Source organism: Gobius niger (genome assembly GCF_951799975.1).
Source record: "Gobius niger genome assembly, chromosome: 16".
Lineage (NCBI taxonomy): Eukaryota > Metazoa > Chordata > Actinopteri > Gobiiformes > Gobiidae > Gobius > Gobius niger.
Genome location: NC_136867.1, coordinates 28135394 through 28196341, shown reverse-complemented (window position 1 = coordinate 28196341; position 60948 = coordinate 28135394). Strand labels below are relative to the sequence as shown.

The 60948-nt window shown below is 43.2% G+C and overlaps 1 protein-coding gene across 2 annotated transcripts; it reads left to right on the top strand.

Moving 5' to 3' along the window:
• The first annotated feature begins 660 nt into the window (after window positions 1-660).
• On the top strand, window positions 661-58409 carry LOC306975774 (serine/threonine-protein phosphatase 2A 56 kDa regulatory subunit epsilon isoform). 2 transcript variants are annotated; one of them, XM_079573523.1, is made up of 14 exons: window positions 661-1172; window positions 24618-24778; window positions 40453-40649; window positions 42279-42380; window positions 42480-42572; window positions 42659-42789; window positions 45182-45241; window positions 45320-45428; window positions 49077-49130; window positions 51046-51096; window positions 51171-51290; window positions 54383-54510; window positions 54592-54693; window positions 58034-58409. In XM_079573523.1, the coding sequence occupies exons 1-14, from the start codon at window positions 1144-1146 to the stop codon at window positions 58131-58133; spliced, it is 1437 nt and encodes a 478-aa protein (XP_079429649.1). In that variant the 5' UTR covers window positions 661-1143; the 3' UTR covers window positions 58134-58409. The 2 variants fall into 2 exon arrangements, with proteins under 2 accessions (XP_079429649.1, XP_079429648.1); XM_079573522.1 differs by lacking the exon at window positions 661-1172 and adding an exon at window positions 14333-14488.
• The last annotated feature ends 2539 nt before the right edge of the window (window positions 58410-60948 follow it).

The following is a 60948-nucleotide window of genomic DNA, read 5'->3' as shown; positions in this document are numbered from 1 at the left end:
ACGAAGTGACTTCCTGTTTCAATCCAGCACACTAAAATAAAAGCACCATCTTATTCATTAGTTCAACTTTCTTTCTGTCGAACCATTAACAGACAGAACACTTAAAATGTGTGTATTTAATTAGATTCTTGTAATGTTGCAAGTACCTGCTGAACTAATCAATGAGACGAGCTGTGTGCTTTTATTTTAGCGTGCTGGATCGAAACAGGAAGTTAGTTCTTGGGCGGCGTTGTTGTGATTTGAAGTTATGCAGAGTCAAATGCTGCTTCAAGAAATAACATGATAATTATGCAACTGATGTTATCCTTCTAAATAAGTCATATTCTAAAAATTATTAAAACCTGTCATGTGGACTTTCATTTTCTGTCTTTATTGGTAGATAGATATTTTAATAATAATGATGGCCTACTTTTTGATTTCTATGTGTGATAATGCCACTTTGAGTAAACAAATCGCGTTCACACTTTAAATTTAGCTTTGTACCGATTATTCTGGGTCTATTCTGGACTCATGTCTGACTTTTAATTGCCTCATTTTGGGTTTTCTCCCAGTGCCGCCGCTGTTGGTCGGGGGTACAGATTTCTCCGTAACACCGGCGGCCATTGAGCGTGGCGCGTCGCTGTGCGCCGCGTCCAGCACGCTGCGCTGCGTCTGTGTGTGCCATGGTCTCTGCCCAACAGTGTTGACAAAAGGGTGAAAAGAACAGCCCCGAACCAAAACGAGCCAAGAAAACTCCCAAACTGGGGCTCAAGAGAAGAAACGCAGAAGTATCGGCAACAGGAATGTAAACAGGACAGTCCAAGCGTTTTATTCACGCGCAATTTGCTGTAATTTATGGAAGAAGTTTGAGGATTATTCCACTGCTGCTACTCGTGGGTTTGGCTGTTCCAGGCCGCTGCGCCGCTTTGGGAAAGACATCGGCTGTTTGCACCCCGCTGGAGTAATCATAAGTTTAGTTTTACGAACATTTGGGTACAGACTCTCGCCTCCGTCTCCGCGAGGATCCAGGGACAGGCCGTGCGCTCGGAGCGGATTTGGGACCATCATCCACACAGGGCGGCTGCGGCTCCGGGACTCCTGCTCTGTCTGTCTGTCAGCCTGTAGCATTAGCACTGCTAGCACCTGGATTTACATCTGCCTGGGATGATGGGTGATCGCCCAAACCAGCCCAGGTAACGCAGCTCCTCCGGCACACGCCGCGAAACACCTTTTACGCACAGCTTTTACTACTGTTTGTGTTGCATAAATAATGGACTGTAGTGAGCGAGGGGGACATGCCCTCGCAAATTTCCATGTAATTGATCCTACTACTCAGCAGTATTACGTTCAGTTTGCAGTTTACTTCGCTTAAATCGGGATTTGGTGCAGTTCATTTGAGATTCTCGCCACTAAAGTGAACTTACAATCATGGAGTGTAAACTATCACCGCGAATGCATTAGTCTCTTATTAAGTTCATTCAGAATGGCGGCGGAAAAAACGAAATCATGTATTAAAATATCCTACAAACTTCATTTACGAATGAAAATCAATGGTGCAACGTGAACCTAGACGAATACAAGTGCTCTGATTGCTTATGTTAATCGTCTTTCCAAAATAAACCCGTTGCTCTGAAAGCAGGTTAGCATCTGGTGGCTAATCTTAAAGCTAACCCGCGATAGCCGTAGCATCGCCGTAAGCTAGCTCATAAAAATAGTACTTCCACGGCAAAGCGTGAACTTTTACACTCAGACTTCACACCGGTTGTGTCCCAACGCCTCGTTTGAAGCCTGTACGTGCTCGGAAGTCAACTGTCTACCAACTGCGGCGTTAAATTAGACGTAGTTTACGTGAATCGGGAGCTAACGCGGCTAGGCTAACGTTACCGAAGCTAAAAGCGCTGTCAAGTTTTGAATCTCGGAGGCCCGACACGGACAGGTCTCACGATCGCTGCAGCTGACCTTAACCAGATGTGGCACACGCAGAAGGCACAGGTTTGGACGGGGAAAGTGCTTCATTGCTTTGGGGGATAGTTTTAGTCTTTATGCTCTGTTTTTTTTGGAGGGTAAACGTGTCATGCATGTTCTGTGTAACGTAACCCCTTTACGGTTAATGCTGCGTGCCTAAAATGGCATATGCCTCTTGCGTGTCTTGGAAAACAGCAGGAGGACCACACCACGGTTTATGGCGACTACATGCTCCTTACTTGTCACAGGGATCATTCTGTCCTTTTCTGTGTTCGTTTTTAATCCAACATTTCCTCAAAGTCAAATCACCCTTGTTTATTTGCATGCCTTTCCCCATTGGAGACCTGTATTACACTGAAGTCTATTACTTTCCCCCGACAAATGTCATATTAAAACCGCAGTGGTAGCAGTATATTAGTAGGAAATGCATGTTGTAACCTTGTATGTGTGGTTTATAGTCATTATGTGTTTGTATTTGGCTTGATTTGGTTAGTTATTCGTGCATAAAGTTAGTCTGGTCATTTCCTTTGCACTTCTATGCTTTTGCAAGGTCAGATTATACTTTTCTTGCTTGGAACTAAATTGAATGAATAGATTATGCAACTGTTCCTCGATGTTGATGAGGAAAAGTCGTTTATTTTTATGGCACGTATCTTTAAAATCTTATCATAGGACCCCTTGTTGTTGTTGTTGTTACCACTCTTAGTAACAGATGGATGTGTCAGGAGGAGAATCGCTCTAAAGTCCTTGTATACACCTCGGCTCGACTCCATTAGTCAACATAAAGGTTGATAATCTTTTGGGTGAGAGGTCGGAATTGCAACGCTCGACAGTTGTGATTGTATACGATGTAGATATGTTTGTTTGGATTCCTTTTGAGTAGGTTTTTCATGATATCGGAGAGTTTTATGCCATTTTCTCAAGATGTTTTTTTTACTTTTTGTCCTTAAGACAGTTGTTAACATAATCAACCCAGTCCAGATGACGATATATTCGAAAACCTCGGACTCTGCTTTATATACGGTGTAGATATGTTTGTTTGGATTCATTTTAAGTAGGTTTTTATGATATCAGAGAGTTTTATGCCAGATTCTCTGGACGTTTTTTTTACTTTTTGTCCTTAAAACAGTTGTTAGCACAATCAACCCAGTCCAGATGATGATATATTCGAAAACTTCGCTCTGACACTGCTTTGAACCTCTTAAAGTGATAGTCTGGAAGTCTTAATGTATTGCACATTTTATAAAATGTCCAAAGTTGATCACCTGGTCTTGCTTTTTGATGATAAGTAAGTAATAATATATATGTTATTTTTTGTGAAGTCCCTCCTGCCGGGTTCTCAGCAACTAATCAGAGTCTAGTGTCCTCCTGTGTTGACCAATGAGACGAGCTTTTCCTGTGAACCAGCCTGTCGGGTCCAATCAGGAGAAGAAGGGCAAACGAAGAAGGGCTTTCTGGTTAAAGAGGGGAGGTATTTGATTGTTTTCTTTAAAATTCACTCCATCTTTTCTAACTTTGCAAACTTACAGATTATCACTTTAACCCCGCCTGAACCGAGCACGTTAATAGCGTCGAAAAATGTGACGAAAACGTGATTTTAAAGCAATGAAAATGATGAGAAATAATGAGTGATGGGCTGAGGAAAAAGTGTCAAGAAAGTGACAAAGAATATCAATGAAAACGCAACAAAAATGAGACGAACATTTGATGAAAACATAACAAAAGGGCAATGAAAAGGTAACAAAAGAGCCTCAAAAAGTTGACCAAAAAAGCGAGTGGAATGAGGCGCCTCTCTTGTCTATATATATAATAAGGTGTAAGCTCCAGTCGACCCAACAGACAATCCACAAATGTTAAATTATTCTGTATTACTGTTCGGGACGGGTCTTTCAAGTAACAACTGCGCCCCGTGATCGTATGACTGTACCACTTTTTACTTCAGTGAAACATTTATTTGTATTTTTAGTGACAGATGAGCCGTTTAGCTTTGTGCCGGTGTTCGTTTCATGTGGACAGGCCCCGATATTGTGTCCAAACCATGGAAATACATAAAACTTTTGTCCTGTTCTCCGCGTGGATGTTGAGCAGGGTTTTGTCTCCGCATTGAAAAGCATTAAAAGTAACTTAATTGTGCCCAAACTGTGGCGTTAAAAGCAGTGAATTTATGGCAATATAGAGCGTAACCTTTGCCAGACCTGTCCGCAGAGTCTTAATCATAGCGTCTTGTGCTGGGAAAAAGGAGTTCTCCAGAAGTGGAAAAACCTGAAGCTGAATGTCAAACAAATGTTCGATTAAGCCACAAACGGATCTCGACATGCAGCGAGCGTCGTGAGGAGGCGGCGATGTCTCATTGCCAGAGAGGTTGCCTCATTGCTATGACGTTTACGCTGTGGCACTTTGCGGAGACGCTTCACCTTCTAACCCTGAGCTCCACGGTTTAATCCCCATCCCCGCTCTAGATTAATTCATTTAATTTGTACGTTTTTTATTGTATCTGTGGGCTAGTTTTGCAAGCACAGTCCTGACATGGCTGACCCTGGTCTTTCCCCGCGCTCATTCATTCACAAATACTGACATGTTTGGTATCCACGTGTAGCAGGAAAGGTTGTGACTGAGATGACGCTGTAATCCAAATATGGTCATTTCCTTTGAAGGAGACGGCAGCGGATAAAGACGGGAGAAATATACACAGGGCGCTCTTTAAAGTGATAGTCTGTAAGTTTGCACAGTGAGGACAGATAGTGATATTTGAAATTCCTCCCCTCTTTAACCAGAAAGCACTTCTTCGTTTACAAAATGAGGAGAGCAGGAACAGAATTTTCAAAAGTAAACGATGAAGCTCCTCCCCCTCCCTCCTGATTGGACCTGAAAGGCTGGTTCACAGGAAAAGCTCGTCTCATTGGTCGGCGCGGGAGGATACTAGACTCTGATTAGTTGCTGATATCAGGGGGGGACTTTATTAAAAATAATATATTAAGGCTGAAAGATATATCGATATCGAGATATGAACATTCAAAATATTAAAATCGGAAAAGCAAGATATAGATTTTCATCAATAAAACTGCACTCTTTTGTATTGTGATTATATTTTCCTGAAAAATGCTTAGTTTTCACCTAACCCATAATAATATCGAGATTTTGTCCATTTCGTTCACCCCTAATATATATAAGTTTTTACTAGATTTATCAAATTGCAAGACCAGGGGATCGATTTTGCTCATTTTATAGAATTTGAAATACTCCAGACTATCACTTTACAGATTTGTACCTCCTACTTTGAATACTATACAAATAAAACTTACTTCAGTACTTTCACTTTGGTACATTTTAACTGAGAAGCTGTTACTTGAATGGCATATATCACGTTGTTCGATATCGTGCAGTAGTGCTGGGTGATATTACAAAAAAGTATATGTCAGTATTTCTGGGGACGTTCTCGATAACAATGAAGAGATATTTCGCTTTGTCGCTCATAAAGATTTTCTAGAGAAAAAAATGTGGAGTGTGTTTTTTCTACCTTATATTTTCCTCATTGTTTTGTTATCTGACTCTCGTCCCTGTCTCTCGTCTCTGTCTCTCGTCTCTGACTCTCGTCCCTGACTCTCGTCTCTGACTCTCGTCTGTGACTCTCGTCTCTGAGTCTGACTCTCGTCGCTGACTCTCGTCGCTGACTCTCGTCTCTGACTCTCGCCTCTGACTCTCGTCTGTGACTCTCGTCTGTTACTCTTGTCTGTGACTCTCGTCTCTGGACTCTCGTCCCTGACTCTCTGACTCTCGTCTCTGAGTCTGACTCTCGTCCCTGACTCTCGTCGCTGACTCTCGTCTCTGACTCTCGCCTCTGACTCTCGTCTGTGACTCTCGTCTGTGACTCTCGTCTGTGACTCTAGTCTCTGACTCTCGTCTCTCGTCTCTGACTCTCGTCTCTGAGTCTGACTCTCGTCCCTGACTCTCGTCTCTGACTCTCGTCCCTGACTCTCGTCTCTTACTCTCGCCTCTCGTCCCTGACTCTCGTCTCTGAGTCTGACTCTCGTCCCTGACTCTCGTCTCTGACTCTCGTCTCTGACTCTCGTCTCTGACTCTCGTCTCTGACTCTCGTCTCTGAGTCTGACTCTCGTCTGTGACTCTCGTCTCTGAGTCTTGTCTGTGACTCCCTGACTCTCGTCTCTGACTCCCTGACTCTCGTCTCTGACTCCCTGACTCTCGTCTCTGACTCCCTGACTCTCGTCCCTGACTCTCGTCCCGGACTCTCGTCCCTGACTCTCGTCCCTGACTCTCGTCTCTGACTCTCGTCCCTGACTCTCGTCTCTGACTCTCGCCCCTGACTCTCGTCCCTGACTCTCGTCCCTGACTCTCGTCTCTGACTCTCGTCCCTGACTCTCGTCTCTGACTCTCGTCCCTGACTCTCGTCCCTGACTCTCGTCTCTGACTCTCGTCTCTGACTCTCGTCCCTGACTCTCGCCCCTGACTCTCGTCCCTGACTCTCGTCCCTGACTCTCGCCCCTGACTCTCGTCCCTGACTCTCGTCCCTGACTCTCGTCCCTGACTCTCGTCCCTGACTCTCGTCTCTGACTCTCGTCCCTGACTCTCGTCCCTGACTCTCGTCTCTGACTCTCGTCCCTGACTCTCGTCCCTGACTCTGACTCTCGTCCCTGACTCTGACTCTCGTCTCTGACTCCCTGACTCTCGTCTCTGACTCTCGTCTCTGACTCTCGTCTCTGACTCTCGTCTCTGACTCTCGTCTCTGACTCTCGTCTCTGACTCTCGTCTCTGACTCTCGCCTCTGACTCTCGTCCCTGACTCTGACTCTCGTCTCTGACTCCCTGACTCTCGTCTCTGACTCTCGTCTCTGACCCTCGTCTCTGACTCTCGTCTCTCGTCTCTGGTCTCTGACTCTCGTCGCTGACTCTCGTCGCTGACTCTCGTCCCTGACTCTCGTCTCTGACTCTCGTCCCTGACTCTCGTCTCTGACCCTCGTCTCTGACCCTCGTCTCTGACTCTCGTCTCTCGTCTCTGGTCTCTGACTCTCGTCGCTGACTCTCGTCGCTGACTCTCGTCCCTGACTCTCGTCTCTGACTCTCGTCTCTGACTCTCGTCTCTGACCCTCGTCTCTGACTCTCGTCTCTCGTCTCTGGTCTCTGACTCTCGTCGCTGACTCTCGTCTCTGACTCTCGCCCCTGACTCTCGTCCCTGACTCTCGTCCCTGACTCTCGTCTCTGACTCTCGTCCCTGACTCTCGTCTCTGACTCTCGTCCCTGACTCTCGTCCCTGACTCTCGTCCCTGACTCTCGTCTCTGACTCTCGTCCCTGACTCTCGTCTCTGACTCCCTGACTTCGTCTCTGACTCCCTGACTCTCGTCTCTGACTCTCGTCTCTGACTCTCGTCTCTGACTCTCGTCTCTGACTCTCGTCTCTGACTCTCGTCTCTGACTCTCGTCTCTGACTCTCGCCTCTGACTCTCGTCCCTGACTCTGACTCTCGTCTCTGACTCCCTGACTCTCGTCTCTGACTCTCGTCTCTGACCCTCGTCTCTGACTCTCGTCTCTCGTCTCTGGTCTCTGACTCTCGTCTCTGACTCTCGTCTCTCGTCTCTGGTCTCTGACTCTCGTCCCTGACTCTCGTCTCTGACTCTCGTCCCTGACTCTCGTCTCTGACTCTCGTCCCTGACTCTCGTCCCTGACTCTCGTCCCTGACTCTCGTCCCTGACTCTCGTCTCTGACTCTCGTCCCTGACTCTCGTCTCTGACTCTCGCCCCTGACTCTCGTCCCTGACTCTCGTCCCTGACTCTCGTCCCTGACTCTCGTCTCTGACTCTCGTCCCTGACTCTCGTCTCTGACTCTCGTCCCTGACTCTCGTCCCTGACTCTCGTCTCTGACTCTCGTCCCTGACTCTCGTCCCTGACTCTGACTCTCGTCTCTGACTCCCTGACTTCGTCTCTGACTCCCTGACTCTCGTCTCTGACTCTCGTCTCTGACTCTCGTCTCTGACTCTCGTCTCTGACTCTCGTCTCTGACTCTCGTCTCTGACTCTCGTCTCTGACTCTCGTCTCTGACTCTCGCCTCTGACTCTCGTCCCTGACTCTGACTCTCGTCTCTGACTCCCTGACTCTCGTCTCTGACTCTCGTCTCTGACCCTCGTCTCTGACTCTCGTCTCTCGTCTCTGGTCTCTGACTCTCGTCTCTGACTCTCGTCTCTCGTCTCTGGTCTCTGACTCTCGTCTCTGACTCTCGTCTCTCGTCTCTGGTCTCTGACTCTCGTCTCTGACTCTCGTCTCTGACTCTCGTCCCTGACTCCCTGACTCTCGTCTCTGACTCCCTGACTCTCGTCTCTGACTCCCTGACTTCGTCTCTGACTCCCTGACTTTGTCTCTGACTCCCTGACTCTCGTCTCTGACTCCCTGACCCTTGTCCCTGTCTCTGGCCTCTGACTCTCGTCTGTGACTCTCGTCTGTGACTCTCGTCTGTGACTCTCGTCTGTGACTCTCGTCTGTGACTCTCGTCTGTGACTCTCGTCTCTGAGTCTGACTCTCGTCTCTGACTCTCGTCTCTGACTCCCTGACTCTCGTCTCTGACTCTTGTCTCTGACTCTTGTCTCTGACTCTTGTCTCTGACTCTCGTCCCTGATTCTCGTCTCTGCGGGTGAATCTTGGCTGAACTCCAGGCCGGTCTCTGTTTCCGAGTAAATGTTTTGACAGGCCTTTTGTTCTGACCGATGTGTGAGTGTAAGAAGCTACAGGTTTGTCGAGTTTCATTTCACAATGTTAAACCTCATCAAAACAGTGGCTCAGAAACCTGTCAGTGTGAGCGCTGCCAAACTGTACCGCCGGCTCCAAAAATAACACCAGTGCTGAATTCTGCCAGAAATATTCGTCATTATTCAGACGATGGATGAGGGTTTTTATTTCTAATGCCTGATTTATTACATTTTGAATCCCGATAAACCGACCGAAATGTGGAATTTTCCAGATTTTGTCTCTAGTTTATTCAAAAGCAAGGTCCAAAATCTTCTGTCTGTAACTCATATCATAGACTCGATCCATTGTTTACTTTTTGTCGCTGAAAATCTAGGCCTTTTTGCGTAAGTTGAAGTGTTTACATTATTATTTTTCCCTGTTCACCTGCAGCGTCTCGCCTTAACTGAAACTAATGCACCTGATTATAAGAGTTTGAGACGACTTAGTGATAAAATGCAGGTAAAGTGAATGTTTCCTTGTTTGTGTCATACCTGAGGCTGGTGTGACTGAGACACTGTGTTTGTTTAAATGGAGCTCACGGCCAAAAGAGGCTGGGACAGGGGCCAGGGCACAGGGCAGAGGCCGGGGCAGAGGCCGGGGCAGAGGCCGGGGCAGAGGCCGGGGCAGAGGCCGGGGCAGAGGCCGGGGCAGAGGCCGGGGCAGAGGCCGGGGCAGAGGCCGGGGCAGAGACTAGGGCAGAGACTAGGGCTGCACAATATATCGCGAAAAATATCGTATTGATATTAGCTGTTGCAATATCCATATTGCGAGAAGCCACAATATATCGCAACATCACCATAGCCTTCATCTGACTGAGATCGACCCATTTTTTTTGCAAACTCAAACTCATGCATTGAAGTCATGTGTAAAAGTTCAGTTTTAGTTTAACATTTACTAGCTTTGTTAAATTCTACCCTTGTTCTGGTCCTGTCTTCTTTTGACACAATTTGCTGAAAAAAAAATGGAACATATTGTGTTTGGTGTAATATCGCAATAATATCGTTATCGCGATATTGCACAGCCGTATCGCATATCGCAAGTCACTTCAATATCGTGCAGCCCTAGCAGAGACCAAGGCAGACGTCAGGGGCCAGGGCAGAGGCCAGGGCAGAGGCCAGGGCAGAGGCCAGGGCAGAGGCCAGGGCAGGGCTCCTGTTTAGCTTCACGATAATTATCAAACAATAATGTTTTTGTATTTCCCCTTGCACTAAATCTCACTAAATCTCTGCAGATTAGGGTTCAGTGTGTTGATGTTTCAAATCTCATCCGGTCTACAATAGGAAAGAAAATACACCTACAGATTTGGCTAGAATAAGGCTGTATAATCTGTGTCTCAGAGAAAAGGACTAAATAGGCTGTTGCTCCTAAAGGCTGTAGAGTTGGTAATGAGCCTCTGTATCGGTGATTAGAGTTCAGAAGCTCCATGTTTTTCTCAAAGACGATGAGATGCTGCTGCAGCTGTAAAGTCTGTCACGATTCGACATTTTGAGTCACAATTATTGTGAGGAAAAAAACGATTATTCATGATTCTCAAAATTAGGCAAGAAAATATAGATTTTATTTGTTTGGTCGGGACAGTGCATGTTAAAGAACATACATGCATGTAAACAAGCCACACCGGGCTCTTTTCCCTCCGCCGTCCCCCATGCGCACTCTCATTCATCCTGGTCTATTGTACATGTTTTTAGTGGTAGCAGTGCCCGGAGGAAACCTACACAGACGTGGGGAGAACATGCAAACTCCACACAGAAAGGCCCCGTCCAGGTGGGAATCGAACTTGAGACCTTCTAGCTGTGGAGCAAAGACGCTAACCACTGTGCCACCGTGCCGCCCGAATATCTCACATGATGTGCACGTTTTTATATTGATTTAAAGGTTGTTTTAATTGAAAACCTGTTGAACATTCGGCCTGTGTTATCTTTTATCTTCATGTTCTTTCCCTTATGGAAAAAATAATAGACCTAATAAAATAATGATTTTAAAATAATAGTTTAGAGAATATTATTATGAGCAATATCTAAAGGAAGAAAGCTTGTGTGAATGTTTTAAACGAGATTCTAAAAGATATATATAGTGACCGAAACAAACTATTCTCTGATTTCCACTTTAATTTTCGTTGTTACAGTGACATAACAAACTCCGCTGCACATAGTTCTTTTGGGACTCTTCTTTTGGCCACGTAATGTGATTATCATGCAAAAATGGATAACATTCGCTCTCTGCCCTTTGGATTATTATTTAGGGCCGGAGAGTTTCTTCTGTCTTTACCGATAAGTCTGGCACAAATAAACTGAGGCTCATGAGACAAAAACGGTTCATCTTGTCTTGTTTACTGTGGCTGAACAAGCTAACAAGCTAATGCTAACACCACGAAAACACAGACTGTGACGGCACTGCAGAAAATATTAACTGTTTTTGTGCTCCCTGTAATTTAGCATTTATCTTCAAAAGTAATGATCCCTATAATGAAAAAAACAAACGCTACAGTCAATTTACCCTGCTTTCTTTTCATTGTGATTAGTGATAATATCATTTATCGTCCCTCCCCTCTCCAGGCTGGTCTGATTAGATCATATATTACTGAAGTTACATCACAGAGCGTGGATGTTTTTGTGTCCTGATGTCAAAATGTTGCTTTTATTTGAAGAACAGACTGTGGGGTCATTGGTTTTCCTCTTGCGGGACTGAATCATTTGCAAACGCATGAAATTCCGAGGGTGACTAACCACACTGTCGTTGCTAAGTCAAAGTGTCAAAGACTTCATTAGCATCATTCATCGGCCAAGTCTTGTAAGGCGTGATTGACTCTTAACTTTTCCTTTTTAGCTTTTTGCCATGTCATGACATCGCTCCTTCAGCTTCTCCAAATCGAAATCCTATCTGCCTTTTCTAGGGCTTGGTACCATTTAACAAAACCCGTATGGTGTCAGGAAAAAAGTTAAGGCAATACCGGCATTGAAAGCTGGTATCTTTTTTGCCCAATTTTTGCTCAATTTTCCCCCCACATTATTTCTGATATTTGCTCCAATTTATTCTCGTTTTCCCATTTTTCCCCCCCTCATTTTTGCAATTTTTTTTTATACTAATAATTTCCCTATTCACACCCATTTTTCACCCTTTTCTTGACAACGGAACCCAATATTGTAACAGATGTTGATGTGCAGATCTTCCACACGTTATCCTGTTTTCTGATGATAAATAGTTTAGTATAGGTAATTGGAAAAGTATCCTTGAGGTATCGGCATCGTAAATCGTAAGTGTTGTTAAAGTACTGGTATCGGGAAAAAGCCCAAGCCTTTTCTTCCCGCCTTAAAAGGATATTTCAGGATTTTTTACCTCATTTCCTAGTTATCCAGAGTGTTGTTGATTTCTGGACATTTAAAAAAAAAAAAAATATTCATGCAGTCCATATATTTGAAGAGTTTAGTGGTGCTACGCTAGTGCTAGGCTAGTGCATGTCTATGGTAACTAGTAGCCAGCATTAAAAACCCCTTGAAAGTCATGGGGCCGTCCTCCAAACGTTGCCATATCTGATTTGTAGAAAGCTCCTTTATGAATTCCACGCGTAGTAATGTGGCCACACAGGTAAACAAACTACTGTAGATCCGGTAACCGAGCAGATCACTCCGCCGCTGCGTAGCTACTACCAGGAAGCTGCTCAAATATAAGTTATTTTAAATGCAAAATGGTTACGTTTAAAAAATATTCAGTCAACAGACATTTATATGGGTAGTCTGGCGTAAGTGATTTGCCTCAGGTACACTGTGCTTGGGTTAGACTGTTTTTAATGCAGGCTACTAGTTACCATAGACATGCACTAGCCGAGCACTAGCCTAGCACCACTAAACTCTTCAAATATAAGGACTGCATGAATTAAAAATGTATATAAATCTCCAGGAATCAACAACACTCGGGATAACTAGGAAATTAGGCCCTATGTCAAAAATCCTGAAATAACCCTTTAACGTTGTGGTGCAAAGAAGTTCGTTGTCCTCCTTTAATGCAGTTATTCTTCTGGATGGTGAGGTCAGTTTTGGGGAACCTTGTCCGTCTGATTGCTCTGTGCTCTTACACTGAAGCTAATGTTGTTTTCCCTAAAATCCATAGCTCGTATTGAGCGTCGCCGGGCACATGTTGTTCAGCTCCTTCTGTCGACTTCCTGTGAACACTCCCTTCCTCTCACACTCGGGAACAATGGACGTCAGCCGCTCTGTGACTCTGACTCTGAGACACGACTCAAAACTTCTTCTTCGGGCAAACGGACTTTTACTAAACCTCGTTCAGATGAAAAACCTGGACTTTTGTGTCACGTGTTTAAAAAGTCCCTTTAAAATCCCCAGTGTCCACTCGGTTTCTGCAGATTGAATAAAATTGGTTAAACTTCTCGTAGACCTGGGCGATGATGACACAAATGTATATCTCAATATATCTCAATACTCCCCTCATATACAAATAAATTCCCCATTCCCTCAATTTTCACCTCATTTTTTCCAATCAGAAATATGCAAAAATGTGCTGCAAACTAGGGATGCACCGATCCTGATTTTTTGCTTTTAATACCGATGCTGGCTGGGGTTTGAGTATCTGCCGATATCCGATGTTTACTGACACCAGGAGTATCGGTAAAAAGTGGCTTCCTCTGAATCGAGTCTTTTCTCTATTTTAACATCATTAAAGTCAACGCCCCTCATTTTTTCCCAATCCCCCCATATTTTCTCTTTAGTCTCCATCTTCTCACAATATTTTTGAATTCCTCCTCTATCCCCCTCACACACATTCTCCCAATTTTGTCTCCATCTTCCCCCCTATATATTTATATTTTTCCCCTTCTTCCCCATCCCCCTACACACATTTTCCCTATTTTGTCTTCAATTTCCCCCCATTTTTTATTTTCCCCAAGTCCCCCCACATTTTCCCAATTTTGTCTCCATCTTCCCCCTATGTTTTTGTATTTCTTCCCCCATTCTTCCCCTATCCCCCTACACACATTTTCCCAATTTTGTCTCCATCTTCCCCCAATATTTTTGTATTTCTTCCCCTATCCCCCCACACACATTCTTCCAGTTTTGTCTCCATCTTCCCCCTATATCTTTGTATTTCTTCCCCAATTTTTCACCATCCCCCTACACAATTTTGTCCTCAATTTCCCCCCATTTTTTATTTTCCCCAAGTCCCCCCACATTTTCCCAATTTTGTCTCCATCTTCCCCCTATATTTTAGTATTTCTTCCCCCATTCTTCCCCTATCCCCACACACATTCTCCCAATTTTGTCTCCATCTCCCCCCCCTATATTTTTTTTCATATTTTTCTCCTCTCTTCCCCTATCCCCCTACACACATTTTCCCAATTTTGTCCTCAATTTCCCCCCAACATTCCCCTCCATTTTGTCCTCATTTCCCCCCAATAAAAAAAAAAAACATCCCAATTCTCCCACATTTTCCCCATATTTTATCCCCATTTCTTGACATATGAGATAAACTCGATATCTTCCAAACCCGCAATTTCAATATGATCTTGCAGACAATGTAGTACCCACCTCTACATTCTCACTACGTTGACTCCAGAACAAGACGTCTCCCCCTCCCTCTCCCTGCCTCCCTCCCTCCCGTCGCCTCTCCCTCCCTCTCTCTTATGTAACCACCGAGCTGCTGCTGCTGCTGCTGCTGCTGCTGCTGCTGCGCCTCAATCCTCTGCTCGTCTCGTCCGTCGTGGCTTTGGCGTTGTGGGGATTTTAAGGATTTCGCTCTCTCCGCTCTTTGCGCTCGGGGCAGGACGATGGTGGTGACGGGGGACGGCTGTGTCCCTCTGTGCGGGTAAGGACGGGCGCTCGGTTCCCCCCCCCCCCGCTCAGGCGTCTCTCTCCGGTCGCTTTAGCCGTTTCGCTGTAGCTCCGGTCTTTGATGTAGCGCTCGTTTTTTTTTTGTTTTTTTTTGCCACAGTTTTTAGGAGCAGCTCGAGGCGAGACGCAGCGGGAGAATGGGAGTAAACAATGAAATCCTCTGGTGTAGATTATTATATGTAGGTATTATAAGAAAAAAACGTATATCAAGTTTTCTGTCGTGCTGTGTTTTCATATAAATATAAGGTAATTTATGCGTCAATGACCAAATCTTAACAAGGGACCGGTTTAAAATGGTTTCCCCCACCACTAAAAACGTGTACAATATAGTTCAGGATGGAATGGAATGAAGTCACTGTTACCATGGAGATCCGCCATGTTTGTGGATGCTAGCAAACATTTTCCATAGACTAACATGAGCTTAAAAAAAAAAAATGGTAGAAAAAGAGCGGGAACAACTCCGTTAGCTGCTGAGTCACTACTGGTAAATCCATGTAACTCACTGTAGTGAACCAGAACTCTGGTATTTTATCTTTTTAAAATTTCCATTAGTTTGTTATTGTCACGATCCTGAACTCAAAGTGAAACAGTATAAAGTGCCATTCATTTTATGCATTTATTTTTCTGAAAAATGTGAATATTAATAGTTTAAAGGGCCTATACATGCTTTTCAGTCATGTGACTTTTTGCTGTTATGGCGGCCATTTTGAATACCGAAGTAGAACTGTGCAGTACTACAAATGTAACAATATCTCTACTCAGGATGATAGAAAGTGGAAGGCAACTGATCGACAGTGGCATTTTTATGTTCTCGTAATCACTGCTCAAGAAGATAACAGTCCCCAGAGTCTCAGTCTGAGTCAGTGTTTAAGCTGCTCAAGACGTTAGCATGCTACCGGTTAGCTTTTCAGCTTCATCAGCTCTGACCTCTCCAAGAGAAAGCCCTGAACCAGAAACATCTAGCCTCGGATACAACATGAGAGGTCAGAGCTGTTACTGTAGTATTTCCTCAGTGTTCATACATGTGAGCCACACATGTGTTTATTGTGTTGAAGCCATTTACAGTTGATTGACAGTTGCTAACCGGTAGCATGCTAACGTCTTGAGCAGCTTAAACACTGACTCTGACTGAGACTGTTGACATGACAAACTAAAAATCACAGAGAAAGGTTTTCTGTTCCTGTTGCAAGAACATAAAAATGCCTCTGTCAATCAGTTGTCTTTCATAGTAGAGTAGAGATATTGTTAGTTGTTGTAGTACTGCATAATGCTACTTCGGTATTCAAAATGGCTGCCAGAACTATGCGTGATGTCATCGGAAATGCATGCATATCATGCTATTTTAACTATTCCAACGTAAGCTACAGGCATGATATATGATATATTGTACCTCTACCACTATGGATACTCATTTTTTTTTTCAAGAAATTGTCCGGTTCACTGTGGAATTTCGCTGGATTTTTGTGGAGAATATCAGAACTATACATTTTTTTAACTTAATTAATGAAGCAATCAGAAAAACAATGTTTGCTCTGATATGTAAAATAATAGCAATAATATTTATATGGGGAGTAAAAAATTTAGTTTGGCGTTAATTTGCAAAATCATGGAGTTGCCATAGCAATGACCAGAACTCGCCATTTACTCTAAAATGGTATAATTGATCAATTTTACCAAATGACAAGGACAAATGGAAACATTGTTTTCCTCATTGCTTATACCATAAGGTTTCCATAAATGTATAGTTTTCATACTCTCCACGAAAATCCCACAACAGTGGAAATCTAAACACAGTGAACCGGACTATAATATAAGTATCATCTGGGGGTATTTTTCCAACCCAGAAGAGACGCTTAGATTCAATTAACTCCACCTCTCCCCGAGTTGATGCCGCCCATGCAACATTAGCAGTAGTAGAAATATAATTATCAAAGCAATAAGTGAAGTTCCTTCATAATGCAGTTATGCGGAGTTGACAACACAGCTTCATAAATGGCTAACACACATTATCATTACCATCGGCAAGCGTTTTGATTCACTTACTGCTCTTTTATTGTGGGAATCGTGCCGGTTATAAGAGTTAATCCACTTTGGTTCTGGCCAAGGTTCGCCAAACAGCCGTCGGTGAAGTGACGGTCACGGACAGACATGTTCTGTCCAGCCATTTCTAGTGATTGGACTCTTCTTGAGGAAGGTTGAATAAAGTCCTTTTGCAAACATTGCTTTGTCGCTAAAGAAAAAAATAATTTTCCTGAATCGACTACAAATGGGCAAAAAAATCTTTCCACAAGTTATTCCCTATATTTTCCCCATCTTTTCCCCCATTTTCTGCTCACATTGTCCCCCCATTTTTTTCTCCATTTCTCCCCAAGTTCCCCAATGCCAATCATTTTTTTTCCCAATGCCCCATATTTTCTCAATTTTTCCCCCACATTTTTTTTATTCCCCCCACATTTTACTAATTTTGTCTCGATCTTCCCCATATTTCTTTTGCGTCCTTTCCCCCCATTTTTCCCCATCCCCCCCACACATTTTCCTAACCTTCTTTACGAAGGCTGAATAAAGTCCTGCACCTCTCGCACTCAAACAAGACATTATCGTTAGAACTAAAAGAACAGGCGTTGTTAAATGAAACTTTACAGAGTTTAAAAATGTTAAAATTATGTTTTCTCCTTCCCCTACATGTTCCAGCCATGTCCTAATGTGTAGAATGAGCCCAGACTTATTCACCACGACTGCCTCTAAAAGCTCATTCTACTCATTAGGACATGGCTGGATCATATAGGGGGAGGAGAAAACATAATTTTAACATTTTTAAACTATATAGTCCCTTAAAAGCTCATTTCAGATTGAATGATCTCAATTTTCAATTCGATTTAATGTTTTCATTGTATAAACAAATGCATTTTAGCTGATTCAAGAACATGAGACAAGACGGACCTTTTCTATAAACCTCAGATCAGGCAAAAAATAAATATCTTTTCCCCAGTATCATTTAAAACACAAAAACACTTTTCTCATTCAAACTCCAAAACGATGTGCTTTTACTGTTCAAGAATTTGTAGTAAAAAATGACGATTAGTTCCCCTTCTTCACAACTTCGGCCTCTCGCGGCTCGCTCCTCTGAAAAAGGGGGCGTGTCTGTTTACTCTGCGGGGGCGGGGCCAACACGCCCGGCACTTCCTGGATCGGGTTGGTTTGACGATCTTACGCAAGGCGGTCAAAGCCAGTCCTTTACCAGGAGAGAGGGGGATTCATTCACACTCGGACATTCATGAAAGATATACTGTGGAACCTTTAAAAGCACGGCGCCTTATTGTGATGATTTGGATTCGAAAAAGACCACACCAGGACTAAATCGGGGCTAGAAAGGGAGCACATGTGTAAAACCCTGACTAAGACTGAGCCTAACGAAGCGTGTGCCGTGTTTTGAAAAGCACGTTGGTGATATTTTGCAGCTTCCCTGTGAATGGGGACCTGGTTTACACTCCGCGCGAACTGTTATGACAAATACGACTTTATTACAATAACCCGGCTGCCAGTCTATTTATAGGACAGAACAGTTTGTGCGGTTTTTATGAGCACATTCTGGCAGCTGAGTGCGCCTTTAGCGTGTTCCGCTTTAGGAAACTCATTCACATCTCCACGGGTTACGAGCTTCAAGTAAAGAGGAAGATTCACAAACTCGATTGGTTAAAAAGCCCTGGACAGGATCCTCGCGGTGGAATGGAATGAGCTTTTGTTCTGAATCTGTTTTGCTGAGGGTGAACCTGCAGCTCGTTGTTGTTTACCTCGGCGGTGTCGCTCCCTGTGGGCGTTGCACACATGCTGGAGCACTTTGTGAGGTTCAGCTGGATTTTCATCACAGTTACTTCAGTCTTGCATTCCCCTTTGTTAGCTTTGCTTTACCCTTCAAAAGTAATGCTTGCTAAACTGCGATTAAGAGTCATTTGTTTTTTAATTCAACGTTTTAAGACTGTCTTTGGAAGAGACTGAGCAATATCTTTACCTTTCTCTCTGGCAAACAATATCCAGGGAAGAGTTTGCTTTTAGCACGGGAGACGGAGGTGAGTGGCATCTCTTTGAGCGACTGTAGCCAACATGTTTCCTAAAGGAGCGAACTGATCCGACTTTCAGGTTTAAAGCAAATTTCTTTGTAGAACTTAAGCCTTTCTAATGTTTTGAGATGGTCTTTCAAGAGTCTTAAAAATAAAGGATTACACACATTAAAGGGATGCTTCAGGATTTTTGACATAGGGCCTCATTTCCTAGTTATCCAGAGTGTTGCTGATTTCTGGAGATATTGTTGTTTGTAATTCATGCAGTTCTTATATTTGAAGAGTTTCGTGGCGCTAGGCTAGTGCAAGGCTAGCGCATTTCTATGGTATCAGCTAGCCTGCATTAAAAACAGTCTGACCCGCTCCGCAGTGCACCTGAGGCAAATCACTTATAACGCCAGACTGACCATATCAATGTCTGTGTCCATCACATGAATGATCGCATTTTGAGGGACTATTTAGCTTGGTTGTATAGCTTATACAACCACGAAGCTGATGCTGCTCAAATATAAGTTCTTTTCAATGCAAAATGGTTAAAATTACTCTATCGACACAGACATTTATATGGTTAGTCTGGTGTTATAAGTGATTTGTCTCAGGTGCACTGTGGAGCGGGTCACACTGTTTTTAATGCAGGCTAGCTGATACCATAGAAATGCGCTAGCCTTGCACTAGCCTAGCGCCACAAAACTCTTCAAACATAAGAACTGCATGAATTACAAAAAAAATATCTCCAGAAATCAGCAACACTCTGGATAACTAGGAAATGAGGCCCTAAGTCAAAAATCCTGAAATATCCCTTTAAGGATTAAGTAGGAGCATGAAGCAGGAATAGTCGTTTCTGATGGAAATTGGGAAAGTCTGGGTCTTTTAATGGACTTCCACCAATTTGTTGATCTGGAGAGAGAACACTGTTGGAGAAATGCGTCTCCTTACCATGGTAAAGACAGGTATACAAAGTTAGAGGGTTGGAGGAAATGTTGTTGTAATGTCTTTCAGCTACTCAGTGAATGTCCACCATTGCAACATTATTGGTCCATAAATCATAAAATCCTGAATGATGTTTTTAAGGTACAAATCATGTCTGTATTTGGGTCTAGCTCCATTCCTGGAAAGGAGAGGAGTATGAACTTTGAGCAGTAAGTCTGTAAAGAAGTCGATCACGTGGAGATGGCTGAAGGATTCAACTCCACCGTCACGTGATGATTGGTTTGGAATAATTGTGGAGATATTTACAAAGGAATAGTCCACTTAAGCCATGTCCATATCTCCACAAACGCAGACTTTTCTACAACCGTATAAAAAAACACTCTCTGTCCACACCACAGATTTTTTTGCAGAACTGATGACGCAGCGTTTCATCTCCATGGGCTCTTTTATTGGCCAAACTAATAACATGGATAGTTACTTGCAGCTTGGAGAAATAATGATCCAGATATTCGGTCCACTCCTCTCCATTTATACAGCGTTTACTAAAGTATCCAAAGTAATGGCGTCATTTACACAGACAAATATCTGTTTATAAAAAATATCTAAGTACATGTGGACAGGATCTTATTCTGTAAGGACACAGTTTGGAACAAATGGATACATTTTCTCTATCTGGAATAACTTTATTTGACTTCTAATGTAATAATCTGATCAGTCTGAGCAGTAACCTGTCGAAGGTAAATATTAATTTGAATGAGACGTGGCTGTAAGCTCTTAGTTCGTTTTAGTTTGTCCATATGAGGGCCCGAGCAATATATCGATAGCCGATATCGGATCTTTATCGGCCGATTTCTCTGGAACCAAAAGTGATGGAGACTTCCCATTTTTTACACTGTGAAGGGCTCAGTCTGGGCTTTAAAAGTCTTAGGCCTCAGGGGAGCGGAGAAACAACGTGGTGACAATCTGTCAGCAGTTGTTGTTGTAGACTTTTGCTTATAATAATTTCAGAACCATAAGAAACGGAGCCTTACTGTTGTTGTTGTTTTTTTTGGGATATAATGATTTTTGTCTTTCAAACAAGCTTCCTCTGAAGTGCCTACTACACATGAATATACAGCACAGCGTTGCAGATCATCAAAATCCCCCTAAACCCACATCGGTCGACCTCTATTAGATTTCTTTGATTGAATCCTTTACTATAATAATAAATGTTTAGCTGTAGACTTTGAAAGACATAAAAAATAAACATCAAATTAAATCACTTAAAATATCGCCCAATATAAGCCAGGCCAACCCCCTTCATATCGGAATCAGACCACAAAAATCCATATCGGCCAGGCCCTAGTCCAGTTAGATAAAATAAGAGCAGGACTGTGATACAGTTATAATGTTGTCATACTTTTCTATTACCAAAAAAAGTCTTAAAAGGGTCTTAAACTGGACCTGACTTGATGTTGATCCAGTGGGCCTCTTTAGACTTTGCCTGGGTCTGGTTCAGTCCAGTTTCCCGTCTCTCCTCTCGTCATTGACCTGTGTTATTTCACTGTTAACTTTAGCATTAACGTCAGAAGAATCAGATCTGGGGTCAGTGGGCGGAGTCACCTGAGGAGCATCTACACAAAACATCAACTAAACTCAAAACTACACATCAGGATTTGTTTATATTCGAGTTGCTTGTGGAGCGGCTTAAGCACATTTTCTGCACAAACTTTGAAACCATCTGGATTAGCATCAAAACAGGGCTTTAAAAGTGACCTCCCAATGAGCTCTTGTCTCAGGTTTAGAGGTTTAAAGTGCAGGATCCAGTCTTTTCACTGCGCTTCTTCCCATGTGCGTCAGTAAATATCGTTCTTGTGTTTTGTGGTTATTTCAGCCGCGTAAAGTGCAGCCCGGAGCTTCTGTCCTTCTCACATGTTCCCCGTCCTCTCCTCGGGCAGAACTCTCTTCAGTAAATCTCCGTCTCGCTCCTCTCCGTCCGCTCTGGAGCCCAAACTGAAAAGCAGGACTTTAGCGCAGCTTCGAGCGGCGATGTTTCCGGAGGCTTCACGAGTCCGAGAACGAGCCGCGAGATTCGAGATTCTGACAAACGTGGACGGTCTTCGTGAGCCCGAGGAGTCCTGGAAATGTCATCTCAGAATCAGTACAGGCTGTTTCTCTGTCCACTTTCTGAGCTTTAATCCAAGTTACATTCCATTCGTTTAATGATCCTCGGCTCCTGTTTAGTTTACCTGCTTTGTTCTGTACTTCCTCACTGTAAGGAGGTCCCAGGTTCGATTCCCACCTGGACGGGGCCTTTCTATGGAGTTTGCATGTTCTCCCCACGTCTGCGTAGGTTTCCCCGACCACTAAAAACATGCACAATAGGGTGAATGAGATTGTGTTTGAGAGAGCGAGTGTGGGACGACGGATGGACATAATAATTTATGTTATAAACTTTTGTTTAAAAGCTTCATACACAGGATTATAGACAGTTATAAAATTTGGCCAAAAGTATCTGGTGCATACCGTCCAAATACCCGATAATTGTTTAGTTTTGTTTAACTAACCTAATTTTAATTTTCTGTGTTAAGCTGCTCATTAGCTGCATGTTTTGTATTGATGACAACAGTATAGTCCAAAATGTTACACAGTGTGCCTTTAAATAGGTAATGTCTCACTCAATATGACATTTACTGCAATGAAGAGTAGGGATGGGTACCGTTAGTTTTTTTTCGATACCAAGTACTTTAAGGATACCTGCTGTTCGGTTCCGGTGCCTTAACGGTACTTTTTTCGATACCAATGTTATTTTAATTCAATAAAAATGACGTGTATAAAAAAGTATAGTTCAGGAAAAAATCCTAAAACGGCACAGCAGAAGCTACACAGGAGCAGCAGCGTCGCCTGTGACTTCGTGTTTTGAGCACAATTTCCACTTAAGCAGTAATAAAAAGAAAGAAAGGACGTTATTACCTCTTAAGCTGCAGAGACAGGACAGATCTACATCAGGACATGGTTTTCTTTCAGCTAAACTTTTCTAAACACACTGCGCTGTTCGACGAAGCGAAAGCAACTTCACACTCAAAGATCCTTGCATGGTGTGAGCGCTCACTCTGCCACTGACAATTTACCAAAACTGGACCAACAATGTCTAATACAGAGTGAGCGCTCGCTTTCAACAAACCATCTTGGATATTCCTGTCGCTGCAGCTGCTGTAAAGTTGTAAACAAGAGCACGTAAGCTCAGCCTCCGTGGGTCTGTCGCTAAAGGTAAACACGTCTTTCTTGTCACTGCTCTTTTTTGCTTTTCAATTTGACTAAAAGCTCAAGTTTCTTATTCAGTCCTGGTTTAGTCCTGGTTTATAACTGGTTTTGTTTAGCTCTGGGTTTTACAACCGGTGTAGTATACGTCCTGTCTCAGTCCTGACGCAGACCGCGGCTCTGTCATCTCTATTACAAAAGTTTAGCAAGTTTTGCTTCGCTATAAGTTACATCTATAAAATATATCTTTGCTTCGCTCCATTTGCGCTGAAGCGGGTCAGTATCTGCGCACACGTTCATGTAGCTTTTTTGAGACTCACTGCGGGTCACATATTGACGTCTGGAGAGAAAAAGAACCGAAAGTTGGCACCGAAAGAATTAAAATTTTTCGATACCGCCCCCGACCGGAGCTTTTCGGTCGGTTCCAAGTAGGAACCGTTTAACGGTGCCCATCCCTAATGAAGAGGAATATTTCACAATAGCCCAATCCCCATCATTTCTGCAGTTTCAATTATTTATTTATTTTTAAACCATAGGCAAATATCGTGATAATATCATAAGTCGCAATCATTTTGGCCAAGATAATCGTGACCCTGAGTTTCATTATCGCCCATCCCTACTTTGGACTCATGACTGTTTTCTTTGTACATTTTAAGGTAAACGTAGTACTTAATACTTATGCTCCGTCCACACCAAACTCGATTGACACTATGGGGGGAAAGCTCCTGAATGGTCGACGCTCGCGAATTTCGCCAAAAATTCAACATTTCCCAACTCGAGCGTCGGCTGCGCTCGACGCCCTGGAGGCGTCAAACGCTCACCAAGCGCGAAAAACCTCAAAATGCGCCGCACAGGAGGCGCGTGACGCGCTGCGGGACATCTTGACGCCCCCCCGGAGGCGCGTCCTCCATGTATTTTAAATGTAAACCTGACGCTTTGGAGGCGCCAAAACGAGTTTGGTGTGGACGGAGCATTACTGTGTTGCAATACGTTTCGTTCAGCCTCTGAGTATCGTGATAGGGATCGGATCGTGACAAACATGGATCGTCCAAGCCCGAGTTTTTTTTTTTTTTTTTTTTTTTGGAGCAATTTTACATTAATTTTATCTTCCAAAATTCATACAGTGTGGATGCTCAAAATGGAGTAGGCTGAAGAAATAAGCTTATAAGTGCCTAGCCCATGTTAATTTCAATATACATTCACGTAACATAATAAATAATAATAAGGTCTAGATTATATTGACTTTTGATACAAGCAAGTCCTTCCTGAGCTGAACAGATGGATTTTTAAAGATACAATCATCAGTTTTAAGCTTCAGGCTTAGCAAAATTTGCCAAAAAGAGTATTTAAATGCATCACACAGCAGCTTAGTACATTTGTTACAGATGTTTGTAGAATGAGCCGAAGGACGAAGTATATCTAATAAAATAATTACTATGTCATTAATCTTTCATGTCTTACATTAGTTCCGTGTGTTTATCAGAGTGTGCTGAGGCTGAAAGCCACGTCGTAAATCGAAAATTAAAGTTTGTTTTTAAATACATTATTCCCACAGCTGCCAGCAGGAGGAGCCCTAGGCAGTGTCTTCACCACCTCTAGCGCCCGTATTTCATTGTTGCTATTTTATTCTTGCAGAGACATAATTCCAAAGTATGAAATGGCAAATGTCAAATGGAGTGAGCCTACCACTACCTTTTTTTAATACTTTTTTTTAACTCTGCTGGTTTTGCTGGAATTCTTTCCTTTCTTTGATTATTTGCGAATCTCAATAAAGCACAAACACACCAACGTTCTTTGCGTTTCTGCCGTTAGAAATAAAGTATTTAAGCCGTCATTAAAGCATTAAGATGAACTCTTCCTCTCTCTTTCCCACAGGGCCATGTCGTCAGCGGCCACAACAGCGCCCTCTGTGGACAAAGTGGACGGCTTTTCGCGGAAGTCCGTGCGCAAGGCCAAACAGAAACGCTCCCAGAGCTCGTCACAGTTCCGTTCACAGGGGAAGCCCATCGAGCTCACGCCGCTGCCGCTGCTCAAAGGTCAGACGCCGCTTTTCACACGCCTTTAAAAACACCTGATGATGTCATGAGGTGCTGCTCCTCTGGTCCGAAGGCCAGACGCTGTGGGTTCACATTATTAGCTTGTATTCCCTCTTAGTATCTTAGTTTTAACATCAGAATAAAAGCAGGACCATTGTTTGGTATCCATGTGTAGCACGAAAGGCTAACAGACAAGCCACGTGACTAAGGGAAACTCATACAAATGTTCATCGGTGGCAGCTGAACTTGAGATCAGAGGCTCCATAATTCTGATCAGTGACATCACTCAAATACAGAAACAGAAGAGAAATAACAATGTTCGCCCCCCCCCCCCCATTCTTTATCATTTTCCCCCAATTTCCCAATTTTTTCTGTTTCTTATTACATGACTTTCCCCCAATGTTTTCCCCGTTTGTCATAATTTTTCCCCTAATTTTTAACAATTTTCCACACAATGTTTGGCCCATTCCCTCCTCTTCTTTATCATATTTCCCCCCAAATATCCTGATATTTTCCCAATTTTTTTCATGATTTTTCCCCAATGTTTTCCCCATTTTTCATAATCTTTTCCCCAATTTTTGTTCCAATTTTCCCACATTTTCCCCAATTTCTTCCCCCCCCCCCCCCCCAATGTTTTCCCTAATTTTTCCCAATTTTTTCCTCAATGTTCGCCTCAATTCCCTTTATCACATATCACCCTTTCTTTCCTGATACTTTCCCATTGTTTTTTTTTTCTAATTTTTTCATGATGTTTTCCCCATTTTTTCATAATTTCCCCCAATTTTTCCCACAATGTTCGCCCCATTCCCCCCCCCCCCCCCCCATTATTTATCATTTCCCCCCTATTTCCCCCCTTTTTTTCCTGATTTTTTTCCCCCCAATTCTTTCTATTTTTTTTGTCATGATTTTTTTCCTAATGTTTTCCCAATTTTTCATAATTTTTCCCCCAATTTTTCATGATTTTCCACACAATATTTGGCTCGTTCCCTCCTATTTATCCTATTTACCCCCCCAAACTTTCCTGATATTTTCCCAATTTTTTCATGATTTTTCTCCAATGTTTTCCCAATTTTTGTTCCAATTTTCCCACATTTTCCCCCTATTTCTCAACATTTTCCCCAATTTCTCCATCCCCCCCATGTTTTCCCTAATTTTTCCCAATTTTTTCCTCAATGCTCGCCCCATTCCCCCACCCATTCTTTATCATTTTCCCCCTATTTCCCCCCTTTCTTTCCTGATTTTCCCCCCCCAGTTTTTTCTATTTTTTTTCATGATTTCTTCCTAATGTTTTCCCCATTTTTCATAATTTTATCCCCAATTTTTGTTCCAATTTTCCCCCTATTTCCTCTCTTTCATGAAATTACAAATAAACTCGCTCTTCCAAACAGCCCTGTCTTCATGATGCTGATCTCAGTTCTTGATTCCCTGCCTGACTGTAACGTGCTCTGTTCCCCTGTCAGACCCAGAGTAGTAGTTTTTCCTCATTGCGGCATAAATCTCGGTGGATCTGAGACGTCTCCATAGAAACTCCACCGCTGCTCAGACACAGGAATGTATATATAGAGGGTTATGTAACGGCTCCACAGCTCTGTGCGCATATGTGATACGGCGCTGGTGTTGCCGACGTGCGCTGGAGCAAAACGTACGTCTTTCACACCGGCTTTGACTCGGGTTCAAGTCTCTTAAAGGTTGTCTCTGGGATTTTTCCATTTTAAAATAGGGTAAAAAATGATCTCTTTATTGCACGGGGAGCAGGATAATGGCGTGGGAGGGGCTCATGGTCGCTCACTTGGAGAATCAGGAAGTGACTGTTTTGTTTCAGCTGTTTTAGATCAATATTGCATTTTCAAACCAAAGCATAATACCCAAACTTTTACTTTTTGTTGAGTTTTTTAACAGAGATTAGTTTATTGGTTTGTTCCACAACTCGCAGACACAGTATTTTTTCTTCCACATCATCTTTGTTTACAATATAACTGAGGATAAATAGACAAAAATGAGGTATAGGGTTTTTAAGAAAGCCTTCATGAATGAGGCCCAGTGGTTCCCTTGGTCCATCTGTTCTGTTTTACACTCACTGTGCACAAAGTAGCTTTTAAACACAGCGCCTCCACAATACCCCACCTCTCTCCATCTCTGCCATTTATTCTTTCTCGCTCCTCTTTCATTCTCTCCATCTCTCTCATTCTCTTTCCATCCTCTCCTTTCTTGTCCCCTCCTCCTCTCTATCTCTTTTCCTTCCTTTCCTTTCCTCTCTCTCTCTCCTCTTTCTCCTTCTCTCTCTCTCCATTCCCTCTCTCTCTTCCGCCCTTTCCCTCTGTCCTTCTCTCTCGTTATGTCTCCTTCCTTCCTTCCCCCTCTCTCTCTCCTTCTCTCTGTCTCCCTCTCCTCCTCTCTCGTTCTCTCTATCCCCTTCTTTGCCTTTTTTTCCTTCTCTCTCCCTCTCCTTCCCTCTCTCTTCTTCCTTCTCTTTCCCCCTTCCTCTCTCCTTCCTTCCCTCTCTCTCCTTCATCTCGCTCTCTCTCCCCCCTCCTTCCTTCCCTCTCTCCTTCTCTCCCTCTCTCCCCCCTCCTTCCCTCTCTCTCTCCTTCCTTTTCTCTCTCTCCCCCTCCTTCCCTCTCTCTCCTTCCTTTTCTCTCTCTCTCCCCCTCCTTTCCTCTCTCTCCTTCCTTTTCTCTCTCTCTCCCCCTCCTTCCCTCTCTCTCTCCTTCCTTTTCTCTCTCTCTCCCCCTCCTTCCCTCTCTCTCTCCTTCCTTTTCTCTCTCTCTCCCCCTCCTTCCCTCTCTCTCTCCTTCCTTATCTCTCCCCTTCCTTCCCTCTCTCTCTCCTTCCTTTTCTCTCTCTCTCCTTCCTTTTCTCTCTCTCTCCCCCTCCTTCCCTCTCTCTCTCCTTCCTTTTCTCTCTCTCTCCCCCTCCTTCCCTCTCTCTCTCCTTCCTTTTCTCTCTCTCTCCCCTTCCTTCCCTCTCTCTCTCCTTCCTTTTCTCTCTCTCTCCTTCCTTTTCTCTCTCTCTCCCCCTCCTTCCCTCTCTCTCTCCTTCCTTTTCTCCCTCTCTCCCCCTCCTTCCCTCTCTCTCTCCTTCCTTATCTCTCCCTCTCCCCCTCTCTCTCCTTCCTTTTCTCTCTCTCTCCTTCCTTTTCTCTCTCTCTCCTTCCTTCCCTCTCTCCTTCTCTCCCTCTCTCCCCCTCCTTCCTTCCCTCTCTCCTTCTCTCCCTCTCCCCCTCCTTCCCTCTCTCTCTCCTTCCTTTTCTCCCTCTCTCCCCCTCCGTCCCTCTCTCTCTCCTTTCTTTTCCCTCTCTCTCCCCCTCTCCTTCCCTCTCTCTCTCCCTCCTTCGAACCGTAACCCGAGCCGCTCAGATCCCGTTGCACTTTTCCCCTTTCCCCTTCCACAACACCCCCGCTCCGCCGCCCCCGCCCGCCCGCCCCCCCTTCCATTCAGCACATGTCCTGCCCGACTCCAGCTCACTCCTGACGGACCGTAGCCCCCTTCACCCCGACCTCCCCCCCCCCTCATGACGGCGGACTCGGACCGGCGACCTGCACGGAGATAACGGGCCGACGTTCGCCGTGAGTGTGTGTTGCGTTTGTGCCGGTGTCGAACGGGAGCCCGGAGCTAAAGTTAGCCGCGCCGCTGTCGCCCGCGAGGGGCCGAGTCTAAAATGGCTCATGGGGGGGCGAAAGACAAGAAGTGTTTTCAAAAGGAGAACGGAAAAAAGTTTTGCTCGGAGATAGATCGGAGCAGCGCGAGACTCTGACGACGCGCGGCGGATTAAATAAATGTCATCAGGCGGCCATGTTTGTTTATCATGGTCCTGAGATTAAACGCGATTGGACTTTCGCAAACGCTGCAGTTTTCCAGTGAGATAATGTCCTGTGCTGAGAAAGTAATGTCCCTGTGTCTCTAAGCAGGACTTATGTACAAAAGACTTCACCTTAAAGCCGTTGAATGAATTAAAAAGCGTTTTGATTTGACTTTAGCAGGCACTCGATCTGAATTAATGACATTTCTCAACTCTTTCTGCGTTCCTTTGATTGAGTTATTGCTTGTAAGTCTTTAGATGCATGGATTTGTTTTGTTCACTGCCTTGAAAAGATTGCATGTTGGTATTGAAATGGAAAAGCTCTGAATTTGACTTTCTGCTCCCTGTTTAAACCCGCTGTAGTTTTAGGGCTGTTGTTCCCAATCTTTTTGGCCTCGCGAACCCTTTCAGTCGTTCATTTTGTTTTCCAGTAACAGTCACAGCACTTTGTTACATTTTGATTTAATCCACCTTTCAATCTAAACACTTATAAATGTCAAATGGCATTTGGTTTATACACTTTGGACATGTGACTTTCTTTTTACACATTAACATATTACTTATAATTACTTACTGTATCACAATACCAGCCCTAATATGTAATAAATGTATCAATATTCAGATATCCCCGGGACCAAAAGTGATTTCCCACAACAGAGAAACGTTGTGATGAAATTGGTTTGCTAAAAGTTTTACTTAAGTTGGTTTCACTAACTCTATATGGACATGCTTCATGTCATTTTGAAGCACAGAACCTGCAGAATTCAATCACTGAGTTAGTTTGACCTCAGCAAATCTATTTATTTTTTTACTGTTGCTAGCCGTAGGCTGATGCTAAGAGCAACATGCTAATGCTTATGGCAACAAGGCCGAAAATCTCAATCACGAGATAAAAAAAGAAATAGAGTGTTCCCTCGTTTACCGCAGGGTTTACGTTCTAAAAATAACCCACAATAAGCGAAATCCACAGATTATTTTCTACAACTATTATGTTTTAAGGCTGTAAAACCTCTCACTATGCACTTTTCTCACTCGTTCACACGGGTTCTCCTTATGCCTGGTGTCACTGTGAGATTTTTTTTTGGTTTGGAAACATTGTGAGCTGCTCTTGTCTCCACTGTGCGTTTGTTCAAACTAAGAGACAATCGTCGCTACGACCAAAGTTTTACTGTGGCAGTTTCCACTTCAGAAGGCTTAGCTGAGGCGAGCGCCACATGTACCACATGCTAGCGGGGTTTATTTTTGCTGAAAAACGCAGAGAAAAAAAAACGCGGAGTTGGACTGATGCGCTGATGTGTTGACGGTCCACAGAGATCCACTCTGCGACTAGCCAATCAGGACACAGAGCACAATGCCCCTATGGCGCTCATAAAAAACAATCACAATAACTGTATAATTGACAAATGACTTAAAATCCCAGCCTCACGCCTATTGGGAAGATCAATGCAAAGATATTTCATTCTTTTTTCTTTTTTTTTTGCGGCATAATAATTTCCTCACAAATATTATCTACTCAAGCAGTTTACACCCTTCATTTCATTTGACTTTTTAAGCACCTGCCCCCGTGTTCCACAGTCAGGGTTAAAGGAATAGGCCACCGTTTTTATATACTAAGATATGTTCTTACCTCACTTTAGTCGAGTTAATATATCCCCGTCTGGTCATTGTCCGCGCGCTCTGTCACGCAAACGGAGCACATACGCAGCCTCTCCCATATGTGACATAGCTCCGAAAAAGCTCACGATAGAAGCTACCAAGCTCTTCCACGTGTTCCCTATTTAAATAAAGTTACGTGAAGTGTTTTCATGCGAAGTATATTTACACAGAAATGTAACGTGTCGATTTTATAAGCAAATAAAAAGGGGGACTATATTGTGAGGCGTAATGATACGAGGAGCACAGCGTCCGCGTAGTAACTCCTAAAGACTTCCCCCCGCTCACTTCCGTCAATAACCTTTAGGAGTTACTGCGCGGACGTTTTACTCCTCGTATCATTACGCCTCACAATATAGTCCCCCTTTTTATTTGCTTATAAAATCGACACGTTACATTTCTGTGTAAATATACTTCGCATGAAAACACTTCACGTAACTTTATTTAAATAGGGAACACGTGGAAGAGCTTGGTAGCTTCTATCGTGAGCTTTTTCGGAGCTATGTGACATGTGGGAGAGGCTGCGTATGTGCTCCGTTTGCGTGACAGAGCGCGCGGACAATGACCAGACGGGGATATATTAACACGTCTAAAGTGAGGTAAGAACATATCTTAGTATATAAAAACGGTGGCCTATTCCTTTAAAGCTGCTCTGATGGAGCTGAGCATAACATGTCCAAATATAAAAAATGACAATGTTATCAAAAAATTAGATCACGATAACGATATGTGATACGGTAAAACCCATTGGCATCGGCCTTAGAAAAACCCTCATCAGTAACATACTGAATTCCATTATACTGTTACTAGATTTATGTCCAATGATCTGATTAATCCCATGGATGTTTTCCACGGTTTATGATCTAACACGTGTGACAGGTCTGTGTTTCTGCATCAGGACGAGACGAAATCAGCATTTGAGGTGAAATTGACCAAATTTATTTCCTCAGACGTTTCCTGTTTCGCCCAGTTCTCTTTCCTCTGTCTGATGAAATGTTCGCAGATCTTAAGAAATGAAACATGCCCTGGTGTTTTTCTGCGTTTGTGGCATTAAAATGTAATATATGGGCTTTAACGTGACCTGTATAAACCCTGACATTGATATTTGTGGTTTTCTCGGCCCCCTGGTGGCGTGTGCGAGCTGCTGTCCCTGAGTCAGTGTTGTGGCTCTGAGTTACATAAACCAGGATTAGACCGAACATCTGCTGCAGCTGCTTCACAAAACGACAACAGAGAGAGAGAGAGATGCAGATGCAGCGGGACGAGAAAACACGGGGATGTCCTGGATGTACTTTTGGAACCGCCTCAAAATTCTCTTTTACACAGTTTTTTCCCTCTGAGAGTTGGACCCTTTTCCAGTATTTTCTGGCGTTTTGTTTTGTCGAGTCACGTGTCGGTTTATCCAGGAAGTGACTCCAACATGGCCGTGTCTTTCCCGCGCTCATTCACTCACAAATACTGACATGTTTGGTATCCACGTGTAGCAGGAAAGGCTGTGGTCGAGATGACGCTGTAGTCCAAATATGGTCATTTCCTTTGTGGGAAATGACGGGAGAAATATACACAGAGTGCATGTGCAGACAAAGGGACTAAACTTTAGGGCCTTCTATCCATCCCTCCCTCCTTCCTTCCTTCCTTCCTTCCTTTCTTTTTCCTTCATACCTTCTTTTCCTTCTTTTCTTTCTTTCATTCCTTCCCTCAAACCTTCCTTCTTACTTTTTTTCCATCTTTCATACCTTCTTTTCCTTCTTCCCTCCCTTCTTTCATATTTTCCTTCCTTTCTTTCTTCTGTTCCATCTTTCTTTCTTTCCCACTTTCTTTCTTTCCTTCCTTTCTTTTCTTCCTTCTTTTTGCTTTTCTTCCTTCTTCCCTTCTTTCTTTCCTTTTTTCCTTCCTTTCATTCTTTCCTTCTTGCCTTCCTTTTTTCTTTCTTTCCAGCTTTCTTTCTTTCTTTTTCTTTCATTCCTTCCCTCATACCTTCTTTCTTACTTTCTTTCCATCTTTCATACCTTCTTTTCCTTCTTCCCTCCCTTTCATATTTTCCTTCCTTCTTTCTTTCCTTCTTCCTTCCTTCCTTTCCCGCTTTCTTTCCTTCTTCCTTCCTTTCTTTCCTTCCTTCCTTTTGTCCTTCCTTCCTTTCTTTCCTTCCTTCTTTATTTCCTTCCTTCTTTGTTTCTTTACTTCCCTTCTTTCTTTCCTTTTTTCCTTCCTTCCTTTCATTCTTTCCTTCTTGCCTTCCTTTTTTTTTCTTTCCTTGTGTCTTTCCTTCCTTCCTTGCTTCCTTCCTTTCATTCTTTTTTCTTTCTTTCCTTCCTTCCTTCCCTGACGCTGTAATCCAAATATGGTCATTTCCTTTGTGGGAGACAGCAGCAGCTAAAGACAGGAGAAACATCCACAGGTGCATGTGCAGACAAAGGGACTAAACTTTAGGGCCGTTTTCATTCCACTCTTTAACAACATCTGCACTTTAGTCTCTCCATAAGTCTCCACCCTTTACAGGCTTGGTTTTTTTAAGATCAGCTGAACTTATTCCCATGACAACGGGCATCGACCTGTCATGCGCTCGTCCCTGATGTTACTGTGGTCACTCCTCTCTCTCGTGGTCACAAACAGTGAGACTTATATAAACGCAAAGAGAGCAGAAATGACCTTTATTGGCTCAGGGAGTGCAAAGTTTAACTGCAGCAGGAAGACGAACCCGGATGATATAAAGTTGAGCAATTATGCCTCGTCAGAGCAGTAATCCAAACGGCCTCATGCAGCACTGTATATTCATTCTTTCTTCGAGCAAAAAAGAGGCGAGAAAGCGATTCACACCACACTCGCTCCGAGCCAGAGTCTATGACCGGCCCATATACCAAATAAGCCAAAGCCTAAATTTATTGCACATGGCGTATTATGCAGATTAAACAAAGTCTATGCTCTGTGACTGGATTCTACGTAGGCAAAAAATACTATTGATATTAGGGCTTTTCATATTCCAAAACGCAGTGTTGGATAAGTTCAGGTACTTACTATAGCGATACCAGGATCATCTGTGGTATCGGCATAAAGTAAAAAAAAATGTATACCGGTACTTTAACGATACTTGGTTTTCAATACCGATACCCGAATGATACTTTTTCCGATACCTATGCAAAATTATTTGTCATTTAGAACCAGAAAACAGACGAATAATGTTAATTTATTCCTTATCCTACCATCTAATTCCACTGCTCCTTCTGGGTTGCCCCAGCGGCATCGAAGGATGTGTTAAATGCAGAGGACAAATATCCCTACGGGGACAATAAAGTATACAAACAAACAAACAATTTGTTTCAGGTGAAACAACCAAGAAACTTTCTTTAACTACAAAAGTGTGGGGGGAAAAAAAGCTTTTATTTTTTTTATTTTTTTTTACCCCATTTAAAGACATTTAGAAAATCTATTTCCCCCCTAAATTTCCCATTTTTTTCCTCAAACATTTCCCCAATTTTATTATGTGTTTTTTCTAAAATTTTCCCCAAAATGTTCACATTTTTCCCAATCCCCCAATTTTTTCATTTTTTTCCCTCAATTTTTTTCTCCGCATTATTACTCTTATTAAATTTTATTTATTTTTTTAAATCACAAATTACCAAATTTTTTCCACTTTTTTTTTTTTCAACTTGTTTTTCACATTTTTTGTCTTTTACATTTGGATGACCAATAGCATCAAAACTTCAATATAAAGATTTTATGTTTCTTTTCGATACCTGCTTTTGATATATATTATTTTTCGATGCCAGAAGTAACTGTACCCAGCCCTACAGAACAACCCTAACCTGACCCCTCTTTAAATAATCTTTGTGACTAATATAATAACAAATTAGCACTATATATTTCTCTCTGGCTCTGTCCATTATTTAGACTTTATTGCTGAAAATCAGATATTGATATTTCTCTAAAGTGAATTTTCGCCCCCGTTCACCTGCAGCGTCTGGGCCTGTCACTAATAAATAGTAAATATTGTGGTGAGTTTATCGACCTCTGTCTCTGTGAATGTGGAAAGGCCGAAGGGAAATCCCCGACTCTAAAACCAGGACCAGCTCCTGTTTCAGAGCCACTACTGCAGCTCTGAAAGACGACTCTGCTGTAGTGAGTGAGTGAGGGGGTGAGGGGGTGAGTGAGGGAGTGAGGGGCTGATGGTGGTCGGAGGGTTTGTTGGCACCGACGTGTGTGCAGCCTCTGTCAGTCTGCCTCAGGGCACAGCGGCTGCATACGCCACCTCTGAGTGTGGACACAGTAAGAAAAGTGTGAAGCTCTTTGTGCGACTTGTGTCTTGTGAAAATCGCTTTATAAGGAGATTTCCTTCCTTAAAACACCTGTACGACAGAGAACTGAGGGGATGTTTACTCCGCTATGAAGCTGCAAATTGGTAACGGACACATCTTTTACACATCGTGCCCTCTGACCTCGGGCTCCACTGAAAACTTTGAAGGAGGTAGTTTCTAGTCTCCGCAGGAGGCCGTTCTCACCTATAGCCTGACAAAGTGGGCCGTCTCTGTAGTTCGCTCTGCTCTGATAGCTGGGGCTAAGGATGGGCTAGCTCTGGGCTAGCTTAACACATTGAGTGCCATTGATTACTTATTACGAAACTAGACACTAATGCACCTTATGTGTGGTTTTGTTAGCTCTGTGATGAATAAAAGTGAAATAAATGACGATCAAAAGCTTGTTAAGAGTCAGGATCTGGACATTTTATATATATTATTGTAATTTTTCTCTGTTTTTTCAGTCTGAAGGGGCGTGGTGTTAGTCTGAGGGGGCGTGGTGTTCGTCTGAGGGGGCGTGGTGTTCGTCTGAGGGGGCGTGGTGTTAGTCTGAGGGGGCGTGGTGTTAGTCTGAGGGGGCGTGGTGTTAGTCTGAGGGGGCGTGGTGTTAGTCCGAGGGGGCGTGGTGTTAGTCTGAGGGGGCGTGGTGTTAGTCTCGGGGGCGTGGTGTTAGTCCGAGGGGGCGTGGTGTTAGTCTCAGGGGGCGTGGTGTTAGTCTGAGGGGGCGTGGTGTTAGTCTGAGGGGGCGTGGTGTTAGTCTGAGGGGGCGTGGTGTTAGTCTGAGGGGGCGTGGTGTTAGTCTGAGGGGGCGTGGTGTTAGTCTGAGGGGGCGTGGTGTTAGTCTGAGGGGGCGTGGTGTTAGTCTGAGGGGGCGTGGTGTTAGTCTGAGGGGGCGTGGTGTTAGTCTGAGGGGGCGTGGTGTTAGTCTCAGGGGGCGTGGTGTTAGTCTGAGGGGGCGTGGTGTTAGTCTGAGGGGGCGTGGTGTTAGTCTGAGGGGGCGTGTTGTTAGTCTGAGGGGGCGTGGTGTTAGTCTGAGGGGGCGTGTTGTTAGTCTGAGGGGGCGTGGTGTTAGTCTGAGGGGGCGTGGTGTTAGTCTGAGGGGGCGTGGTGTTAGTCTGAGGGGGCGTGGTGTTAGTCTGAGGGGGCGTGGTGTTAGTCTGAGGGGGCGTGGTGTTAGTCTGAGGGGGCGTGGTGTTAGTCTGAGGGGGCGTGGTGTTAGTCTGAGGGGGCGTGGTGTTAGTCTGAGGGGGCGTGGTGTTAGTCTGAGAGGGCGTGGTGTTAGTCTGAGGGGGCGTGGTGTTAGTCTGAGGGGGCGTGGTGTTAGTCTGAGGGGGCGTGTTGTTAGTCTGAGGGGGCGTGGTGTTCGTCTGAGGGGGCGTGGTGTTCGTCTGAGGGGGCGTGGTGTTCGTCTGAGGGGGCGTGGTGTTCGTCTGAGGGGGCGTGGTGTTAGTCTGAGGGGGCGTGGTGTTAGTCTGAGGGGGCGTGGTGTTAGTCTGAGGGGCGTGGTGTTAGTCTCAGGGGGCGTGGTGTTAGTCTCAGGGGGCGTGGTGTTAGTCTGAGGGGGCGTGTTGTTAGTCTGAGGGGGCGTGGTGTTCGTCTGAGGGGGCGTGGTGTTCGTCTGAGGGGGCGTGGTGTTAGTCTGAGGGGGCGTGGTGTTAGTCTGAGGGGGCGTGGTGTTGCGTAGCGAACAGCTGTAAACCCGACACTTCTCTCTCGCTCTCTGGAGTTTGACAAAGCAGAGCGGTTTCACATGGAAAGATCGAAACAGTTGAGAATTGAACGTTTCTCTGAGTTTTTAAATGGTTGAAATCGATCCGAGGACGACTGAGAAACATCCTGTTAAAGTCTTCAATCCAGAACCAGGCTGTTTAAATGCACACGGCATAAAAAGAGATCGAGAACACGCGTTTCAAACAATGAGGTAGTTGAAAATGGACTTGAAACGAATATTTTTATTCATATAACGTTAGTGTCTGTCCAGAGAGGAGTTAATCAGAACGGAGAGTGTTATCTTCGAATCTAGAAAAAAACAGTGATTTTGATAAAACTAGCCTCTGTTTAGCTTAGCATTTCTCAGGAACCGAGGCAAGCAGAATTAAACTGTGTTCACCCACGGAGAGCTTTGATTCTCGTCTTTCAAACGAGCCACAGCATGTGTCCATAGCTATAACACAGAATACGCTGTGGTGCTGCAAATATCAGGGAAAATGGTCTGGATTGTTGACACTCTACAGCTAAATCCCCAAAGCAGTGCGGCCTCAGTGTGTTCACTTTAGATTGTGCTTCTGTGACTATTTCATGTACACCGTGTTGTTCTGAAGTCCTGGTCAGCGAGTCAGCAAACCTTAGCCTTGGACCACCTCGTTTTCCACGTTTTCGGGCTTGTTTTCAGCCGCTCATACTCAGACCTGGTTTGTTCTGATTGTTTGACTCACAATCACCAATATTACGTCTAAATTACTGATAGTAAAGAATTTGTACTGACTTGTGGACCTCAGACCAGATTTTGTTGACCCTCAGGTTTTTTCTGGTGATGGTGTGAAACAGAGGTGGCATTACGGTTCCAAGCCTAAGTAAAGGTTTTTTAAGTCTCTTTTAAATGAATCCAGTTAAATGTTTCATGTAAAGGTCGACCGATATGGGTTTTTCTAAGGCCGATGCCGATATCCATGGCTGATTTTTAAAAATGGCTCGTCTATGATTCCATGTTTGAAGCTTCTAAACTGTAAAGTGTGTCAGTGTTGATCTGTGCCAGCAGGGGGCGCTTTATTAGTGGCACAGGGCTGATTCATTCAGGACATTCATGTTTTGTAGATAGAAGTTAGTTTATTTGAGCTATTTACATTATTTTTTCTTTCCAAACTCATAACCTCCCTCATAAAGGGCGTAGGCTGAAGCAATAAAGCTTGTATGTGCCGACACCATGTCCAAATCAATATACATTTATGTAACATAATAAATTATATGGTCTACACTACATTGGCTTTGGAAAAGTAAACAATTCCTTCCTGAGTTTAACAAATTAGCAGCGATACAATCGTCAGCTTTAAACTCGGCAATATTGACCAAGAACAGCTTTTAAACATCGATCACAGCAGCTGCATTTGTTACAAGTTGTTTATAGGGTTGGGAGTTGGGAGTAGAGTCGCTGCTCCTTCACGTCGAAAGGAGCAGCTGAGGTGGCTCGGGCATCTGTTCCGGATGCCTCCTTGTTTTCCAGGCATGTCCTAGTGGGACAAAGCCTCGTGGAAGGCCCAGGACACGGTGGTGGGACTATGTCTCCGAGCTGGCCTGGTGTCGCCTCGGGGTCCCCCCAGAAGAGCTGGAGGAGGTGTGTGTGGACCGGGAAGTCTGGGCATCTCTGCTGAGACTGCTGCCTCCGCGACCCTTCCCCGGATAAAGCGGAAGAAAATGGATGGATGGATGGATGGATGGATGGATGGATGGATGGATGGATGGATGGATGGATGGATGGATGTTTATAGAGTTAAAAAGAAACCGTACATAGGACGAATCATCCCTTAAAAGCACAACTATGTCGTTTATCTTACTTTTGAAGATTGATCACATGTTTACACTGTGGTTCTTACAGGTAGATTCCAATACCCATCTTTTATTCAAGTTATTAAATCCAAAACGGTTTATAATATTATCACGGTTTTGCATTGGGACAGGCAGATTATATTCTCCATCCATCCATTTTCTTCCGCTTTATCCGGGGCAGCAGTCTCAGCAGAGATGCCCAAACTTCCCGATCCACACACACCTCCTCCAGCTGTTCCCCGAGGAGACACCTGGCCAGCTCGGAGACATAGTCCCACCACCGTGTCCTGGGTCTTCTACGAGGCCTTGACCCACTAGAACATGCCTGGAACACCTCCCGCGGGAGGCGACCAGGAGGCATCCGGAACAGATGCCCGAGCCACCTCAGCTGCTCCTTTCGACGTGAAGGAGCAGCGACTCTACTCCGAGCTCCTCCCGGGTAACTGAGCTCCATGTAAATGCATGTGTGAGGCGCCGTCTGCAGGACAAAGGCATGTACTGGGGGTTTGTCATTATTTGCTGGAGACTTCACTGCTCTATGTAAACCAGGACTTAACCAGGACTAAAGTGTATGTCGGGTTCAGGGACTGTGGGAAGCTCCTGCTCTCAGGTCATGGTGAGTTCAGGCGCTGTGGGAAACCCTGGCGCTCTGTGTTATGTAAGGGATAAGCCGCTCTGTTCAAAGACCGACTCCTTCAGAGAATCTCCCGACAGAGTCTGACAACAAGAATGGTTTTGCATAAAATTAGGCTATTTTTAAAACGTAAATCTGCTGCTTTTGTGCAAATGTCCGCCGTGCTGCACAGTCTGAGATTATTAACGTTGTGGGCTTTTCTGTGGGGAGTTTTCCAGTTTTCCACGTTAGCCCGGCATGTCCACGAGAGTTTCTTCTCCTTGGAAAGATGCAGTTACATCCTATTTGATTAAAACCATTTTACTACAAAAAAAAAAGTAGTTTCCTTCAAGTTTTCATTCCACTCTTGCATCAACTTCACTTTAGCTCCTTCAGCTCCTTTAACCAGATTTTAAGGTTTATTTTGATCGAATTCCTGACTGATTTATTGAGCTTTGAATCTGAAAGAACAAGGCACAATGTGATATTATACAGATTATTTCTTTAGTAACTAGAAGGACTGGGACAAAATATTGTTTTACCAATATATCGCAATACGTCTTTGTTGTGGTACAAGTATCATGTCGAAAACCATGTATCGCAATACTTTTGAAACTCAACTCAACATTTTTGCCTTGAAGATAGTTTTAAGACCAGGTTTGGAGCTGATTGAGCCCAGACTTTTAAAAAGCTTCTGCCATTTCATTAGCGTTTTTCAAAATGTTTTTATCAATATCAAAATGATTTCTTTCTGACTTAATTTAATTCTGATTAAATTCATTAAGAGTAAAATATCCTAGTTCGATATAATGAAAAATAATAAATGTGATACTTTGTGTGCTGTAATGTGTTATATTGCAATATGTATCTCAGTGGATCGTGACAAAAGTGCATCCTCTCAGCCCCAGGAACTATTTATTCTAGATCACATGTGTCAAAGTCAAGGCCCGCGGGCCACATGCGGTCCGCAAGATGATTTAATGTGGCCCTTTGAGGAGCATGAATTCCTGAGCTTGCCCATTCTTGTGCAGAGTTATGGATTTTTAAAGAAATAACCAGTTTGTTCACTCCAGCCACTAGGGGGCAGCTTACATTTAAAAAGGAAAGAATTCCACACGTGTCCACTGTCCAGCAGAGGACGCTGACATAATAAGAGATCAAGATATAAGCAGCAGATTATAGCCATGTGGTAAATGGTCAGTTTGCCCCAGGGCAGCTGCGGCTACAATAGTAACTTACTGCCATTGAACGTGGAGTAAATGAATAATGATTTTATGTAGAGAAACATGTGACACAGAAGCACAATAAGTGTAAGCCTTGATTTATGAGGCCACAGCCCATAACTATATATGGGCCCGTGACCCAGCGTGGGGGCTGATTCAGCCCTCGACCCAACGACTTCCACACCCCTGTTCTAGAAACCAGAGCTCGCTTTATCCATGTTTTGTTTGAAAACAGAAAATGACAGACAAAAGTTTGAAGCTGATATTTCCCGAAAGACTCGGTGTTCACCTGCAGCGTCTCGCCTTCACCTGTTCCTCTCTCCATTTATTTTGTATTTTTGAGTATTAACTGTTTGTCTTCTGTCCCTCCTCTCTCTCCGTAGATCTGTTTTTTTCTAGTATTAACATTTTGTCTTCTGTCCCTCCTCTCTCTCCGTAGACGTGTTATCATTGAGTATTAACATTTTGCCTTGTGTCCCTCCTCTCTCTCCGTAGATCTGTTTTTTTCTAGTATTAACTGTTTGTCTTTTATCCCTCCTCTCTCTCCGTAGACGTGCCGGCGCCGGAGCAGCCCGAGCTGTTCCTAAAGAAGCTGCAGCAGTGCTGTACGGTGTTCGACTTCATGGACACTCTGTCTGACCTCAAGATGAAGGAGTACAAACGCTCCACGCTCAACGAACTGGTGGACTACGTCACCGTGAGCCGGGGCTACCTCACGGAGCAGGCCTACCCCGACGTCGTCAAGATGGTACGCCCCAAACTTTAACATAAACATATACATATAAACCTCACCGAGCAGGCCTACCCCGACGTCGTCAAGATGGTACGCCCCAAACTCTAACATAAATATATACATATAAACCTCATCGAGCAGGCCTACCCCGACGTCGTCAAGATGGTACGCCCCAAACTTTAACATAAATATACATAAACCTCACCGAGCAGGCCTTCCCCAACGTCGTCAAGATGGTACGCCCCAAACTCTAACATAAATATACATATAAACCTCATCGAGCAGGCCTACCCCGACGTCGTCAAGATGGTACGCCCCAAACTTTAACATAAATATATACATATAAACCTCACCGAGCAGGCCTACCCCGACGTCGTCAAGATGGTACGCCCCAAACTTTAAGATAAATATACATATAAACCTCAGTGAGCAGGCCTACCCCAACGTCGTCAAGATGGTACCCCCCAAACTCTAATAAATATACATATAAACCTCACGGAGCAGGCCTACCCCGACGTCATCAAGATGGTACGCCCCAAACTTTAGCATAAAAATATACATATAGACCTCACCGAGCAGGCCTACCCCGACGTCGTCAAGATGGTACGCCCCAAACTTTAGCATAAAAATATACATATAGACCTCACCGAGCAGGCCTACCCCGACGTCGTCAAGATGGTACGCCCCAAACTTTAGCATAAAAATATACATATAAACCTCACCGAGCAGGCCTACCCCGACGTCGTCAAGATGGTACGCCCCAAACTGTAACATAAATATACATATAAACCTCACCGAGCAGGCCTACCCCGACGTCGTCAAGATGGTACGCCCCAAACTTTAGCATAAATATACATAAACCTCACCGAGCAGGCCTACCCCAACGTCGTCAAGATGGTACCCCCCTACCACTAAAAACATGTACAATAGGCCAGGATGAATGAGTGTGTTTGAGAGTGTGACTGTGGGACGACGGAGGCAAATGAGCCCAAGGCTACAATCTGTCGTGGTCTGTTTACATGCATGAGTCCCATGTGTGTTCATAACCCCAAAGACGTCAAGATGGTACGGCCCAAACAAATGTAATAAACATCTGCTTCACTGAGCAAGTTTTGATGCTATTGTCTGTTTCCCCTCAAACATATGAAATAAAATTAATGAACATTATTGATCTGTTTTATAAGTAAGTACAACGAAATAGTGTTCCGCTTTAGTCCTGAGTGTGGGCCAACCTGACCAGTATAAGGTTCTACATGACGCCGATATATTAGAAAGAGCTCAGCCTTTGAATGAGCCTCCAAAACTTATAGACTGAGAAACTCAGTTAAAATCCATCACAAGTTCATTCACCTCAGATCATATTTTATGTTTTATGTTGCAGACCTTTGCTTACAATTCTAGAACCATAAGAGTCTTTTTTTTGTGATTTTTATCTTTTAAACGAGTTCCCTCTGAAGTACCTACTAAACATGAATGTCCTGAATAAATCAGCCCTATGTCTCTAATAAAGCGCCCCCTGCTGTCACAGTTTAACACCGGCACATTTTACAGAACACGACATTTTTAGATCTCGGCCTCATCAGCCACTCAAAACCCCGTCCTCTGACTTTCCAAATGCCTGAGTGACGTTCCTCTGTGCTGCAGGTGTCTCACAACATTTTCCGGACCCTTCCTCCCAGCGACAGTAACGAGTTCGACCCCGAGGAGGACGAGCCGACGCTGGAGGCTTCATGGCCACATCTACAGGTAACAGTAACACCTCTGAGCCCGGCCCGGTTCTCTGACCCCGGCCCGGTTCTCTGACGCCAGCCCGGTCCTCTGACTCTGTGTCTGTGTCTCCTTCAGTTGGTGTACGAGTTCTTCATTCGCTTCCTGGAGAGTCAGGAGTTCCAGCCGAGCATTGCCAAAAAGTACATAGACCAGAAGTTTGTCCTACAGGTGGGTCAGAGTTTCCTCTTTACTCCAGCGTTTTGAATCTAATCTCCGTCTCTCCACCGAATCACTGTTTCCTCGTTGTTTCTCAGCTGCTGGAGTTGTTCGACAGCGAGGACCCGCGGGAGAGGGATTACCTGAAAACAGTGTTGCATAGAATCTACGGGAAATTCCTGGGACTGAGGGCTTTTATACGAAAACAGATCAACAATATTTTTCTACGGTGAGACACGTGTTTGTACGAATGTCCTTTGTGTCGGTTTGATCCGAGTCGGTGAATCGTGTGATGTTCAGGTTGAAAACGAAATCCAGAAATCAGGAACTTTAGCAGGGAAGTGCTGCGTTTGTAGTTAAATTACAGCAGGATTTTCAGTCTATCTCCTGTTAGAACTTTCCCTCGAACGTACTGTAATTTCTGGACTATAAGCCGCTACTTTTATCTCACATTTAGAACCTTGTGGCTTTTCTAAGGGTGCCCCTACTTTGTATATTGTTATGGTCAAACTGAATATTGTGTCATGTATCAATAACAAAGCACCTGGATCCAAAAACACTTTGTCTGATGCAGTGTTAATTTTGACAACATATTTTAATTTAGTTTTAGTCTTAGTCTTTTGACTAAAATGTAATTTAATTCTAGTTGAGATTTAGTCGAAAAAATCTTTTAAATTTTAGTCTAGTTTTAGTCGACTAAAATTGCATGTCAATTTAGTCGACTAAATTTAAGACTAATTTAGTGGACTTTGCATTGATGATATTCATTATGATCATATTTAATCTTGTTCCTCTGCTTCATGGAGCTGCTCCACATGAACAAAGCTCAGAGCTGATCCTTTGGCAGAGAATTTACATGATCTGAGGCTCTTTCAGACGGTCAATACAAGTTTGGATGATTTTAGTCTCTCCTTTTCATTTTTATTTAGTCTTATTTTAGTCGACTAAAATATCTGGACATTTTAGTCATAGTTTTAGTCTCATGAAAAACTTTTAATTTAGTTTTAGTCCAATTTTAGTCGTCAAAAATATCACTTTGACTAAAATTAAGACTAAATATTTTAGTCGACGAAATTAACACTGGTCTGATGAAAGAACTCTGATGTCAGAAAACAGCTCCAAATCCAGACATAAAGTTGTGTGTGTTGCGTTCGTCTTCCACCTCTGTGTTTACTGCACACCGGGGCAGGAACAGCAGGATGCCCTCCCGCGCTGGAACGGGGCATCGGGTTAGGGCTGCAACTGCTGATTAATCTACTGATTATTTTTGCAATAAATTGATTAATCACTTGGTGTATGAACATTTTATTTTTCTAAACTTTTTACCACAAAAAGCTAAAGTGACGCCGCTGGAGGTTGTTTGATGGAGTAAACTTAAAGTGAATGTTTGTAGGAGACTCTACCTTCTGATTACAAAATGCTACCTACCCTAACTTTAAAAGCAAAGTTGTTTTTCATCAAAAGTACAACATTTTCATGTAATTTTTGGTCTATTTGAGACTGTTTACTGTTTGCCAGAAGACGATGAATCGATCATTAAAATAGTTGTCAACTCCAATCGATGAGTTGTTTCAGCTTACTTTTGGTGCAAAATAAACACGTTTAATTCTGTCACTGCTGAAATATTATTCCGCAAAGCACAAGTTAAATTGATCAAAAGCCTTGAGCGTTTCACCACAAACCCGGCTCAGAGCAGCTTCAAACAGCGGGAAACTCCCGGACGGCTCTAAACACGGTCACTCCCTCGAGGAGTCGCTGGGCCGGCAGCGCCAACACACGGGCTTCGAATAGAATAGAATTGATAAACTTTTATGTTCTTAAACACTTTCATGAAAGTAAATGTACCTGTAGGCGCCGTTCTCTAGAAATATTCCAGTGGACGATGACCCTTCAAATGCTGTGATGTTTTTACTTTATAACTGATGTTGGTGCGGCTTGTATTTAGTCCAGAATTTACAGTAACAATGTTTGGTATAAGATGGAGAATTCTGTCACCGCTGACTTCTAAAGTGCTTTACATCAACCAGAGTGCTTTACACAATAAAAGAAGAGGATTTTCAAAACAGACATGATTTACAATGAAAAGAAGCAGAGTATTATCACATTTCCAGGTCGGCCAGAGCTTTGTGGTCATTGGCTCTAATTTAAGGCCACTTTTTCATTTGCTGCTGAAACAGTTTTTTATTTCATATTTATTGTAGGTTTATATCTTCGTTGAACTTACATGAAAGAACTAGGATTTTCTTTTTTTCTTTCTTTTTTTCCTGTCATTGAAAAAATTAAAGCCTTAAAGTCATAAAAAACATCTAAGTTTTTATTAAAGGATTCGGTCTAAATTATTTTGGGAAATGGCGACATTGAACGAGTTTTACACTCCAGGAGTTTATTGAAAATGGTAAAGTTTGATCCAAAACCAAAGCTGCAGGTTTTGTTTAGTTCTACACAAACCTTTGCTCAAAAGTTTTCCGCTTAATAATATCCACATGTTCCCTAATTCCTCTGTTTACTGGAGAGACCATGCATGTGTAGATTGTTTAAAAGCATTACATGTGACTCTAATCTGTATAAACCCAGTATATATGTTTGTGTGTGTCTAACTCTGTGGTCTGTGTTTTTTTTAGTTTTGTTTATGAGACGGAGCACTTCAACGGCGTGGCGGAGCTGCTGGAGATCCTGGGCAGGTGCGTGTCGGTGTGTCGCCTGTGTCGTACAAACGTGTCGTCTCTAACGTGTTTGTGTTCTCTCCTCCTCCTCCGCAGTATAATAAACGGCTTCGCTCTGCCGCTGAAAGCCGAACACAAGCAGTTCCTGGTCAAAGTGTTGATTCCCCTCCACACGGTCAGGAGCCTGTCCCTCTTCCACGCACAGGTGAGTCCACACACTCACCGCCCTGTTCCTGTTAATGCAGCGTTTCCTCACAAAGAGCTGGTGTTTTGTGCCTTAACGCAGAGGTAAAACTAACTAAACACATGATCTGCTCTCATTTTGGGAAAGAGTCGTCCCGTGACCCCAGCTGAGAAACATTGAACTAAAGCACAGATTCAGAATAAGCCGCTGAATATTGTGCCATGTTATCAGAAACAATGCAGCCTGAGTATATTAAAGCATTCCTGTAGCGCTGTAATACAAATGAATGAGTCTAAAAACACTTGGTTATTTCTAATGAAAGAACTCCGACGTGAGAAAGACAAACCCAGCTCCAAATCCAAACATACAGGTCGAGTAAAGCTCCTCTTACTGAGGCCACACTCCCGTGAAGAGCCACTGGGGGGCAGCGCTCAAGAATGGCTAATTTAATCAAATTGATTTGCTCTTGATTTCCTCACACACTTTATAATATATTTTTAACCTGTTCTCTTGGAAAATGTGACGATGCACGAAGAGAAAAGCCTTTCAGTTGCAGCGCGCTGATGATGCTTCTTTGTAAAAGAACAAGAAAGTGTAGATCGAAACTTATTTTGATAGAAATATGTCTCAAAAACACGGCCTGAACAGGGGAAGAGCTCATTATTATGGCGCAGTCAAAAGGATGAGACTACATTGCAAAAAGTATTTAAATAGATCAGTATAAACATCTCAATTTGAGCATAATAATCCAAATTTTAGTTGTTTTGACTAGTTAAGAAGTTCTCGGGCATTTGTCCTAGATTATTTCACTTGTTCTGAGATGTTTCTGACTCGTTTCAATACATTTCGTCCTTATTTCAGGACATTTTCTTTGCCAATGGGGTAAGAAAATTGTTCTTATCTCATTGGCAATTTTACTTTCTTATTTAAAGCGAGATTTACCCTAGAACTGGTCTGAAATGTCCTCAAACAAGCAAAGTAAACTTGGTCCGATCAGGAAAAGTGTCTAAATGAGTGAAAACCGCTCAAAACAAGATACATTTCCTCAATTCCAGTCATTTAAGCCAATGCTTGATATTCACTTGTTGTAGTGTAGTTTGATCTTATTAGGGTTCCAAGTAGAACTTCAACATGCAACAAGAACAACAGAAACATTTTTGAGTAAAGTTTTTATTGAAAAAGCTTTACTGGAAATTGAAATGTTTTGAAGCTGATCAAAGGTTTTAGGACCACATCCCTGTAAAAGGTCTGTGCAAAAATGTGGATTCAGTGTCATTTTCTGTCAGGTTTTCTCTCTGTCATGACTTTGTCCTGATGCCGAGGTTTAGATCGTGGTCGGGTTGTTGAGCTGCTTAAGCAGAGCCTCTCACAGCGCCCATCACTGCTGAGATCATTTAGAGTTTCCTTAAAGATCCTGAGGGTTTTGGAACAAAAAGGTCAAGTGGAAGAGCCAGAATAATGTCCCCTGGACTAAACCTGGACTAAACCTGGACTAAACCTGGACTAAACCTGGACTAAACCTGGACTAAACCTGGACTAAACCTGGACAAACCTGGACTAAACCTGGACAAAACCTGGACAAAACCTGGACAAAACCTGGACAAAACCTGGACAAAACCTGGACAAACCCTGGACAAACCCTGGACAAACCCTGGACAAACCCTGGACTAAACCTGGACTAAACCTGGACTAAACCTGGAGAAATTCTGGACTAAACCTGGAGAAATTCTGGACTAAACCTGGACAAACCCTGGACTAAACCTGGACTAAACCTGGACTAAACCTGGAGAAATTCTGGACTAAACCTGGACTAAACCTGGACTAAACCTGGACAAACCCTGGACTAAACCTGGAGAAATTCTGGACTAAACCTGGACTAAACCTGGACAAACCCTGGACAAACCCTGGACAAACCCTGGACAAACCCTGGACTAAACCTGGACTAAACCTGGACAAACCTGGACTAAACCTGGACTAAACCTGGACTAAACCTGGACTAAACCTGGACTAAACCTGGACCAAACCCTGGTCAAACCCTGGACTAAACCTGGACTAAACCTGGACAAACCTGGACCAAACCCTGGACAAACTCTGGACTAAACCTGGACTAAACCTGGACAAACCTGGACTAAACCTGGACTAAACCTGGACTAAACCTGGACTAAACCTGGACAAACCCTGGACAAACCCTGGACTAAACCTGCACAAACCCAGGACAAAACCTGGACAAACCCTGGACTAAACCTGGACTAAACCTGGACTAAACCTGGACTAAACCTGGACAAACCCAGGACAAAACCTGGACTAAACCTGGACTAAACCTGGACTAAACCTGGACTAAACCTGGACAAACCCAGGACAAAACCTGGACAAAACCTGGACAAACCCTGGACTAAACCTGGACTAAACCTGGACTAAACCTGGACTAAACCTGGACTAAACCTGGACTAAACCTGGACAAACCCAGGACAAAACCTGGACAAACCCTGGACAAACCCTGGAAAAACCCTGGACTAAACCTGGAGAAATTCTGGACTAAACCTGGACAAACCCTGGACTAAACCTGGAGAAATTCTGGACTAAACCTGGACTAAACCTGGACTAAACCTGGACTAAACCTGGACAAACCCTGGACAAAACCTGGACAAACCCTGGACTAAACCTGGAGAAATTTTGGACTAAACCTGGACTAAACCTGGACTAAACCTGGACTAAACCTGGACTAAACCTGGACTAAACCTGGACCAACCCTGGACTAAACCTGGACTAAACCTGGACTAAACCTGGACTAAACCTGGACTAAACCTGGACTAAACCTGGACAAAACCTGGACAAACCCTGGACTAAACCTGGAACAAACCTGGACTAAACCTGGACTAAACCTGGAGAAATTTTGGACTAAACCTGGAGAAATTTTGGACTAAACCTGGACTAAACCTGGACTAAACCTGGACTAAACCTGGACTAAACCTGGACTAAACCTGGACAAACCCTGGACTAAACCTGGAGAAATTCTGGACTAAACCTGGACTAAACCTGGAGAAATTCTGGACTAAACCTGGACTAAACCTGGACTAAATCTGGACAAACCCTGGACAAACCCTGGACAAACCCTGGACAAACCCTGGACAAACCCTGGACAAACCCTGGACTAAACCTGGACATACACAGACCTTTACTTGACACTTTTTTTTCAATTCGAACCTTGCTGAAATTGAATTGGTGCCCCCTGGTTGAGACTTTGGGAAGTGCAGCTGTAGTGGGGCCTTCCTTGTCAGGATTGTTATTCTCTTGATTAGTTTTTTCCCTTCCTCACGAGTGTTGTTTCTCCTGTTGTCAGATCCGGACACGGCGCTGATGGTTTAGTGAAGTGTAAGCGAGCGACCTCTGACCCGTGTTAGTGCCGCTTTAGCCCCGTCTGCCTGTTTATAAAGCGCTGAAGGTGACTTTGGCCCAGTTAATATTTACAGGCTGTGTTTAAATATTAATCCTCATTTAGCGGCGTTTATGAGCCTCACTCTGCTCCTACAGCTGTTTCTGATCACCGCAGTAAAACACAAACCGGAGCAGCAACGCTAAGACCAAATCTAATCACACGCACTGGTCCAGGATAAAGAGGATTTGTTTTGTAAAAGTCACTAATGATTTTCTCTCTCTCTCCCTCCACAGTTGGCGTATTGCATTGTACAGTTCCTAGAGAAAGACCCCACATTAACAGAACCAGTGAGTATGTTTTATGGAAGAGTTCTGGTGAGGGAAGAATCCATCCCAGTCCCGTCCTGATCCTGAGTGTTTTTCAGTGTCATTTTGAAAATGCATTCAGGCTCACAGGCAAATTAAAGCCCTCGCATGAAAGAATCAGGGCTAGTACAGAACGCTACAACCACTACAAGCAGCAGCACTTTTTAAATTAAGTCGTTAAAGCAGTTTCAGTTTTATTTCACAGGAGCCTCCCCTTTAAGGAGAGGTGAATATGGAAACATTTTAAATGTAGAGACATCAATTTGAAACTTTTGATGTAGATTACTGACATAAATGTGAGACACAAATGTATTGCAAGTTTTCTGTCGTTTTATGTTTTCATTTAAAAATAGGCATTTATATATATATATATGTAAGGATTAATCAATGAGGAGCCATGCATTAGACTGTTTTAATGCACGACGTGGAGTCAAGAACACCACGACGCGCAGTGGAGCGTTGTTACTCCTGCATTATAACCGTCTAATGCACGGCTCCTCGTTGTTTAATCCGCTTATACCAGGGTCCCACAAACGTAACATTTATAATATATGTTTTTGTTCATTGACTAAAGTCACTAAATATGCCAGACCACCGGGACTATTTTATGTGGGTTATTAGCCGGTCACTGAAGGCTGGTCTCAGAGCGAGTCATTCTCCGCAGCTATTACGAGGATCTCAGTCAGGCTCAACGACACAACATCAGCACAGAATCACAACACAACAGGACTAACCCGGAAACACTTTTCCCTGGAAGTAAACACCGATATGCGGCACTCGTGAAGGGGAGTTATTTCACGTTCACGCTGTTTAATCTGAAGCTAGCTAGCTAGCTCAACCAGCTCAACTGTTTATGGAAACAGCTGCGGTGGAGTCGCTCACACCTGGGCCCAACTGAAACTTTTATGTTTGACTTTACTAATCCAGACAAATATGTTTAAATGCTGGATCATTTTATGTACGCCTGAAAATGATGAATAGCCTTAACCGTTTTCAATAGAAATGGAAAGCTCATATTTTATTAACAGTAGCTAACCTAGCTGCTCACTCTCCTCTACAAACATTTATCAAACATTTTGTTTTGGCCAAAAACGTTGAAATTAACAAAATCCATCTCATATGCGTTTATCTGATTCAGCTGTGTCATGCGTTGGCGACGCCCACAGCGGAGTGATATTCCAGTGATTTAACCACCGGACTACGTGAACGGTTATACCAAAATAATGCACGCTTGTTGGCACCCACCAGCCAATCAGAATTGAGTATTCACCCAGACCATGGTATACATTTTTATAATAAAGGACAGCATTTTCCAAATTTGAATAATGGATGGAGCCAGGTTTAAATGTTTGCTTTTATTTCGTTGACATATTAGTGATAAATACTTTTTCAGCATTTCAAACGTTTTAACAGAAGAAAGAAAACAAAACAAGACTATCGTGCTCAAAAGGAGTAGGCAAAGGTTCAAAGCACTTAAAATAAACCCTTATCTCTCATTCAAGTAACATCACATAAACTTTCAGCGATAAGAAACCCATGCACCATTCTGTGTTTGTGCATTCATGTAAATCGTTTATGATCGTACAAACATGTCATAAAGTATATAATATCTTCAACATGTTGTTCAGTCCAAGGCTGGAATATCGGAAGTCTGTTGGAACTACTTGCGTGGAGATAGTCGCCACAATCTGAGAAAAACTGCCTTAAAATGATGGATAAATAACAGTCAGTCAAATACAATTTCCCAAGTAAATCTATGGAAAAACATTGAATCAGTGCAATAAACAAACATGTTGTTTTGAAGCTTAATGTGCATATAAATAACATCTGTTTAAGTAATAATTATCATTTTGTTTGAGTGAAGCAGCAAATGAATAAAGAACTGTGTGTTTTCCAGGTGATCAGAGGGTTACTCAAGTTCTGGCCAAAAACCTGCAGTCAAAAAGAGGTGAGGGCGTTGGACGTGGGTTGTTGCCGTGGTTACGCGGTCACGTGGTTTAACCTCGGCCGTGGTTTTTGCAGGTGATGTTCTTGGGGGAGCTGGAGGAGATCCTGGACGTCATCGAGCCCACACAGTTCGTCAAAATCCAGGAGCCGCTCTTCAAACAGATCTCCAGATGCGTGTCCAGCCCGCACTTCCAGGTAACGCCTTTCACAATAAGACGCTGGCGGGAGCACGCTTTCACAATAAGACGCTGGCGGGAACACGCTTTCACAATAAGACACGGGCAGGAGCACGCTTTCACAATAAGACACTGGCAGGAGCACGCTTTCACAATAAGACACGGGCAGGAACACGCTTTCACAATAAGACACCGGCAGGAGCACGCTTTCACAATAAGACACTGGCAGGAGCACGCTTTCACAATAAGACACCGGCAGGAGCACGCTTTCACAATAAGACACTGGCAGGAACACGCTTTCATAATAAGACGCTGGCAGGAACACGCTTTCACAATAAGACACTGGCAGGAACACGCTTTCACAATAAGACACTGGCAGGAACACGCTTTCACAATAAGACACTGGCAGGAGCACGCTTTCACAATAAGACACTGGCAGGAACACGCTTTCACAATAAGGCACCGGCAGGAACACGCTTTCACAAAAAGACACTGGCAGGAGCACGCTTTCACAATAAGACACCGGCAGGAGCACGCTTTCACAATAAGACACCGGCAGGAGCACGCTTTCACAATAAGACACTGGCAGGAGCACGCTTTCACAATAAGACACTGGCAGGAACACGCTTTCACAATAAGACACTGGCAGGAACACGCTTTCATAATAAGACGCTGGCAGGAACACGCTTTCACAATAAGACACTGGCAGGAACACGCTTTCACAATAAGACACTGGCAGGAACACGCTTTCACAATAAGACACTGGCAGGAGCACGCTTTCACAATAAGACACTGGCAGGAACACGCTTTCACAATAAGGCACCGGCAGGAACACGCTTTCACAAAAAGACACTGGCAGGAACACCCTTTCACAATAAGACACTGGCAGGAACACGCTTTCACAATAAGACACTGGCGGGAGCACACGTTCACAATTAGACACTGGCGGGAGCACACGTTCACAATAAGGCACCGGCAGGAACACGCTTTCACAAAAAGACACCGGCAGGAACACCCTTTCACAATAAGACACTGGCAGGAACACGCTTTCACAATAAGACACCGGCAGGAGCACACGTTCACAATTAGACACTGGCGGGAGCACACGTTCACAATAAGGCACCGGCAGGAACACGCTTTCACAAAAAGACACTGGCAGGAACACCCTTTCACAATAAGACACTGGCAGGAGCACGCTTTCACAATAAGACACTGGCAGGAGCACACTTTCACAATAAGACACTGGCAGGAACACGCTTTCACAATAAGACACCGGCAGGAGCACGCTTTCACAATAAGACACTGGCGGGAGCACGCTTTCACAATAAGACACTGGCAGGAACACGCTTTCACAATAAGACACTGGCAGGAACACGCTTTCACAATAAGACACTGGCGGGAACACGCTTTCACAATAAGACACTGGCAGGAACACGCTTTCACAATAAGACACTGGCAGGAACACGCTTTCACAATAAGACACGGGCAGGAACATGCTTTCACAATAAGACACGGGCAGGAACACGCTTTCACAATAAGACACTGGCGGGAGCACGCTTTCACAATAAGACACGGGCAGGAGCACGCTTTCACAATAAGACACCGGCAGGAACACGCTTTCACAATAAGACACTCGCGGGAACACGCTTTCACAATAAGACACGGGCAGGAGCACACTTTCACAATAAGACACCGGCAGGAACACCCTTTCACAATAAGACACTGGCAGGAACACGCTTTCGCAATAAGACACGGGCAGGAGCACGCTTTCGCAATAAGACACGGGCAGGAGCACGCTTTCACAATAAGACACGGGCAGGAACACGCTTTCACAATAAGACACCGGCAGGAACACGCTTTCACAATAAGACATGTTTGTAGAGCTTTAAACTACGAGGTCATCAGCTTTAGACACTAAACTAATTTGATTCCAACAGACACTTTGAGTCAGAGTTTTTTTATCCAGGAAGTGACTCCAACGTGGCCGTGTCGCTCCCTGGTCTTTCCCACCGTCATTCATTCACAAATACTGACATGTTTGGTATCTACGTGTAGCAGGAAAGGCTGTGACCAAGATGACGCTGTAATCCAAATATGGTCATTTCCTGTGTGGGAGACAGCAGCGGCTGAAGACGGGAGGAATATACACAGGGCGCATGTGCAGACAAAGAGACTAAACTTTAGGACCTTCCTTGCTTCCTTCCTTCCTTCTTTGTTTCTTTTTTTCCTTCGTTCCTTCTGTCCTTCCTTGCTTCCCTCTTTCTTTTCCTTCTTCCTTTCCTTTGTTCCTTCTATATTTCCTTCTTTCCTTCCCTCTTTCTTTCTTTTCCTGAAACTTTAGGGCCTGCCTGCAGGCCTTTCTTTCTTTCTTTCTTTCTTTCTTTCTTTCTTTCTTTCTTTCTTTCTTTCTTTCTTTCTTTCTTTCTTTCTTTCTTTCTTTCTTTCTTTCTTTCTTTCTTTCTTTCTTTCTTTCTTTCTTTCTCTCTTTTGTTCTCTTTCTTTTCTTCTTCTTTCCCTCTTACCTTCCTTCGTTCTTTGCTTCCTTTCTTTTCCTGCTTCCTTTCCTTCCTTCTTTACTTTGTTTCTTTTTTTCCTTCATTCCTTCTGTACTTTCTTTTCCTTCTTTCTTTCTTTTCTTTCTTTCTTTCTTTTCCTCTTTCCCTCTTACCTTCACTCGTTCCTTGCTTCCTCTCTTTTCCTGCTTCCTTTCCTTCCTTCTTTACTTCTTTGTTTCTTTTTTCCTTCGTTCCTTCGTTCCTTCTGTCCTTCCTTCTTCCCTTCCCTCTTTCTTTCTTTTCCTGAAACTTTAGGGCCTTTCTTTCCTTTTCTTTTCTTTCTTATCTTATTCTTCCACTCTTACCTTCCTTCGCTTCTTTCTTTCTTTCTTTTCCTTTCTTTCCTTCCCTCTTCCTTTCCTTTCTTCTTTTCTTCTTTGTTTCTTTCTTCCCTTCTTTCCTTACCTCTTTCCTTCTTTCCTTCCTTCTTCCCCTGATGCTATAATCCAAATATGGTCATTTCCTTTTGTGGGTGCAGCAAAATAAACCCAGGATATATCGTGCTGCGTTTATATTGTACGATAAACTCACGTGCATTTCCCGCGTTGTCCTGCAGGTGGCGGAGCGGGCCCTGTACTACTGGAACAACGAGTACATCATGAGTTTGATCGAGGAAAACTCCAGCGTCATTCTGCCCATCATGTTCTCCAGCCTCTACCGCATCAGCAAGGAGCACTGGAACCCGTGAGTACTGCGAATACTACTACAAATACTACTACTACTACTGCTCTGCACGTGTCCTAACCCGGCCTCTCGTCCCCTCAGAGCGATCGTGGCGCTGGTCTACAACGTCCTGAAGGCCTTTATGGAGATGAACAGTACTTTATTCGACGAACTCACAGCCACCTACAAATCAGACCGTCAGCGGTGAGAGACTGAACTCTTCTCGTGGGGGGGAAATGAACTCAGGGGGGGCCTCACTCGGGGGGGGGGGGGGGGGGGGTCTGCGTGAAGAATATCTGTGTCAGTGTTTCCTCTACAATTGAGGCTCAGTTTACACGGCAATAATCTCCAGGTAAACTCCACAGTCTGGTCCTCTCTCGATCTGCTTTTATATGAAAAATCAAACTGCAGTGCTCGCCTTTGTCCAGCAAGTGGCGCTGTCTCCCTAACACAAGGTTTGATATGAGTGCACAGAGGAAGATGGTTCTTTCTACTTTGAATGCGGCTTTTTAATGCAACTCTTTCTAGTAATAAAGTCATTACAGATGATTTACAGCAGGGGTAGGCAGCGTCAGGCCCGAGGGCCAAATCCAGCCCTCCAGGATAGAACCTCTGGCCCCCAAGATGAATTTGATAAATATAATAACGCAAATAAGAGCACATGAATACCTGATAAAGTCAGAGAGAGAGTGGGGGAAGATGAGCCACTTTTTGCTTTGGTGGTTATTGTGTAAAAACAGTATAATGTAAATACAACATTTTACTATGAGATTTTAAAAAAAATGCGCCTGGAGTGCATGTGGTTTTGAAGATGTTGATTTTCCCCCAAAACAGGTGTAATTTTACTCCAGAAATGTGGGAACATCAAAGAATCTCATGATTTACATTTTGGTGCTTCCCATAAGCAATTGTATGCGAACAATCGGAATATATATTTGGCAAGTTTAAATCATGTGAACATCAAATCTATAAACTCACTGGGTGGCTCAACTTACCAACCTACTGTAAAAATGTAGAATATACAGTCTTTCAAAAGGAAGTTCCTGGCAAAACATCCCGTTACGTCATATATGATGCACAACGTTGGCATTTGCAGCAAATGGTTCTTTGCTTTGGGCATCAGTGGTGAGGTTCGGCCCTTGGTGATTTGGCGAGGATGAAAATCGGCCCTCCAAGACACAAACTTGCCTACCCCTGATTTACAGGCCGTTATTTGGCTACATGAGAAGCTTCACAGCACAGATAATGAGATCAGTTTAGCCAATCAGTGCGTCCGATACCAATGTGTCGCCGTGTAAACTGTGCCTAGATTCACAGAACGCCCCCATCAGAAAACTGCCTTATGTTCTGCAAACCTAACTTGTGCTAATCTCTGATTTAACCCTAGAACACGATCGCTCAAATCCATAACAGCATCAGTAACGCCGGGGGATTTTTACCTGAGATAATACACCTGATAAAAAGTTTGAGTCGTGTTCTTTTATATTCAACTGTGTCATGTCTAATAAAATGAAAGAAAAGCATCATGAGAGGACCAGATAAAAATTCTCCCCAAATCGGCTTGTTGCACAATGTGGCTACGCTAGTTCCTCTGAGCTGGAGCTGTGGGCGCTAGCACTTCCTGTTCGTATTCATTTCCATTAAGATTAGCTCAGACCAGTGAGTTCCTGGTAGAAATATTTCCATAGAGGAGACGTTTATGTTTGTGAGGATCAGTGAGTTTGTTTTTTTGGTCACATTTTTTTTGTTCTTTTTTTTGTCGATTTTTTATCACATTTTTGTAATTTTTTGGTCATTTTTTTGTCACATTTTTGTCACATTTTTGTAATTTTTTGGTCATTTTTTTCTCATATTTTTGTCTTTTTTTGGTCATTTTTTGGTCACATTTTTGTCACATTTTTGTAATTTTTTGGTCATTTTTTTCTCATATTTTTGTCATTTTTTGGTCATTTTTTGGTCACATTTTTGTCACATTTTGTCACATTTTTGTAATTTTTTGGTCATTTTTTTCTCACATTTTTGTCATTTTTTGGTCATTTTTTTCTCACATTTTTGTCATTTTTTGGTCATTTTTTTCTCACATTTTTGTCATTTTTTGGTCATTTTTTTCTCACATTTTTGCCACATTTCCATCATTGTTTTCGTCGAGAAAATGTGCTCGGTTCAGGTGGGAGTTAAGGGGTTAATGCATTACACAACTTGAAATAGTGCCTTTATATATATTCTTTTATAGCATGTTAGCCTTTAGCTTCAAGACAAACTCTCAATCCTTCATGATCACAGGCGTCTCTGATCTGAACTCCTGATTTGAACACAGTAAATGATCGTCTACCGGGAACTCACCGCCCACAACATAATCTTTAGAAAATATGATTATTATTCCAGGAAAAGAAAACAAACAGGAAGTACAGGCGCTCACACCTTCAGGTCAGAGGAACTAGCATAGCCACACCGTGCAACAAGCCAATTACTGGAAAATTAGGGATTTGGGAAGAAAAAATTCCTAAAACACAAAATAATGAAGATGGAAACTCACACATCAATGGTCCATCCATTGGTATGTGAAACCTCTCTGGTGAAGCTCAGTGTCCTCGGCACAAGCAGCCACAGGAGAGAGAAACAAAATATGTCATGTTTTGAATGGGTATAAATGAGCCGCTGACTAAAATAATTATATGTTACCTACTTGCTGTGAGGCCTGAGACACTGAACTCTGAGACAGGAGCAAAGCTGGAGTTAAAGTCACAAAATAAATGTCAGTCCTGAATGTCAACTTTGAAAGGGAACAAGATTGCCTGATTAAAAACACTAACCCTATCCTAGATTCTATCACTATTGCTGGGTTGCAGGTGACATCACAGCGTTCTAAAGGCCTGTACTATTATAGAGGAAAAATTATTTAGTTTTTGAGGAAATGTTTTGTCTTGTACAGAGAGATCATGAAAACAGCAACAAAACTGAGACGAAAACAATGATGGAAATGTGACCAAAAAGTGAGAAAACATTGACAAAAAAGTGAAAAAAAATGGACGAAAAAATGACAAAAATATGACAAAAAATGACAAAAAATTGATAAAAAATTGACAAAAAATGTGACAAAAAATGACAAAAATGTGACAAAATGTTGCAAAAAAACAAACAAAAATATGACAAAAATTTGATTAAAAAAATGACAACAAAAGTTACAAACATGAGTTGAATACCCAACAAAAAATGATGGAAAAAAAATCTGATGACGTGAGGAAAAAGATCCTCTTGGTTCAGGCTAAGAGGTTAAAAAAGCATAGCATAACAAGGCTTTAATCTAAATTTATTTGACAAAAAACAAAGTCTTACATTGTTGATATTTCCAAAGTTTATTCACTTTCAGCTGCAGGTTTTGCAAACATTTCAGTCACATGTGCACAACTTTTTGCTCAAACAATGTCCATTTAATTCACATTTCGCCAAAGGGCAGACCGTCCTCCTCAAACACCCCGGTCCAGTCTCCTCCTCGTGAAGCCTTTTCGTTAACTCCCGGTCTTTGTGCTTCGTTTTCCCGCAGTGAGAAGAAGAAGGAGAAGGAGCGCGAGGAGCTGTGGAAGAGACTGGAGGATCTGGAGCTAAAACGCGGCCTTCGGAGCGACGCCATTATCCCCACTTAACGAACCTTACGCCACTTCCTGTTCCCCTCCCCTCGCCCACTTCCTGTCCGCCCCCCCCCCTTCCTCCTCCCCCAAGTTTCCCGCGACAACGACGCCGACGGCCGCCATTTTGTTCCGCTCCTCCTTCTCCGCCGCCACCACCAACCCGGGAGTCGAGTCGAAGCTGTTTTTTCTTAATTATTTTTTGATTTTATTTTTTTTTTGTGTTTTGTGCGACTTTATTTACCGTAGAACCATCACCTTTTTTTTGTTAGCTATCATTATTTCAAAGTAAAAGCACTGTAAATAATTACTAAAGTAGCTCGGAGGCAGGCGTCCCCGTGCGGGCTCTTAATTTGAAAATCACGTCTGCGGGTTTTCAGAGTAAAATCCCGCGCTCGGACGCCGACTTCCTGGAATTACCTTAGTTTTACCATTGACCTGGACGAATGAAATCCTTCCCAGTCACTGTAAATAATTATTTTTTCTCTGTCTTTTCTTTATTTCTCCCTTAAAGCTGATAATATTATTGCGAAAACAATACAAAAATGACAATAATAAAAGAGATAAAAAGTGGAAATAGACTTTTGTGGGAAGGGGCTCTTATTTTGGCGGGACTTTTTCGTTTAGCAGAACTTCCTCTCTCCTCTGTCGAAATATAGAAACACCACAGACACTGGGCCGGAGCGCGTTTACAGGCAGAATGATCTTGATTTTAGCCAAATTAATCCGTGTTTTGAAGATTTGAAGCCCAAAAAAAGGCAATTAGTAACTTTAGTAACTTGGCGAGGCGCTGCAGGTGAATAGGGGAAATGTTTTAATTTAGAGATATCACTTTGAAACTTTTACTGTAGATTACTGATATAAATATGAGAAAAAAATGTATTGCAAGTTTCCCGTCAGTTCATGTTTATTGCTCAAGCTCCTCCCCCTCCCTCCTGATTGGACCTGACAGGCTGGTTCACAGGAAAACCTCGCCTCATTGGTCAACGCGGGAGGATGCTAGACTCTGATTAGTTGCTGAGATCCGGGAAGGAGAGACTTTATAAAAATGAATATATATATTAGGGCCAGGACAAAGTATCGGACTTGGATCGCAATACTTTGTGCTGCAATACCAAGTATCGCAATAATTTCATTACTTTCAATACTTGTGTTTGGAGGCATTTTTAGTCATACACTTTTTTTTTTTTTTTTAATAAACATATCCCTTGTTATAATTACTTACTGTATCTCAATACGTATCGGATCGGCCCACTGGGTATCGTGATATGTATCGGATCGTGACAAAGTGGATCATCCCAGCCCTAATATATATATATATATTATTACTTACATCAAAATGTAAAACCAGGTGGTTCATTTTGCACATTTTATAAAATTTGTAAAAGATTTCGACTTCCAGACAATCACTTTAAAGGAAGAAAAAACATTTTAATGTCAAATTAAGATGTATTTGAACTATTTTAAGCATTTGAATGGTTTTCACTAATTAGATGCTGTTATAGACTCAAAAAAAAAACACAGTAGCAATTTTCTTTTCATTACATGTTGAAATCATCTGGGGGACCCCGGCCCAAGGCCTCGCGACCCCCGAGGGGCCCCGACCCTCACTTTGGGAACCACTGGTATAAGCAAAGAGTAACACAATGTTTCCATTTGCCCTCGTCGTTTGATGGTAAAATTGTATAACTGAACAATTTTACCAGAGTAAATGGGGAGTTCTGGTTTGGTCATCGCTACGGTAACGCCATGAAACATATGACAAGGTTTTCATTGGCTTTTCCGATTGGAACGACCAAATGGAAATTTCTGCCAAATTTCGTAAATTTCCACACTACGTTTTTTAGCCCCATATAAATGTTACTAGGGCTCCTTCCTAGTCACAGAATAAACATCGTAAAGAGTTTTGAGAAAATTCGCTAAAAATCTCAACTCATTACTGCGTGAAAGATCAATATTTTCTACTTCTACTCCTCCTCCTACAGAGCCGTGGGGAGGTATTTTGGTTAGGGGGCGCTGAGGGATGAAATGTACCCACAAAACACTTTTTCTGTGCATATTTCCAATTTATTAATATAACCTGCAGTTCACAAACAAGCCACTAGAGGGTGTTGTAGCACCCTGGGTTCCCACGGCCTTGCTCCCACAGATTTTCCAATATCTAATTCCTCCCTGATTTATTGAGCTTTGAACCCCCAAAAAAACACTTTATCTTTTCTGACTAATTACTGGCTTCAATTCAAAAACTAAACAAGATCCAGAATCCCCTTTGAGCCAAAAAAAATAAAATAAAACCATACATTTACACACATTTCGTCCAATAAAAAGTCATGAAATGCCGTATTTTTTATGAAAAGTTAAAATGACAGAAAACTTGCAATACATTTCCCCCTCATGTTTATGTCAATGATCTACAGCAGAAGTTTCAAAGTGATGACTCTACATTTAATTTCTTTCCCTATTCACCTGCAGCGTCTCTCCTTTACACATTAATATGGGTGGATACTGACACTGACTGGACTGAAGTCGACTCGATCGATTTATAAACACTCCAATAACGCCACCTTTGTCTAAACTTGTCCTCTGGCGTCAGGTTTAATAGTTTGTAATTTGTCCTTTAAGAAACGGGACAAACCCAGGACTTACTCAGAGTTTTTAATGCAATCCCTCAAAACCCAAAGGAGAATCTGAAATCAAACTCTTGTGAAACGCGCTCCGCCTTCACACCTGCTCCGTTCTCCGTCTGGTTTGTCTCAGAAACTGCTTCGGAAAAACATCTTTCCGTTTCCTTCGGACGGCCAAGTGTTGCGTCTTTCTGTGGAGACTGAAACCA

What these genes read in the sequence shown, in the direction of transcription:
- LOC306975774 (XM_079573522.1), top strand. Translation starts at nt 14,451, where the DNA reads ATGGTGGTGACGGGGGACGGCTGTGTCCCTCTGTGCGG. An exon ending in TGTCCCTCTTCCACGCACAG is followed by an intron (nt 45,429 to 49,076) that starts GTGAGTCCACAC and finishes CTCCCTCCACAG; the next exon opens with TTGGCGTATTGCATTGTACA. An exon ending in AGCAAGGAGCACTGGAACCC is followed by an intron (nt 54,511 to 54,591) that starts GTGAGTACTGCG and finishes TCGTCCCCTCAG; the next exon opens with AGCGATCGTGGCGCTGGTCT.